The sequence below is a fragment of the Lemur catta genome, chromosome 7, assembly GCF_020740605.2.
Source record: "Lemur catta isolate mLemCat1 chromosome 7, mLemCat1.pri, whole genome shotgun sequence".
Classification (NCBI taxonomy): domain Eukaryota; kingdom Metazoa; phylum Chordata; class Mammalia; order Primates; family Lemuridae; genus Lemur; species Lemur catta.
This window is the reverse complement of record NC_059134.1, coordinates 25141629-25213717: the sequence shown is the minus strand read 5'-3', so window position 1 is coordinate 25213717 and position 72089 is coordinate 25141629. Positions and strand designations below refer to the sequence as shown.

General features: G+C 37.1%; 1 protein-coding gene across 1 annotated transcript; it reads right to left on the bottom strand.

Annotated features, from left to right (window-relative positions):
- Nucleotides 1–13420: 13420 nt before the first annotated feature.
- Nucleotides 13421–42352, bottom strand: NXPE4 (neurexophilin and PC-esterase domain family member 4). The gene is made up of 6 exons (XM_045556918.1): nucleotides 42285–42352; nucleotides 34927–35032; nucleotides 18499–19232; nucleotides 17938–17999; nucleotides 16358–16564; nucleotides 13421–13956 (listed from the first exon to the last, which is right to left on the bottom strand). Exons 1-6 carry the CDS (start codon nucleotides 42350–42352, stop codon nucleotides 13421–13423), a joined length of 1713 nt encoding a protein of 570 aa, XP_045412874.1.
- Nucleotides 42353–72089: the final 29737 nt, after the last annotated feature.

Below are 72089 nucleotides of genomic sequence, written 5' to 3'. Positions count from 1 at the left end.
TGCATTTATTTTTATCAGTCCATATTCACTGTCACTTGGTTTATTATTATCTTGGGGCGTAGATTTGAAGGGGCAATAAGGAATAGTGCAATTAGATGGTGATAAAAGTCCACAGCCTCTTGTAACTAGGTGTTCCTCAGCAATTCTTTGAGATTCCTGTTTCTCTCCTCATCTGTTACCAAGGACCTTTGGGGATGGAAATATCTTAGTTCTAAGTCAGCAAACATCCTTGAAGTCATGGTGTAAAAATAACCCTGGTGATTCTATGGACAGACTTTCCTCTGAAAACCTAGAGTCTCAAGACAACTATACATAAGAGAACATATCGTCAGTGGACACCAGTTTCTTGGTTCAACTTTGCTTTTTTTATGTAACTACTTCCTTCTGTTTTCAATTTTCTACCTCCTGAAATATATCCTTTAGTAGTTATTCTTAGGAAAAGGTCTACTGTGGTATATAGTTAACTACATATATTTAAAGTTTATAATTTGATAAATTTGACATGTGTATACATACACCCATGGAATCATCACCACAATCACCCCTAAATACTACTTTGTGCCCCTTTGTAATTCTTCCTTCTCAACTTTCCCTGCTGCCCCATACCAAAGCTACCACTGATAGACTTTCTCTCACTAGAGATCAGTTGGTATGTTCTAGAATTTTATTTAAATGGAATCATAAAGTGTCATGATAAATAGAAATATATCTCTATATATTATATATATATTTGGGAGGCTGAGGAGGGTCTGGCTTTTTTCAGTATAACAGAGATTCACTTATGTTGCATGTATTAATATTAATATAAATATTAAATAGTTCATTCCTTTTTTTACTGCTGAGCTGATATTCCTTTGTGGGTAGATACACCATAATTTTTCATCCATTCACCTGTGATAGAAATTTGAGTTACTTTCAATTTGGGGCTATTAAAAACAGGCTGCCTATGAACAATCACGTACAAGACTGTGTGTTGCCATAGTAGCTGTAGATTTTGTATTTCCACCAGCAGTGTATGAGAATTCCAGTTCCTCCATATCCTCACCAACATTTGCTGTGGTCAGTCTTTCTACTTTTAGGTATTCTAATAGGTGTGTAGTGGCATCCCATTGTGATTTTAATTTAATATTTCCCTAATGACAAAAAAAAAAGTTTAGTGTTATTTCAGGTGCTTATTTGCCATATATCTTCCTTGGTGAAGTGTTTGTTTAAATCTTTTACTCATTTTTAAATTGGGTTGCTTGTTTTCTTATTGTTGAGTTTTGAGAGTTCTTTATATATTCTGAATAAAAGTCCTTTGTCTTTGCAAAGATTTTCTCTCAATTTATGGCTTACCTTTTCATTCTTTTAACAATATCTTCTGAAGAACAGATGTTTTTAATTTTGATGAAATCCAGCTCATTAATTTGTTCTATTATGGACTGTGCTTTGGTATCATATTTAAGAAATCTTTGACCAACTCAAGGTCAGGCAGATTTTCTCTTATGGTCTCTTTTAGAAGTTAGGGCTTTAGATTTTACATTTAGGCTTATGATTACTTTTGAGTTAATTTTTGTCTTCATCATTAATTATGATGTTAGCTGTAGGTTTTCCTTTGATGCTCTTTCTTAGGTTGAGGAAGTTCCCTCATATTCCTAGTTTGCTGAGAGAGTTTTTATCAGGAGTATATATTGAATTTTGTCAAATGCTTTTTCTGCATCTATTGAGATGATCCTATGGTTTTTCTTTTTTAGTGTGTGGATATGGTGAATTATATTGATTTTGAATGTTAAATCAACCCTGAATTCCTGGATTAAAATCCCCTTGGTCATAATGTATTATTCCTTTAATATATATACATATACATATATATATATATATATATATATATATATATATATTTTTTTTTTTTTTTTTTTTTTTTTTTTTTTTGAGACAGAGTCTCGCTTTGTTGCCCAGGCTAGAATGAGTGCCGTGGCGTCAGCCTAGCTCACAGCAACCTCAGACTCCTCAGCTTAAGCGATCCTACTGCCTCAGCCTCCCGAGTAGCTGGGACTACAGGCATGCGCCACTATGTCTGGCTAATTTTTTCTATATAGAATTTTAGTTGGCCATATAATTTCTTTCTATTTTTAGTAGAGATGGGGTCTCGCTCTTGCTCAGGCTGGTCTCGAACTCCTGACCTCGAGCAATCCACCCGCCTCGGCCTCCCAGAGTGCTAGGATTACAGGCATGAGCCACCGCGCCTGGCCATTCCTTTAATATATTTTTGAATTTGGTTTTGTTTAGAATTTTTGCATCTATGTTCATGAGGGATATTGGTCTATATTTTTTTTCTTTTCTTTCTTTCTTGAAGTGTTTATGTTTGGTTTTGATATCAGGTTGTATCAGTTTGGGTCCAATTAGGAGAGAGAAACCACATAGTAATTTGAACAGGGAAAGTTTAATATGAGGAATTATTAACTATAACAGGGAATTAGAGTAATGAGGGATTGGACTGTAAGAAGTATAGAATATAGAACTAACAGATACAAGAAGCAGTCATTAACTCTAGAGCTGAAATAGGGCACCTGAGGAAGATCCACCATCTCCCTACCCCAGGACTGAGATCTAGACCTTGTTGGAGAGACAGTGCACAGGGCTCGTGGATTGTCAGAGAAATCCCTATTGTGTTCCATAAGAAAAACGTGCTGAAAATCTGCCTTCTGGAACTTGCTAGAAATCTGCCCTGTAGAGGTGAAAGCACCTTACATTTTTTTTTTCTATATGAAGCACAAATAAACTTGTAGTCCATGAATAGTTATAGAGCATATATCTGGTATTAAAATTTCACAATGGAGAGTTGGTTAGGAAAATATGTCTAAAGAAGCTCCTTAGTAGAGTGATAACAAAAAAATAGGCTGAGAAACACTGCTCTGCATGTGATGTATATTTTTCCCTCTGGCTGCTTCTAAGATTTTTTTTTCTTCAATACTAGTTTTAAACAAATAAGTATGATTTCCTTTGTGTAATTTTCTTCTTGTTTCATATGATTGGAGTCATTGAGCTTTTTGAATCAGTTGGCTTGAAGTTTCATAAAATTTGAAAATTTTTTAGTCATTATTTCTTCAAATACCAACAAGAAATATCATTTTTTGTAATTTGAATGCTTTTTGCCTTGAATTCTCTTTTTTTGTCTGCTTTGTTAGAATTTGCTTGATATTTTCTTTTACCTCTTTATGTCAACTTGATCATATCACTTTGTTTTCTGTTTGCCTCTTTAAAAGAGCATAAAATAGCTTTTTCTACTTATTTTGAAATAATTATAGATTCATGGTAAGTTGCAAAGATAGTACAGAGAGGTACCATGCACTCTTCATCCAATTTTCCCCAATGGTTATGACAGAAAATTACAGTATAATATCAAAACCAGGAATTTGTCATTGGTACAATGTGTGTGTCTAGTTCTATGTCATTTCATTACATGTGTAGACTTATGTAGCTACCACCACAATCGAGATACAGGATTGTTCCATTGCTGCAAAAATCACCTGATGCTACTACTTTATAGTCACACCCACCCTCCCCTCCCACCAATCCAAATCCCTGGCAATCATTAATCTGTTTTCGGTCTCTATAATTTTGTCTTTTCAAGAATGTTATATAAGTGAAATCGGACAGTATTGGTTGTTTTGAGATTGGCTTTTTTTACTCTTCATAACATCTTTACGTCTGTCCAAGTTGTTGCATGTGTCAATAGTTCATTCCCCTTTGCTGTTGAATAGTATTCATTGTATGCGTATATGATAGTTTGTATAACCATTCACCTATTAAGGGGCATTTTGGTTGTTTCTGTTACAATACTGTAAATAAAGCTGCTATGAACAATTGTGTATAGATTTGTTATAAATATATCTTTTTCTTTCTCTGGGATAAATGCCCAGGTGTGTAATTGCTGGGTTGCGTGGTAAGTGTATATTTAGATTTTAATTTTAACCTGGTCTCTCTTTAAATTAGGAAATTTAACTCCTTTATATGTAATATAATTGCTAATATGTACAGACTTATTTCTACCATCACATTTTGTAAATCTAATTACTATGACTTGTTGTTTTCTTTTCTCCCCATTCACCCTCTTTATTCATGACCCCTCAGTTGTGTTTTCATTGTTACATTTTTCTGTCTTCTGTTTTAAAATTAAATGTTTTTTATGGGCTACTCTTAATTTTTTAAAACACAGTGACCTTAAGCTTATATTTTTAAAAATGTATATAGAACTCACTGGCATCTAAAATTTTCCTTTGAACAGACAAATACTATTACTTCACTGTTATTGCTCTTCATTCTCTCTAACTTATCACTTCTGATGTTAATATCATCTAGAATATTATTTCATCCTTCCAATATATGCACTTTTTACAATCAGTGCTATTTATTTATAGGTTCACATTCTGGATCACCCACCTACCAACTCTTTGACATATGGCAAGTTATTCAACTTCTCTGTGCCTCTGTATCATCAGTTTCTAGGGATATAGCTCCTAGGGTTGTTATGACGACTAAATGAATTAATACATATATAACATTTAAAAACAATGTCTGGCACTTAGTTTAAGTACTAAATAATTATCATCAACTACTACCATCAGCACCCTTACTACTACTATTTACGTTTAAGAGTAAGTTTTACATATAGTTTCACTAACAATTGTACAATATTATTTTCCTGATTCCTTTAACCAATGTTGCTTCTAAAACCTACTCCTATCTACTGGATTTATGTCTTATCTTGTTTGTGCAAATTCTTTGGCACTTCTCTCAGAGAGGGCCAATACAAAACTGAATATATTTTTTTAAATTCCTAGTTGATAAGTTTATTTGTTGTCAAATTAGTTGAAAAATATTTTTCCTCTTAGCCTTGGAGATACTGTTCCATTGTCTTCATGTATCCAATATCATTGATGAATTATCATATGTTAAAGTTAGTATAATTCTGGATCTTTTTAGCATTTTCTCTACATCCTTGTTACTATGAAATTTTATGTAGATCTTTTTATCTTCATCTTGCTTGGTACTTTTAATGGCACATGACCCTTTAAATTCTTTTTTTTTTTTAAGCCCATCAACGGTGTTTTACCATTACTGCTTCGTGTAGTTGTCTTTTAAATCAAATAGGATAAGAAAAGAGTTACGTACAAAAATACATTTATACTGTCTTTTATAATACTATTTAGTTATTTTTACCGGTATTCTTTATTTCTTCATGTGTATTGGAGTTATTATCTAGAGCCCTTTTATTTCAGCCTGCTGGCTTCCTTAAATATTTCTTGTAGGGAAGTTCTGCAAGAGACCAATCTCATTTCTTCATCTTTTTTTTTTTTTAATATCTGGAGATGTCTTAAATTCTCCTTCATTTTTAAATGACAGTTTTGCAGAATATAGGATTCTTGATTGAGTATGTCATCCCACTGCATTTTGGCCTCCGTGATTTCTCATGAGAAGTCAGCTCTTGGTCCTGTTTGTCGTGAGTCCCTCTCTTCTTGCTGCTTTCTAGATTTTCTTTTTCTTTCGACAGTTTCACTATGCCTGGATGCAGATTTCTTTGTGTTTATCCTACTTGTAGTTTATTAACCTTCTTGGTTGTGTAAATTAATGTTTTCCATCAAATTTGGGATATTTTTGCCCAATATTTTGGTCATTAATTTTTCAAGTATTTTTTCTGTCCTTATGTCTCTCCTCCTCTTCTTCTGGGACTTTCTTTATATCCCGTTGGTGTGCTTGGTGGTGTCCCACAGGTCTCTGAGGCTCTGTTTGTTAATCTTCATTCTACTTTTTTCTGTTTCTAAGATTTAATAATCTCAACTGATATATCTTCAAGTTTGCAGACCCTGTTCTCTGACATTTCAGATCTTCTGTTGAGCCCATCTAGGAGATGTTTCCTTTTAGCTACTGTACTTTTCAACTCCAGAATTTCCAATTGGTTCTTTTTTTCTATTTCTTTATGGATATTTCTGTCTCTTTATGGATAGTCTCTATTTAGTGAGACATTTTCATACTTTCCTTTAATTCTTTAGACATGGTTTCCTTAATTGTGTGGACATAGTTATAGTAACTAATTTAAATTCTTAGTCTAGTAAGACTAAGAATTTCTCCTGGCTTCTTCAGGCACAGTTTCAACTGACTTTGTGTGGGCCATACATTCCTTTTCTTTGCATGCCTCATAATTTTTTTGTTGAAAACTGGACATTTTTAATAATACAATGCCTTGATCCAGTAAGTCTCCCAGGCTTTGTTGAGCAGCTGTGTGTGTGTATTGGGGAATGCCTTCATCTTTCTGAAGCAGTTTTCAACTCTGACTTAGCCTTCACTTCCTGCTTGCAGAGCACTTCAACATCAGTGAACAGTGAGAGATTAATCACTCTTCAGCTTTCCTAGGGATACATATAGTCCTGCACATGCACTGAAATAGTTATTCTAAATTATAATTACCCTATATTCCCAGGAATGGTTCAGAGCTTTTAAAAGCACATGGGAATCTCATTTCTAGTTTTTCTCTTTACATTTTCTGGTGAACTTCTGGTTAGCCCCTTACTGGCTCAGGAAGCTGCAGTGTTAAGCTATCACTGCCTATAGTTTTCAGCAAATGCACTGGGAATAGGGCTGTTCACACAGAGCAAGTTCTGATTCCAGTTAAACAAAGAAAAGCCCTGGGAATGGAGCTTCCCCAGGGAACTGCCAGACAAATTAAATAGTGGGGCTGACGTTTTGGGGAACTCCAAACCTGTCTGTCCCCTCTAGGGTCTGCAAGCCTTCTTGTTTCACAGCTACCATGGTTGCAAGGCTGTTGGTTTTCAGTTATAGCAAAGTTGGGAGAGGGAGATGTTAAAACACCACAGAGCTCACTGTTTTCAGTGAGATTAAGCTTTTTTTTTTTTGGTATAAATGTTCCTCTCATTAATTTTTAGAGTCCTGAAAAAGTATATTTTGATAACTGTTGGTAGGATTCTGGTTATTTTTATGAAGGAATAGGTTCTTGGGGGCCATGACCCTTTAATTCTGAGATCTAGTATCTGTTAAATGTTCTTTCATAATTTGGATCTTGTTTTCCTTTTATTCTATATTTTGGGAGAGTTTTTGAGTTAATATTTCATCTCTCCAGTTTATTGTTTTCATTTTGATTTTTAGCATGCCCCTTAAATTTTGCTTTATTTCATCTCTCACTTTTTAAATTTAATAGAGATCTAGTTCACTCTACGTATGGCTACAATATCCTCTCATGTGAGTCTGGTAATTAATCATACTTATTCCAAATTCCTGTATCAGTGCCATTTTAACTTTGTTTCCTTGGCATGTACATTTTTTCTGATTATTGTGCTTGAGACCTCTCAAGTATTAGTCTTTTTCAAATGATTGGTAGTTTTTAGTTATGTGCTCATCTTTGCATCTGAGATTCCTTGCTAGCCTCTCTGTAAATGTTGGATTTGTTTGCTGTGATTTTCTTCTGGGAGAGTTGTTAGAAATATTTCCTGGTGCTGTGTGCCAACAGCTAGTCTTCCAAGAGTTCATGCTTTCCTTTCTTGTCTTAGAGGTTATGCTGGCACTGCTCTGTCTTTCCAACCACACATTCTCAATGTTTTCCTATGATGTGTGGAGGGATCATACCTCCTGAATTTCCCTTTCAATCATCCCAGAGATTCCTCCTGCTCCTGGTACATAAAAGTTTTGTTTTATACAAATCTAGTCTTGAATTAATTTTGGATTGTAGTTTCATACTTTCATCCAGTCCCTTCTGATTTCAGTCTTTTAAGGTTTTCTCATATTCTCTGTTCTGTTGAAGGAATCTCTTCTTCTCCTCTAGCATGGTAATGAATTTTCAGAAATCTTTGCAGGCTGATACGGGACTTATTTGGGAGAGAAGGCTGTAGCATATGACAAGTCTATCATTTTGAAAAATTCCACAGATTTTCCTATTTATTGTCAGCTTTCTACTTTCTACTGTGAATCTCTCATTCATCTTTTATCATCAGAGCCTGTCTTGTGCATAATACCTGAGAAACAAAAGGTTTGCAATGAATTAGCTTTGGAATTTTGGACAAGTTCTTAGCTTTCTAAGTCAGAAGTAATTCATCCATAAAGTGGGAATTTAACAGTACAAACTTCTTAGAGTTTTGTGAGGATTAAGTATAATCTATCTATCTACCTATCTATGCAGCAATTTAATAGTTCTATTGACTGGTTTCTTTCATGCTTTTCTCAGGAGCAATCTGTGATATAAAGTTACTCAGTCTCTACACAAACTCTGTCCACCTTTACTGATCTCAATAAGAGTCATAGCAAAAGATAAAAGTACTATTATTTCAAATATTTTCCATCAGGGAAAGTTCTCTTTTATATCAAACATGATATCCCAGGACCATTTAGTTATGCTAATTTCTGTGTGTGTAATGATTTTCACAACTACATCTGTAATCTCTCACTCTTATTTATTAATATTACTGTCCAGAGTCAAGTTGACTTTACAGAAGTTTGTTTTCTAGGATTCTTCCAGTTGTTGTATCCAGTCATACCAGCTAAAGGAAAAAGGATACTTAATGACTCATATGACTGGAAAGTCTTAGGAGTTGATCCAGATAGATTCAGATAAGGCTGAACTTAGGTGTTCAAATGATGTAATCAAGCTTCTCTTCAAGTCTCTAGGCTCTACTGTCCTTTTTTCTTAGATTCACTCTTAGGATGACCATTTTCATAATGGAGCAAATACAGTCAAAAGGTGCTTAAGCACCATACATTGTCTTCAGTGCTCAAGATCTCAGAATGAAAGAGACCCATTTCTTTTCAGAATTTATATTAAGTTACAGAAGCAAACCCCAACAACTCTAATCAACTGTGCTAGGACCAATCATTTATGCATGGGATACAGTGTTTTGATGGACCAGTAGGAGCCCAAAAAAGGCACAATCACTTGGTTGACAGTTCCTTTAGTATGATGTAAAGTGGAGACGGGACAGTTCTCCAGGAAAAGAGAGGCTCTGTTATCAAAAGTAGGACTAATAGGATAAAACAATGGATAATCAGCAACAAGAGGCAATAAAGATTAGGGCACATAGGAAGGTAAGTCGTGTTTACTGTCACTAATCCTTTATGTCTCTCTTGATAAAGCTTCTTAGGAAGCTTTTCTGAAATTTTGCTTTCTCTCCATATGAGTTATAGGGGCACTTATTTATTCATTCATTCATTTTCTTATTTAGTTACAATCATTTATTTTATACCTGCAGTTGCAAACTTAAAAATAACTGAGATTGTGCACTTGGACCCTTGGCTCTGAAGGTTGAGGATTGTTTATATGTGAGTAAGATATATAGATATATTCTCTGCCCCCATGAAATGTATGATTTAGTCACAGTTTTATATGCATATAAATGCAGACACATATACAACTATTTCTAGCACACATAGAATGGCCATATGAAAATAGTGCATGAGTGCCTTCAAAGAGGAGTGGTTGAGTGTGCCTACCCAGATCTGGAATGTGAAGGACGGCTGAGATCTCATTCATTGAAGAGAGCCATGAAGTATATTCTTTCCATGAAAAAGGAAAAGCTTGGACAATGGATTGAATGCAGTAATATGTGGTTCATAGGACCTTTACCTACTTCTGGAAATGGGAAACCCATGAAAAGGCCATGTTTAGAGCCTAATTTAGTATGGGATATGGGAGTTTAGGCTATGCTGGAAGACCCCTTGTTTTACTTATAAGTTATTTCTGTAATTTCTATAAAATATTGCGTCTCTGGTTGAATAATGAATACTTTCCAGGCAAGGAGCAAATCTTACTCATCCTTATTTTCCCAACTGTGCCAGGCCCTTTCCAGGAACCACTTGTATCTGTCATTGTCCACGTTCCAGAAGAGCAAATATTTCTTGGCAACACAAACAGTATGACTTAAAACATATGTCCATATTTTCCTTTCTCTTTTAAAGCTTCAGTCATTGATAGGAAATGATGAAAAACTTGATTTCTGTCCCTAAATTCTTTATTTCTGAGTCAGAACATTTAAATATTTGTGATACACTCCACATGGGCTATTGCAGGTTTGGTGAATTTGAAGCCTCTCTGACGTATCATGGATATATATTCTCTTGACAGAGAACATATCTTTACTGTAGGCTGTGCCATTTTTGCACAAAACCATCTCATTAATGCTAAATAGGTAGCTATTGCATTTCACATACTCCCAGACAAATGTAAAATGAGTCATTGTATTTTATTCGACACATGCAGACTGAATCCTTAATATATTCTAGACTTTGTTCCAGATGCTGTGAACAAAGAACCTAGTGAACGAACACAAGGTCTTTATTGTTAGGGAACTTAGAGTCTATTGTGAGTAGAATAGGTAAAAATCATACATACAACTAAGTTAATGAGATTATCTTGGATGGTGATACATACACTTATGAAAAGAAAACATGGTGACGTAATTATGAATAAGGGGGAGATGAAGAGACCTACTTTAAGATTGTGCGGTCAGGAAAGATTATCTGAGACTGGAGTAACAAAAGAGACCCAGCCCATGGGGCATGAAAAAGAGTTTAGAAAATATTAAAGAGGTTCCCCCCCAACCCCCGACCCTGGGGTTGTGAAATGATCTCATTCACAGCTTAAAAAGCTCAATCTGGGGCTACTATGTGAATAACTTCTGTTTCAAGATTATAAGTAGAAAAGAGGAAAGTTATTCCAGTCCAGGAAAGAGGTAGCAATGGAGATAAAGAAGAGGAGAAAGATTCTCTATATATATTGTAAGAAAATACAGCAGAACTTTGAAATGAATGAGAGAAATGGATGAATCGAGGATAATTTATGACTACTGTATGGGTCTTGGAAATATTTTCTGAATTGGAGAAGACTAGGGGCAAACATATTTTGGAGTACAAATCAAGAATTCTACTCTGATCATGTTGAATTTGAGAAGCCTTCTAGATAGGTAAATGGGGAGTTAAGTAAACAATTGGATATGCAAGTCCGAATCTCAGTGGAGAGATCAGAGCTGGAGACAAATATCTAGAAGTTATTGAAATCTCAGGTGATACTTAAACCAGGAAGTGGATATCACCTAAAATGAGCTAGAGCAAAGTAGATGTGTAGGAACGAACCCCAGGGAACTCCAACTTTAGAGGTCAAGCAATGGAGGGGGATTGGCAAAGGAGAAAGGCAAAGAGTCTCTAGGGAGGCAGGAGGAAAACACAAAGACAGTTGTGTCACAGAAACAAAGGAAAATGAGTGTTTGAATAACACTCTCCTCCCACTGTAATTAGAATCAAATTCAAACTCCTTCCCAAAGGTCACAAGGCCATCCCAGATCTAGCCCCAGCTCTCCTCTCTAAGTTCTCCAGGCTCTCTCTTGTCCCTGTTGTCTCCTGGCTGTCCCATTCCCCTCACTGTGATTGCACCTGCAGTGTTTCTCCTCTGAGATGCTTCTCTGACTGCCCTAAGTCACCACCGCCACCACCATGTTGTCACTCTATCACGTCTCTCTGTTATATGCTTTGTTCATATGACTTTATTATGGATTATGGAATCATTGTATATCTTTGTTTTTTATTATCTTTTTCCTTTGTTAGAATATAAAGTTGTTGATGGCAGCAGAGATTTCATGTGTCGGGTTTTTGACCACTGTACCCCTAAAGACTAGAACAGTTCCTGGCACAGGATAGGGACTTAATAAATATTTTTGACCATCTGTGTGTATAGTAGGCATTGAACTGTGAATGGTGGTTCACTGGCACATAAATAGAAACTGTATTATCTCCTGCCCAAAGGAAACTGCGTAAACAGACTTAAGATATGCTCTTATCATTGTTTTTTCCCAGATGCAGTGAGAGTAGGTTGGGGCCAAGTGGTGTCTGGGGCATGATGAAGAGCACAAAATTAAGGAAGAATATGGTACCAAATTGCTTTACAATAATTACGTTGCTCTGTTCAACTGAAATTCTCATATCCATCACGCCTTTTTGGTCAAGTCTTGGGAAGTCCTATTAAAATGCAAATGAGAGTGATTAAAATGTTAACCTACAGTGTAGATTATAGGAACAATGTTATTGATTATCTACACAATGGCTTTCAAGCATTTTTTAAACAGTGAAGTCCAATACACATACAGGTAAGAGTGGCTGATGCTCTGATTGAAGCAGTGGTAGTAGGACTGGGACTCTGTCCTGCAGGCCTCTCCTGACCCCTGTCCCTCAAGGCAGTGCCCAGAGTACCACCTGTGGCACCCAGAGCTGCACAGAGCAAGGTTTGAAGATCACGAATCTTAGACTGACCCATTCATTTGGGAAAGTGAGGACCAGAGAGCTATCCAAAGTTTTAAAATGATGGACAGCAACAGGATTAAAGCCCAGGTCCCTGAATTCTAGTGCACTGTGCTTTAACCTGTGTTATCCACAGACCTGTAAATCCTATAAATGCTGTAGAATCAGATTGGAGCCATGGGAGTTCCTATAGAGAGAAAAGTCAACGGTTTTCAGGATCCAGGGGTCCTTGCTTAGAATTTTCTCTATGACTGGGAGAATTGCCTCACAAGACTTTTCTTCTCACTTGGAAATCACCTCAAGCTTGTCTTTGGTAGTAGAAATAAGAAAATGAGTCTTTTCTTTTTCCAAATGTTTATTTTACGATTACTTTATTGCTCCGGATTTTCATGCACCAGAGAGAAGAACTTTTACCCATAGGTGTCCTCACTTCCCATTGGTGAAGAGTGACATGGCTCTGATCAAGAAGGGTAGATTCTTTCCATGAATATTTTTAGTACCTTTTTTTTTTTTAAATCAAAAGGTATTTTATTTATTTATGTAGTTAGTTTTTTAAAATTTCAGAATATTATCAGGGTCCATTTTGGTTACATATATTGCCTTTGCATCACCCAAGCCATGCCCATCCCCCAGTGTGCTCCGCACCCATTAGTTATGAATTTTCCCATCCCCTTCTTCCCCCTCCCACCTGACCAGCACCCGATGAATATTACTTCCATGTGAGCACCTAAGTGTTGCTCAGTTAGCACCAATTTGATGGTGAGTGCATGTGGTGCTTGTTTTTCCATTCTTGTGATACTTCACTTAGTAGAATGGACTATAGCTCCACCTAGGGCAAAGAGGTGGAAACAACCCAAGTGCCCACCCATACATGAGTGGATTAATAAAATGTGGTATATGTATACCATGGAGTATGCTACTCAACCATAAAAATCAATGGTGAACTAGCACCTCCTATAGTTCCATTTTTAAGTGGAAGCCCAGATTAGAACTACCTGATTTAGCCTAACCAAAGGCTTATGGATCAGTGGTAGTGTTGATTCTCTGCTCCTGCTGATTGGGAGTTCACACAGCATCTGGCCTGTTAGCAGACACTCAATAATACATTGTTTTTTTACTTAAATAAATGAATTTCAGACATATGTATTATCTAGCAAATATAGTTTAAAAATACATTAACCTCATTTCTGACTACATATTCAGGAGGGTGTACGTTATTTGTACCATATGCAATTGTTATATCCCAGGCATCAATGAGGCCCACATTGAGATCCTGGAAAATGTCCTTTATGACAAGATATTGAATGTACCCATGAAAGTCACTAAAGCGCTCCACATCATTGTGCATCTCCCTGATGTTTTCTGCTTTGATGACAACCATAGTGTCTGGGCTTCTCAGAAGAAGACGCCGAACAGCCTTGTGGACATTGAGGACCCTTCGGATAAAAACATCAATGGGGAAGGGTCTGAAATGCTGGCCCAGAGAAATAACGATGACAGTATTTTTTTCTCCTCCAGTTCTGTCAATGGCCCGGGCGATGTATTCAATCTCTTTGACTGAATAGGTTATTGATCCAATCAAGGGGTAACCATGTTTTTGCCACTGGATGTTGATATTCCTATCCAAGTCCACAGCAAGTTGGTGTTGCAGTTTTCCGGACTCATGCAGATCCACTGACTTCAATGCTGATGACGAATAGGCAATCCCAAAACAAAAGGAGAATAAAGTTACCAAGATTGACTAGTCATAAACTAGGAGAAAAGATTTGATCTTTATAATTAAACTAATCATGTCTGATTTATTATAGGCTTACATGAGGGGATGGTTTTGAAAATTATTTGAACAGTCAAAAGTATTATACAAATTTAAGAAATTATGTATCCACCCTTTTAGAATCATGTGGAATCAAATGCACTGGAGATGGTAAGGTATTGAGGTAACTTCACTGGAGGTGAATAATACCTATTATTTTTGTACATTTTGTTAACTGTGGACTAAGCTCATTTGATGATGGAGAAAGGAACTCATTGATGGTCTTTACATTAAAAAAACAACAAAAACAAGTAAACCTATTTCCCCAAATACTGTGTAAATTTCCTTAAGACTGAGATTGTATTGCTTCCTTTTGTGTTTCCTTCACATATGCATGGAATGGTATTGAGTACATCATCTATAGTAATAATAGCATTACCGCTCATTTGTGAAGTCCCTTACAGTTTACAAAACATTCATTTAGACTGATATATCCTTTCACCTGAAAGATCCTTATATACATATTTAATTCCCGTGTTATAGGAAAGAAAACCCAGAGAGGAAATGACTTGCCCAAGATTACACAGTTAGTGACAGAATCAGCATTTAAACTTGAAGTTCCTCCCAGTTCTTGTGAAAAGAGTCTACCTGTTCTTGACACTTCTGAAAGTAAGCACAATATGCGTAGAATAAAATGAAGTCTTTCTGTTTTTCGTCATATCAATGAGAACCTTATCAGAATGACAGAGCCAGCTGCTTTGTAGCTAGAACTTCTGAGGGAAATGTGTAGAAAAGGATCATTGAAGCTTTGTAATATGGACCATCTTATTATAGAGGTAGAGGGCTGTATTTGAAGTCTTAATCCAGTGTGGTTGGAAAACAGATTGGCTGGAGGAAAATGGCAGAACTATTTTCTTCACTCCACTTCTAACTTATTTCAGTTTTCTTTTCCAAAGCACACGGTGGCCATAGAATTTAACAATATGTACAACAGATGTTTTCCTACCACAATTTTAAAGACGAGTTGAGGAGGGCAGGTAACTCAATAACTCAGTATTTTATATGACTTAAGAGACCCACCATTATAGAATGTGATACTAAAGGTTATCACTAGACCCTTAGTTTTGCAGATGAGGAAACTGAGGTCTCAAGGAGTGTAGTCAGTTGCCAGAGGTCACAATTTAAAACCTTCCTTTATGTTGAGAATCCTCCTTATAACAGAACCAAGGCCCTACCAATTTTCCCATTTTTATCAGATCAACTTTTCTTCTAAGTTTGAGATCACGAGTGGCCTCATAGCAGGAAGGCCAGGAGGAGGCCATAGCCTCTGCATTGTTCTCAGTGATGAGAGCCAGGGCCCAGGGACACAGAGGGGCAGGCAGTGATGGTTCTAGATGAGATTGCTAAGGTCTACTAGTGGCTTCTGAGTTATTACTGGTGCACTCTCTTGGTTTAGTAAATAGAACAACTGGACTAGGATTCTAGCCTGACTCTGGCACTAATTATTAGTGATAATAATTGCAATAGCTATTATTTTGGGAGCACTTTCTATGAACCCTTGTGCCTTACAATGTGTTAAATACTTTATATCCATTGCTTCAAAACAAATATCAGGTACTATTATTAGTCCTACTTGATTGATGAGGAAAATGAGGGAGTGGAAATAAATAACATGTCCAAGGTCATTGTTTCTAAGTGGCACAGTCTAGGTCTGTTAGACCCCAAAGCCAATGCTTTTAACTATAGTGCCTTGTTCCTGGCATCTGTCCTCTCAGATAATGATAATAGATAATACTTGACACCAAAGAGCACTTATTTTGTAATAAATAGTATTCTGTATGTATTGTGTATATTACCTCACTTTACCAGGGGGGTACTCTTTTTGTCTCTAGTTGACAGATGAGGATACTGAGGGATGGAATGGTTTTGTAACTTGTTCAAGATCACCCAGATGGGAGGAATCAGGTTTTGAACCCAGCTTATCTGAATCTAGAATCCACACTCTTAATCATCTTACCAACTATAGAAGATGGACAATTAAATATCTTAAGTTATCTTTGGCTCCATTAATAATTTTCTGAGCATGCTAGGTACATACTAAAGTGTGAATTCTATAGGGGTAGGGATGGAAGAAACCTTTTTCTACACTGGCTCCCTCCCAGTCAATAAATGTGTTCTTTTAAAGGAAAGATAACAATATCTTATGGAAAAATTTGGTGTGTTGTGATTAAGAAATATGAAAAAGAAGACAAATTTCCCATATTCTTTTCTCCCCTTGAAATGAAAAAGAATTTTCTGAAAGGGATACGAGTAATAGCTTAGACTGAGGCATACTTCTGATACTGGTTTTGAAGTATTCCATCCACTGGCGGACTGTGGAATCTCCCAGTAGATATACGGATTTTCCTCTCAGGCATTTGTTCATTTCAACTGTAGCCAAACTACAGGAGGCAGGATTCCATGTGTTTTTCCAGACATGCCCACTGGGGACTGTGGACGTCATTCCAGGCTTGCATTTCTCTTTCATTGGAACTGTTTCTCCTGCCAAAGAATCAGCAAGATAGGATCTTCTAAAATATCACATTGTCCATCGGTATTTATTAAGAGCCTTCTGTCTTTTCTAAATATTCTCTTAATAGGGGATCGGGGTGGTGGTAGTGGTAGAAAAGCCTTATTAGTGTATTCCACTAAGAGGTTAGTGGAATAGCTATTTTTTAGTAAACTTTTTCTCTGATGTGAATTTCCTAAATGATATCCATTAATGTTTGTTATAAGAGCACATGCTTCCTCCCAGAAAAAATGGTCTTTTGGGTAAAATTTAAGTATTTGTGAGCCTTCCTATGAAAGTAAAGTCATTAATTCTTGCATAGTAATAGAAGCTCAATTATCCTATCATTTTAGCCCACTATACCCCTGGCACTCTGTTATAGTGCCTTAAATGCCACCATCAAACTGTGAATCCTTTAAATTAAATACAGATAATATAAAAGAAATTAATAACTAGTTTGGCCTGGGAAGTGGTCAACCAAATGGATATGGCTATAAGCCAGAGAAAGTCCTGGGGGCCCAAGATGGGCCAGGTATTAACCCCTTAGTCACTGGTCTATAAAGAGTCTGGGAATCTGAGGGGCTTAAGTGCCTACGATGGTGAGGAGCCCATGGTGGGTTTGGGGCAGTGATTATTCATCAACTAAAGGAAATAGTTTAATATTTTAATTGGGATGAGTATACCTATGTATGTGGGGTGAAAAATAACATTTATACATCTAGGTACATATTTACACTTCAGTATGGATTAGTGATTAGCAAGCTTTTAATATTGAACTTACAGAGACATAAAAGCACTTGCCTTAACTCATTTTAGATATGAATTTCCTAGGTTGCTTAGAGTCAAAGAAATTGAGGATAAATTAGTACATATAAATGTGGAAGTTTTATTTCGTATGCTCAAAATTGTTCAAAAGGTGGCAAAGACCAGGAAAGGGGAATTGTAGTGAGTTGACTGACTCCTAGATGGCAGATTGGAAACTTCCAGATGATGATTCTTGGGCTGGTAGTGGCAGTGACGTGGAGAGGGCTGGGGTGGAGGAGGTAAGAACTAGGTGTAGAATTGGGAGAGGGTTTTAATGCTTAAAGATTATTGTGTAAAATGGGCAGGTAATCCATTGCCTGATGAGTAGACTGATGATGAAAGTTACAGTTACTATAAGAGGTTTATTATATCCCAGTGATTCCAATTATTGCCTCCCCTAGGTAACTGGTCTCTTGGCCCACCTTAGACAAGCCACATGAGCAGATTGCTGAGAGGACAGAATGCTGAGAGGACTGAAACAGTGAACAAGCCCAGCAGAAAGAGGAAACCCTTTTAATGGGCTTAGAACTAACCACCATCCACCAAACACAGGAGCACTTACTGTTACATTTGGAGACACTAATCACATTGAAGTTTTCCAAAATCTCTACACCCATATTTGACCTTAAAGAGACAAATACAGAAATTAATCTTCAGGTGACCCCAAATCAGGAAACAGTCAAGAAGGCAGATTATGCAGTGCTTCAGTTATTTCTTCGTGACACGCCAATTACTGTGCCCATACTTTCAGCCATTTAGTAAATTTCCATTTCTTTGCCTAATATTCCATGGGATACAGTTACCCAGAAGGTGTGACAGATGATTTATTGAGATGCAGAAAGAATATATTAGTGCACACACACATACCCAGGTGGGTATTTCTCATTCTCGTTTACTTTTTATTCTGCCTATATTTTTAGTTCATTCATAAGAATTAAATGTCTAAAAAGTTTGGGGACTACTAGAGAGTAGGCACTGTCCCCAAATGAATTCACAGGTCCTTTCCCAAAAGGCTCTTATTAAAGAGTGCCACAGTTGATATACTCATAGGACTTTCCTGTCAATTGACATATAGGCCAAATCATTATGTTTGCCCTGGTAGTCTCCAGAAATAATGATTTACCTTTCAAAGAGGCTCTTTTCTTGTTTGCTAAGATAAGAAACATTTTTGTTCTTGGAATGCATGTAGGTGAGTGTAGCACAGGGCAAGTGTTGAGGCCTCACACAATAAAAGGCTTCTTGGTCTTGAGCATCCAGGTACTGGCACAGTTCAGCACTTGAGTTTAAAACCAGGGCACAATCAGTGTTGACCTGGGAGGCGCCACTGGAAAACTGGCCGGTGAAGATTACCCTGTCGTACCCTTGGTTCCTTGCCCTCCAGAGAGCCGACACCCCTTCGCTGGGGTGGATGAGCAGGACAGACAGGGAGACTTGGCCCTCCCAGAACAGAGTGAAGCTGACAAGGTAGGTGCCGTTGTTGAAGTCGGTCACCCTTCCTGAAGCTCCTGCCTTCAGGGCTGGGGAGGACATCCTGGCCCTCAGGAAATCCCCGCCATATTGCTTCCTGCGTCCTAAGTGGTCCCTGGCCTCCAGCAGGACGTCTAGCTGGTCCCCCCTGCAGTAGGTGTGTCGAGGGTTGAGGATGGTGGCTGTGCTGTGTGCGGCGCTGGTGGTGGTGTTCACGTGGGCGAAAGGTCTGGGCGGGATCTGCTGGTCTAGTTTCTCCACGATTGCCTTTATTCGCAGCTCAGTCTCTGCTGCTGAAATTACTGGACACAGTGATGCTTCAGGCCATGAGGCCTTTGTGATAAGATTCCACTGATGGAGGGAGATGGGCAAGTTGAGTGCAGTCCATAACTGAAAGGGCAAAAAATAGAATGGAGACCATAGAAAATGTTCCTGTTTAATGTTGTAATTTTTGGTGAGTTAGTCAATGTTTGTATTTTATAGAATAATGAGAAGTACAAAAATTAAATGAGACTGAGATTTTATGATCATATGTGTTTCACAGACAAAACACTTTTCTTTAGAAAATTTGTCGGCGTAACTCTACCTCTCACTGGCTAACCTTTTTTGGAAGAGCAATTTAACCCCAAAGAGCCCTAGTATCTTCTTCTTTAAAATGATGGTGATAAAATCTACTTTATAGGACAATTATGAAGACCAAATGAGAAAATGTTTTATGACTGCATAGTAGAGAATAAATGCTTATTATTGTATTATTTTTTATCTTAAAACTAAAATTTAGTCAAAAGTGTTTAATCCCAAACAAATAAAAGCCAAAGGAGTTCATCACCACCAGACCTGTCTTATAAGAAATGCTAAAGGGAGTTCTTCAAGCTGAAAGAAAAAGATGCTATGTAGTATCACAAAAACATATGAAGGTATAAAACTCACTAATAAAAGTCAGTACACAGTCAAATTCAGAATACTCTAATACTCTAATAGTGATATGTAAATCACTTATATCTTTAATATGAAGGTTAAACGACAAAGCTATTAAAAACAGTAGTAGCTACAAAAATTTTTAAGGGATACACAATATAAAAAGATATAAATTATGACATCAAATATTTTAAATGTGGGAGGGGTGGAGTAAAAGTGTAGAGATTATTTTTATGCAAAGTTAAGTTATCAGCTTAAAATAGCCCATTTAACTGTAAGTTTTCTTGTAAGCCTCATGGTAACCATGAAGGAAAAAAAAAAACTTATAGCAGATACACAAAAGATAAAAGGTGAGGAATCAAAACATAACACTATGGAAAATCAATTGCAAAGAAAGAGAGCAAGAGAAGAAGAAGGGAACAAAGGATGGACAAAACAACCAAAAAGCAATTAACAAAATGGCAGTAGTAGATCCTTATTTATTAATAATTATTTTTAATGTAAATGGATTAAATTCTCCAATCAAAAGACATAGAGGGACTGCATAGATTAAAAAATAAAACAAACAAGGTCAAACTATAGGTTTAGTCTACAAGAGACTCACTTCACCTGTAAGGACACACACAGACTGAAATGGAAAGGATATTCCATGCAAATGGAAACCGAAACACAGGAGGAGTAGCTATACTTTTATCAAATAAAACAGACATTAAGCCCAAAATGTGAAAAGAGACAAAGAACATTATTATATAATGATAAAGGGGTCAATTCATTAAGAGAAAAAAAATTGTAAATCTATATGCACTCAACATTAGAGCACCTAAATATATACAGCAAATACTAATAGATTTGAAAGGAGAAATAGTAATACAATGACGGTAGCCACTTTCATCAGTGGACAGATGATCCAGACAGGAAATCAATAAGGAAACATTGGCTTTAAACTATCCTTTAGACCAATGGATCTCACAGACATATATGGAACATCCCATACAACAACATCCAAATACACATTCTTCTTAAGTGTACTCAGAATACTCTCGAGGACAGATCATATGTTAGGCCACAAAACAAGTCTTAACAAATTTAAGAAGATTGAACTAATATCGAGTATTTTTTCAGACTATAACGGTATGAAACCAGAAATAAATAATAGAAGAAACTTTAGGTAATTCACAAGTACATGCAAATTAAATAACCTGTTCCAGTTGTACTGGACAAAGAAGAAATTAAAGGGGAGATTAAAACAAATATCTTAAGACAAATGAAAATGGACACACAGCATACCAAAATTCCCAGGATGCAGAAAAGTTTTGGGAAGGAAGTTTATAGCAATATGTGCATACCTCAAAAAAGAAAAAAGATCTCAAATAAAAAGCCTAATGTTACACACCGAGGAGCTAGAAAAATAAGAACAAACTGGCCCAAAGTTAGCAGAAGAAAGGACATAATAAATATCAGAGCAGAAATAAATGAAATAGAGGCTAGAAAAACAATAGAAAAGATCAATGAAACTAAGTGTTGCTTTTTGAAAATATAAACAAAACTGAGAAACTTTTAGCTAGAGTAAGAAAGAGAGAAGGCTTAAATAAAATCAGAAATGAAAGAGGAGACATTACAATTGATGCCACAAAAATACAAAGGAACATAAGAGACTACTATGAACAATTATATATTGACAAATTGGATAAACTATAAGAAATGGACACATGTAACCTACCAAGGTTGAATTATTAAGAAATAGAAAATCTGAACAGACCAGTTAAAAAAAAGGAGACTGAATCAGTAATAAAAAGTCTCCCACCAATGAAAAGCCCAAGATGTAATGGCTTCTTTGCTGAATCCTACCAAACATACAAAGAACTAAGTCCTTCTCAAACTCTACCAAAAAAATTGAAGAGGAGGGAATTCTTCAAAACTCATTTTACAAGGTAAGGATTACACTGATATCAAAGCCAGACAAAGACACTAGAAGAAAAGAAAATTTTAGGCCAATATTCCTGATGAACATAGATGTAAAAATTCTTAACAAAATACTAGCAAACTGAATTCAATAGTGAATTAAAAGGATCATTCCCCATGATCAAGCAAGATTTGTGCCAGGGATGCAAGGACGGTTCAATATAGACAAATCTATAATTGCTATATCTCACATTAATAGAATAAAGGACAAAACCCATATGATCATCTCAATAGATGCAGAAAAAACATTTGACATACTTCAGCATCCATTCATGATAACTCTCAGCAAATCAAGTATAGAAGGTGTTTTGGAAAAACTTTCAAACTGTGTTTTTCGCCTGTTCTCACACCAACACAACCATCAACACAGAAGATTTCTATGACCAAATGTGTGGGTTCCCCCACACACATACTACAGTGCCCTGTAATTCAATTCTAACACTATCTACCTGGAGATAACATCAGATCCTATGAGTTGAGGGCTCAGGCCCCTAGACTTCCCCTGCTTCAGGCACCAGTTGCAAGTTAAGGCCTCCAGAACTTCTGAGCAACTGGTTTCAAGTTGAGGTTCCCATGACCTCTTCTTTGGGTTCAAGTTATTTGCTGGAACAGCTCACAAAACTCAGAGAAACACTTACTTACATTTTCAGGCTTATGATGAAGGATATTACAAAGCATACAGATGAAGAGATGCATAAGGTGAGGTATAGGGGAAGGGGCACGGAGCTTGCATACCCTTTCTGGGCATGCCACCCACTAGGAACCTCCATGTATTCAGCTATCCAGAAGCTCTCTGAACCCTGTCCTTTTGGGTTTTTATAGAGGCTTCATTACATAGGCACCATTGATTAAATCATTGGCTATTGGTGATTAACTTGTCCTTTATAACCCTTCTCCCCCACCAACCCCTGAGGTTGAGAGTTGGGACTGAAAGTCTCAATCCTGCAATAATGCCTTTGTCTTCCCTGTGACTGGCCCCATCCTGAAGCTGTTAGAATACATTACATTAGAATACAAAAAGCGCCTTGGAAGTTCCAGGGATTTTAGGAATTGTATGCCAGGAAACAGGGATGAAGACCAAATATGTATTTCATAATATCCCAGAAGGAATGTACCTCAAAACAATAAAGCCTGTATGTGATAAACCACAGCTAATATCACACATAATGGTGAAAAGTTGAAAGTTTTTCCTCTGACATCAGGAATAAGACAAGGATGCTCACTCTCACCACTTCTGTTCAACATAGTACTGGAAGTCCTAGCCAGAACAATTAGGCAAGAGAAAGAAATAAAGGACATCCAAATTGGAAAATAAAAACTTAAATTGTGTCTGTTTGCTGACTACATGTCCTTATGTATAGAGAACCCTGAAGACTCCACCAAAAAAACCTGTTAGAACTGATAAATGAATTCAATAAAGTTGCAGAATATAAAATCAACATACAAAATCAGTAGGATTTCTACACACTAACAAAAAACTGTCAGGTAAAGAAATGAAGAAAATAATTCCATTTACAATAGCTACCAAAAAATTAAATACTTAGTTATTAATTCTCCAAGGAGGTGAAAGACCCGTACACTCAAAACTATGAAACACTGATGAAAGAAACTGAAAAATATATAAATAAATGGAAAGATATCCCATGTCCATGGATTGGAATACTTAATATATTTAAAATGTCCATACTACGCAAAGTAATCTATAGCCTCAATGCAATCCCTATCTAAATTCCAATGGTATTTTTCACAGAAGAAAAAAAATTCCTAAAATTTATATAGACCCACAAAAGACCACAAATATCCAAAACAATCTTAGCAAAATAATAAACCTGGAGACATCACACGACCTGAATTAATAATATACCACAAAGCTATAGTAAGCAAAACAGCATGATACTGGCATAAAACAGACACATAGACCAACAGAATAGAGAGCCCAGAAATAAATAAAAGTCAATTGATCTTTGACAAAGGTGCAAGAAAATATGATGGAGAAAGAACACAATAGTGTTGGGGCAACTGAATATCCACATGCAGAAGAATGTAGTTGGACTTTATATTATACTTTCTACAAAAATTAACTCAAAATGGATTAAAGACTTAAATGTAAGACCTGAAACTCTAAAACTACTAGAAAATAACATAGGAGAAAAAGCTCCATAGCACCAGTCTGGGCAATGATATTTTGGATATAAATACAAAAGCACAGGCAATAAAAACAAAACTAGACAAATGGGACTACATCAACCTAAAAAGATTCTGTATGGCCAAGGAAATAATCAGTGGACTGAAGAGACAGCCCACAGAATGGGAGAAAATATTTTCAAACTATACATCTGACAAGAGGTTAATATCTCAAATATATAAGGAACTCAATAGCAATAAAACAAATAACTTGATTAAAAAATGGCAAAGGATTTAAATAGGCTTTCCTCCCTCCCCAAATACATACAAATGGTCAACAGGTATATGAAAAAATGTTGAACATCACTAATCACCAGGGAAATGCAAATTAAAACCACAATGAGATACCACCTTACCCCTGTCAGAATGGCTTTTATAAAAAAGACAAAAGACAACAAGTGTTGCAAAAATATGGAGAAAAGGAAACCCTTGTATACTGTTGGTAGAAATGTAAATTAGTGCAGCCATTATGAAAAACAATAGCAAGGTTCTTCAAAAAATTAAAAATAGCACTACCACATGATCCAGCAATCACACTAATGGGTATATATGCAAAGGAAATGAAATCCGTATGTCAAAAAGATATCTGCACTTCTATGTTCCTTGCACTGTTATTCATCATTCAGTAGCTGAGATATGGAAACAACCTAAGTATTCATCAACAGATGAATGGCTGAAGAAAAGTGGTATATATACACAATGGAATGCTATTTAATCTTTAAAAAGAAAGAAATCCTTTCATTTGCTACAACGTGGATGAACCCGGAGGACATTATGTTAATAAGCCAGTAACAAAAAATAAATACCACCTTATCTCACTTATATGTGGAATTTAAAGAAGTTGAATTGATAGAAATAGAGTAGAATGGTAGTTACCAGCGGCTGGGAGGAGAGTTGGGGAGATGTTGGTCAAAGGATACAAAATTGGGGAGATGTTGTTCAAAGATTTGAGGAGGAAGAAGTTCAAGAGCTCTATTGTCTATTCTGGCAAGTACATTTAATAATAATTTATTATATTCTTAAAAATTACTAAAAGAGATTTACCACACATACACAAAAATAAGTATGTGAGGTAATGTGTATGTTAATTAGCATGATTTAGCTATTCCAAAATGTATACATATTTCAAAACAACATGTTGTACACAATAGATATATACAATTTCATTTGTATATTAAAATTAATTTAAAAAAGAAAAAAATGTTTATAATGCATGGTGCTTTATTTTTTCTATTTCATTTTTATGCTTTGCCTGAATATTCTTTGATATATTAGTGTTTGTCAGAATGTTTTTAACACAGGATATATAAAAACATAGATTTTTAAAAATATTTGTTTATTTTTTTATAAAATAACACTGATTTATTATTATAAATGAGAAAATGCTGAAACTGTATAGGAAGTAAAGTCAGCCATTTTCATGCCTATCATTGACAATTACTGCGAACATTTTGATGAATTTCTTATTTCTTGTATACTACTTTACATGATAGTGAACAAATTAAATTTTGATTTTTAAACAGCATCATTAAAAACTCTTTACCTTATGTCAAAGTCCTAAATAATATTCCAGCCTACAGATATAGCTTAATATTTTACCTGGTTCCAATTTTTTTGACATTTATTACTTTCAGATTTTTTCTATTATAGACAATTCTGTAAAGAATATCTTTTGTTATAAATCTTTCTTTGGAATTCAAGAAATTTGCTGAGAATCTCAGAAATAGAATTATTAGTAATATGTGGTGAATATTATTAAAGGTTTTGATACATGCTTTGAAATTATTTGCCAAAGATATGGTACCAGTTAATATCCAGACCTGCAGTGCATGAGAATTCTAGTCTTACTGCATGCTCACAACACCAAGTAGCTTATTTTTAGAGATCAGTCAAAACCTGGCTCATCCATTGATTAGCTATATGACCTTCATCAAGTTTCTTAACCTTTATGTGAATCTATTTCATTATCTAAATATTGGGTCATATAAGTAAATACCTCATGTGGTTATTGTGAGGATTAATGGGCTAACATATGGAAAGCATTTAGGATAGTACTTGGCACATCCTAAGTGTTTGTTATTACTATCTCTGTTATTTGATAATTAAAAATGTTTTTATTAAAAATATTTTAATGTCAAATAATAAAACGGTAATAAGATGACTCATTAGTATTAATCATTAATCAGAATTTCCTATAAAGATGGAGTAGCTTGTATTGGGCCACCACTCTTGTAGATAATAATGATAAGCTCTGGGAGAAAAATAAGCAAAAAACCACTAAAAGCACTGGAGAGTGAACACAAGCAGACAGAAACTGGAGTAGGATCAATATTTGGAAGAATGGACAGCACTGCAGTTGCACTAGAAGAAGTGCTAACTGAAATTCTTCAAGCTGAAGGGAAATTACACTAGATGGGAACATAGATCTTCAGGAAGGAATAAAAAGCATCAGAAATGGTAAATATATGGATAAATATAAAAGACTATGTGTTTTTCTCTTAATTTCTTTAAAATGGATATAATTACTTAAAGTAAATTAAAGTAAAAACTATAAATTTATAATAATACAGAAACTATAGCTTAGAGAATGATGTGGGGTATAGTGGAACTAAATGGCTGAAAGGTTATTACAGATTATATGAAATGGCACATGATTAACTCTACAAGTTAAGAATGTGTATTGCAATCCCTAGATAAACCACTTCAAAAATAAACAAGCTATAGCCATAAAAGCAATATAGAAACTAAAAGGAAATAGTAAGAAAAAAAATCCGATCAACCCAAAGAAGGCATGAAAAGGAAAAGAGAGGAACAAAAAACAGAGGAGCCAAACAGAAAACAAATAGTAAAGTGGTGGATCTAAATCTACTCTTATTCATTGAAAACAGGAAGACACCATGACATACAGTAATCAGACTGACCAAAATAATCACCAAAGAGGCCCTCCTACAAGCTGTAAGGTGAAAGAAGCAGGTAACCTACAAAGGAAAACCCATCAGAATAATAGCAGACTTCTCAGCTGAGACCTTACAAGCAAGAAGAGACTGAGGCCCCATTCTAACCCTTCTCAAACAGAATAATGCCCAGTCTAGAATCTTGTACCCTGTAAAACCAAGTTTCTTATATGAAGGAGAAATAAAGATCTTTTCAGACAAGCAAAAATTGAGGGAATTCATCAAGACAAGACGTGCCCTCCAGGAAGTACTCAAAACAGTGTTACTCATGGATCAGCACAATAAACACTCACCAATGTAAAATCATCCAAAAGCTAAAGGTCAAAGGCCAGATACCACAATAGGTCAAGAGAGAAAACAAAGCAACAAAGTTCAACTTAACAGAATGAACAGAAATCTGCCCCACTTATCAATTCTCTCAATAAATATAAATGGCTTGAACTGCCCACTAAAGAGACATAAGCAGGCCAAATGGATAAATATACACAAGCCAAATACCTGCTATCTTCAGGAAATACATATGCCCCACAAGGATGCATTCAGACTCAAGGTGAAGGGATGGAAACAATATTTCAAGCAAACAGAAGCCAAAAGAAAGCTGGCATGGCAGTTCTGATTTCAGATAACTTAGTCTTCAAATCAACAAAAGTAATGAAAGACAAAGATGGTCACTATATAATGGCAAAAGGTACAATTCAACAAGAAGACATAACAATTCTAAAGATTTATGCACCTAACTCAGGTGCACCCAGATTTATAAAGCGAATCCTACTTGATCTAACCAAAATGATAAACAGCAACACTGTTAATAATAGCTGGGGATTTCAACACCCCTCTGACAGAACAAGAAAAATTCTCCAAACAGAAAATAAATAAAGAAACAATGGACTTAAACAAAACTGTAGAACAAATGGGGCTGCCAGACATTTGGAAAACATTCTACCCCCAAACCATTGAAACAGTGAGGAAGGAAATAGCAGAGGTTGTAAACAGGTGGAAAACCATACCATGCTCATGGGTCGGCAGAATAAACATTGATAAAATGTCTGTACTACCCAAAGTGATTTACAAATTCAATGCAATCCCTATTAAAATATGAACATCATTTTTCACAGATCTAGAAAAAATAATGCTGCGCTTTGTATGGAACCAGAGAAGACCCCATATAGCAAAAGAAATCTTAAGCAAAAAGAACAAATTGGGAGACATCAAGCTACTAGACTTCAAGCTATACTATAAGGCTATAGTAACTAAAACACCATGGTACTGGCACAAGAACAGAGACATAGACCAGTGGAACAGAACTGAGAACCCAGATATAAAATCATCATCATGTAGCCATCTAATCGTTGACAAGGCAGACAAAAACATACACTGGGGAAAAGAATCCTTATTCAATAAATGGTGCTGGGAAAATTAGATAGCCACATGTAGGAGACTGAAATAGGATCCACAACTTTCACCTCTCATAAAAATCAACTCACGGTTTATAACAGACTTAAATCTAAGGCATGAAACTATAAGAATTCTAGAATAAAATTTTGGAAAAACTCCTATAGACATTGTCCTAGGCAAAGAATTTATGAAGAAGACCCCAAAGGCAATCACAGCAACAACAAAAATAAATAAATGGGACCCAATCAAATTAAAAAGCTTCTGCACAGCCAAGGAAACTATCATGAGAGCAAACAGACAACCTACAGAATGGGAGAAAATATTCGCATGTTACACATCCGATAAAGGGCTGATAACTAGAATCTATACAGAACTCAGGAAGATCAGCAAGAAAAAAAATCAAATAACCCTATCAAAGAGGAGGCAAAGGACATGAACAGAAAGTTTTCAAAAGAAGATAGACTAATGGCCAAGAAACATATGAAAAAATGCTGAACATCTCTAATCATCAGTGAAATGCAAATCAAAACCACAATGGGATATCACTTATCTCCAATGAGAATGGCCTTTATCAAAAAGTCCCAAAACAATAAATGTTGGTGTGGATGTGGAGAGATAGGAACACTCATACACTGCTGGTGGGACTGCAAACTAGTACAACCTCTGTGGAAAGTAACATGGAGATACCTCAAAGAGCTACAAGTAGAACTACCATTTGATTCAGCAATTCCATTACTGGGCATCTACCCAAAAGGACAAAAGACATTCTATAAAAAAGACATCTGCACTAGAATGTTTATAGCAGCACAATTCACAATTGCAAAGATGTGGAAACCATCCAAGTGCTCATGAATACATGAGTGGATTAATAAAATGTGGTATATGTATGCCATGGAGTTCTACTCAGCCACAAAAAGCAATAGTGATCTAGCACCTCTTCTGTTATCCTGGATAGGGCTGGAGCCCATTCTACTAAGTGTAGTATCACAAGAATGGAAAAACAAGCACCACATGTACTCACCAACAAATTGGTATTAACTGATCAACACTTAAGTGCACATATAGTAGTAACATTCATCAGGTGTTGGGCAGGTGGCAGGAGGAGGAGGGGATGGGTGTATACACACCTAATGGGTGCGGTGTGCACTGTCTGGGGGATGGACACGCTTGAAGCTCTGACTCGGGTGGGGCAAAGGCAATATATATAACCTTAAACATTTGTACCCCCATAATATATTGAAAATAAATAAATAAATAATTAGTTAAATCTACTCTTAATAAGTCCATTAAATATAAATAGACTAAACACTCCATTAAAATGCTTAGATAAAAAAGCAAAACCAAGACCTATTTTCTGTCTACAAGAAATGTAGTTTAAGTATAAAGATGCCTATAGGTTGAAAGTAAGTGGATGGAAAATGTTGTACCATGTAAGCATAAAAAAGCTAATATTAATATTAAAGTAGACTTTCTGATAAATAATATTACTAGAAATGGAGATGGAGATTTCATAGTCATAAAAGAGTCAATTTTTCAGTAAACATAGCAATCACAAATGTGTATATACCTATATATACATGTGCCTATACATGAAGCAAACATCGATAGGATTAAAGGGAGAAATAGAAAAATCCACAGTCATAATTGGAAATTTTAAAACTTCTCTCAATAGTTGCTGTAGGAACTACTTGAAAAAATGAGTAAGGATTTAGAGGATCTAAATAACATTACGGTAATGTCCTTTAACCATTACACCACATTATCAAATATTTTTATATCATCACAACTTCAAATGAAAAATATGTCATTTTTATTTATTTTACTTTATTTTGAGACAAAGTCTCAGTGTGTTGCCTGGGCTACAGTGCTGTGGCGTCAGCCTAGCTCACAGCAACCTCAAACTCCTGGGCTCAAGCGATCCTCCTGCCTCAGCCTCCTGAGTAGCTGGGACTACAGGCATGCGCCACCATGCTCGGCTAATTTTTTCTATATATATTTTTAGTTGTCCAGCTAATATCTTTCTATATGTTTTTAGTAGAGACAGGGTCTCATTCTTGCTCAGGCTGGTCTTAAACTCCTGAGCTCAAATGATCCTCCTGCCTCAGCCTCCCAGAGTGCTAGGATTACAGGTGTGAGCCACCACACCCAGCCAGTACATGATTTTTAGAATGGTAGAATAATTTTCTGTGCACAATATTTTTGGTAGAAATATAATGGGAAAATTGTGATTCAAAATGAGGGACTAAGCACATATTGCAGACTCAATTTCCCATCATAAAATCCTATAAAAGACAGAAAGGAATCTTATTTTAGGAAATAGGAAGAGATGCCTTAATTTAACCAGAACTTCTGAGAAATTTCCTGAAAAATAAAAGATGAAATTAGATTGAGGAAGAAAATCATAGCTCCAAATACAAGTAGATGAGAGTTTTGCAAAAGATAGAAGCTTTAGAATAAATATACTTTCTATTCTCAGAGAGATGCTAGATGACATAAATGAATCAATTAGAGAATTTGGAAAGCAAAAATTTGCTGTTCAGTATACAAAAATCAATTGCATTCCTCTATACCAGCAACAAATAATCAGAAAATGTAATTTTAAAAGAACACCATTTACAGACAAAAAATTACAGCAACAGAAAATAATAAAGTACCTGAGTGACATCACGAACATGGCAGAATAGGAAGCTCCTGACTCTCTTTCCTTTCACAGATGCACCAAATAAACATCTATCCATGGACCAATTCCCTCTGAGTAAGAGAGTCAGAGACCAGTTGGGAGACTCCTACCCACCAGCCAACTGAGAAAAAATCCACATCAAATGGATAGGAAGAGCTGAGGTGCACGTGGGCAGGGACCCTACCCAGGCACTGTGCCATAAAATTGGGGGAGGGATCCCTAACACCCAGTTTCTCCCTGTGGAGAGGAGGATTTAGGACCCTAACCCTAAGTTTCCCCATGATTGGACTCTTAATTCATCAGCTACAGGAGTGGAGGGGATTGGACATAAGCAGTCTCTCTGGACTATGGGAAAAAGAGTGGCAGTTTTATACAAGCATACAAGCACTTCAGAGGCTTTATCAGAAAAGGAGATTAAAAAACACAGCTCTCTGTTTCCACTAGAAGGGGTTTACAAAACATGTAGCTACCTGGTGGCCTTACGTCTAAAAACCTTGCATCAGGGAGGTAAAGAGACAGTCAATTATGAACCTGGTGCCAGCCTGGGACGAGTTTGCACTCACATCAAACACCTCAACTCTTACAACATCTACCTATGGGACTGCATCGTAAATTTCCTAACTCTGGGAGCAGAAGGGACTGGCATACGTGTGTCTCTCTAGATGGCAGGAAAAAAGCTACATTTTAAAATGGCATGCAAGCACCTCCAGAGACTTCCGGCCCCTGGAGTGATGCTGAGAAGGGGCTCAAAAAATGGAACTCTCAGTTTCTCCCCAGAAGGGGTTTGAAACACACATTTAGAGCCACAATTTTTAAAGCTAAGCTAATTATTGAAGGACTCCATCCTAAATCCAGTAACTCTGGGAATAGAAGGCACTAGGTATACACAAGGCTTCTTTGATCACAGAACAAAGAGATAGGTTTAAACAGGAATCCAAACACTTCCAGGGGCTACACCTCTTTGGTGCAATGCAGAAAAGGGGCAGGAACATGCAACTCTCACTTTCCCTCTGGAAGGGGCTTACAACACCCACCCCCCATCCCCCACACCCAGTGGCTACTTGACAGCCTAGTTTCTAAAGAACTTGTATCGGGGCGCTAGCAGGGCAAACAAACAGTGTTTTGGTAGCTGGAGCCAGAGCTTGGCACTTCATGAGACTTCCCCCAGGCTGCTCACCCCAGAAATAAATTTAGGCCTATCCATTCTTTCTGGATGGAGTTGGGCCATGTGCCAAGTGCTGCAACTTCCATAGCTCCCACCTATGGGATTGTCTCTTTAATGACCTAGCTTTGGGAGTCAAGGAGGCTTTGCAATCCTGAGTTACTGAAGAACACAGAAAACAAATAGGTGGAGGTAGGAAAAGCTAAGGTGCTGCGGCCCACTCCCAGCAGCTATCTCTCCAAGATGAGAAGGTGCAGCCTGAGTGTAAGTACCGGGATTTGCCATAGATCCTCTCCTTTGCTTAGTGTAAAGAGAATGGGAGATAAACTCTTGCACCCAGCCCCCCCCACACCATGAAGATATAAAGAACTGCAAGACACATTCAACACTCCAGTGAATCTTCATGTATAGGAGAACCACCGTAAAACTATCAGCAGACTTATCAGTAGAAAGCTTGCAAGCCAGAAGCAGGTGGAATGATATATTCAAAATTCTGAAAGGAAAGGATTGCCAACCAAGAATACTATTACTAGCAATCCTGTCTTTCAAAAACAAAGAGCCAATAAAGATTTTCTCAGACAAACAAAAGCTAAGAGAGTTTGTCACCACTATGCATACATTACAAAAAATGCTAAAGTAAGTTCTTCAAGCTGAAGGAAGGTGATGATGCTAATTAGAAGCATAAAAACACATGAAAGTATAAGAACTGCTGATAAAAGTAAGAAATGTCAAATTCAAAACACTTTGTTACTGTAATGACAGTGGGTAAATCAATTATATCTCCATCATAAAGGTCAAAAAGCAAAACCATTAAAAACCACTGAAGCAATAATAATTTTTTAAAAGATACAAAGTATGACATCAAAAACATGCATGGGAGGAGGGAAAGTAAAAGTAGAGAGTTTGTGTATGGGATCAAAATAAGCTGTTACTAGCTTAAATTAACCTGCTATAAGATGTTTTATGTTAGCCTTAGGGTAATCACAAAACAAAAGCTTATAATAGATAGGCTTATCTTTACAAAAGATAAAATGAAAAGAACCAGAGCATAGCACTGCAGAAAGCCATCAAACCACATAGAAAGAAAGCAAGAGAGAAGGGAACAAAGCATCTACAAAACAACTAGAAAACAATTAATAAAATAGCAGGAGTATGTCCATACCTATCAATAATAACCTTGAATGTAAATGGATTAAATTCTCCAGTTAAAAGATATGAAGTGGCAGTCAGAACAAGATGGCCAAATAGAACTTTCCAGCTATCATCCCTGTACAGGAACACCAAAATGAATAACCATCCATGCAAGAAAGCACTGTAATAAGAACCAAAAGTCAAGTGAGTGATTGTAGTAGGTGGTTTTAACATTGTATCAAAGAAAGAGGCACTGAAGAGAGTAGAAAAGACACTCCTGCATTACCTACACCACCCCTCCACTACCCTCTGGCAGGACCCTACAGAGAGAGAATGTGTGTGCTTGGGGGAGGGAGAGTGAAGTGATTGTGGGACTTTGCACTGGAACTCAGGGCTTCCCTATCACAGTGGAACACAACACAGGGTAGAATTTGGCTGGTACCCATGGAGAGCATTTAGACCAGTCATGGCCAGAGGGGAATCCTCCACCCCAAAGGTAGGAACCTGAGGTCTGGCTGGGTCCATCACCAGCTGACTATAGTGGCCTGGATCTTGGAATAAATTTAAAAGGCAGTCAGGCCACAAAGACTGCATGCAAACTGGAAAGGAGGAAGTTAACTTGTCACTGTTTGCAGACAACATGATCTTGTATTTACAAAAACCTAAATACTCCAGCAAAACTGGTAGAACTGATAAACAAATTCAATAAAGTTGCAGGATACAAAATCAACATACAAAATCAGTAGCATTTCTATATACCAATAGCAAACAATCTGAAAAAAAATCAAGAAATCAATCCCATTTACAATAGTTACAAAAAATGCCTAGGAATAATTTTAATTAAAAAGGTGGATGATATCTACAATGAAAACTATCAGACACTAATAAAACAAATTGAAGAGGACACAAAAAATGGAAAGGTATTCCATGTTCATGGATTGGAAGAATTAATATTGTTAAAATGTCTATATTAGTCAAAGTGATCTACAGATTCAGTGCAATCCCTATAAAAATACCAATGATGTTCTTTGCAGAATTAGGAAAAACAATCCTAAAATTCATATGGAATGACCAAAGACCCACAATAGCCAACAAAAAAAAAAAAAAAGAAAGAAAATCCTGAGTAAAAAGAACAAAACTGAGGCATCACATTACTTGACTTCAATATGCACTACAAAAAAAAAAAAAAATCGCTACAAAACTATGGTAGCCAGAACAGCATGATACTGGCATAAAACCAGACACATAGACCAGTGGAACAGAATAGAGAACCCAGAAATAAATCCACATATTTACAGTGAACTGATTTTTGACAAAAGTACCAAGAATATAAAGTGGGGAAAGGAAAGTCTTTTCAATAAATGGTGTTGGAAAAACTGGACGTCCATATGAAGAAGAATGAAACTAGATCTGTGTCTCTTCCCACATACAACAATCAACTAAAAATGGATTGGAGACTTAAATGTAAGACCCCCAACTATGAAAATACCATAAGCAAACTTAGGGAAAATGCTTCAGGACATTGGTCTAGGCAAAGATTGTTTGGATAAGATCTCAAAAGCACAGGCAAGAAAAGCAAAAGCTGTTGAAGCTCTCCTCCTACAATCTATAGGCCTTGTAGTTTGGACTTTCTTACAATAGGTTAGGTATCAAGTAAAAATAAGCTTTTATAAAACACAGAAAGAAAGCATTGCCTACCTTTGTGGCATTTTGGAAAACTGTAAATGTGATCCAGGAGGCTAATACAAACATCAGCACCAGCAGTGGCTTATAATTTGTCATTCTTGTTTTCAGGATTAGGATCCTACAAGAGACAATACAAACACACACACACACACACACACACACAGACACACACACACACACACACACACACAAGCATATAACAAGACAAAACAGAAAAGAAAATAAATATGGAAATACATTAATTTTTTTATGGCTTCTGATTATTTTTATCCTCAGATAAATTACTCCCAGAACTAAACCTTGGCCCTCCCAGCTGCTCTTGGCTCTCTTTTGGCTATCAGTTGTATTATACATTCTACAGAAGAGATACTCCATGGAGTCCACCACGAACTCTAAGAAATTCAGCAGCTACCGGCCTGAAGAATGCAGGGTTGCTCATGTGAAGCTGAAGTCTCCAGGCTGTTTGTCACCTTACTAACAGGTTCCTTATTCTCTTAAAAACAAAGAACAGACACAAAACACTTCAGCAGATACTGACACTGAGAACCACATGATTACAGTGCCCTTTGAATGTAAATTAGTTTTCCAGCTTCCTTAATCCCAGTCTGTTAGTAGGTTCCTCTTTCTTGTCTCATCAGTCTATCTAGCACCCTTCAAACTGGAAGAGAATTATTTTAAAACGTATATTTATCACTTTCTCTAAAAATTTGTCAGGTTTTATCAATGTTTTTGTATGGTTCGTCTTAACATTTATCTCTATACTGGAATTTCAAGTTGTCTTTTAAAATCAGATTGCTTGACTCTTGCCCTTTTAAAATTTTCCATCTTCAAAATTTACTCTCCCTAACCCAAGTGCATATTATCTTTTACATAGAAGGTACTCAATAAAATTTGCTGAATTGAACCAAAAGAACCTTAAATATTAATACAATGTAAGCTAGACAATAATATTTATCGTATCTCGGACCAACAGTGACAGTTTACAATCATACATTTGAATCCACTTGGGCTTTGTATTCTTGATCTGACAGAAACAGCACCAGAAAGAGCAGGTGCCCAGGACAGCTCCACCAGTGCCTACCTTAGCACTGTGGTTCTCTCCATGGGTTTCATTTGTGCTGCCCCACACAGGAGGGTAAACATATGTAAACATGTCCATCAATCATTCCACTCTTATTAAAAAAAAAACCCAGTAATGCAAGAGTCAAGACATGTTTCACAAGGATATTCCAGATAATTCTTCTAACATCCTGGGTCATGCTCTACCAAACCAGCCTTAACAATACTTCTTTATGTCTTTATATCATGACCTTTGGAAAAGCTGCATGACTGATTCTAAGATTGCTCAATTTTTCCCTAAAGAGCCTATATTAAGAAAAAATTAGGGGGGCCAGCCCACCCCTCCCATGGCGTGACTGCTCCTCCACCCCCTCCATGCTCTCCGCGCTCCCCTCCCGGGGTGTGTGTAGGGGACCACGCGTGGGTGGGGGTGGGTCGTGCTGCCAGAAAAGAAAACAAAACAAAAAAAAAAAAAAAGAAAAGAAAAGAATATTTGCAGGGGGTTTGGTTTGGCTGCTCCTTAGGATACTGATGCCAGCAGCCACCCAAGTTCACAGTCTACTCTGACACACATAGATTTTTTGTCATTATTCATGTTAAACTGGCATCTTTTTATGAGGTAGGCATAATAGATATGTTTGACATAAAGAACTGGGAGCACAAAAGAGAGTTTAAATGCTTTGCTTAGGTCATCTAATGAGCTTTGAGGCAGGGCTGAGCGCAGGATTCCTGTCATTTTGATCTCTGATTCAGAGCACTTTCCACTATCAGCGTGACTCCACCCATAGGCAGTAACCAAGTTCAGGTAGATCCAATGATTCATGTATTTGTATTTGTTGTCCATTATTTACACAGTAAAATATAATCCAGGAGACAGTTCTTTGGGGGTGTGAGTAAGGCAAGAGTAGTGCTGGCCAGGGTTTTAAGAGCCCAAGCAAAACGGGCAGAGTGTCAGCATCAGGCAAATCAAGGAGCGAGTGTCCAGGGAACCTTCAGTGGAGGCTGAGCCACAAGTTAAGGAAACAACTACTGTGGTCTCAGGGATCAAACAAGATGTGCCCCATCACTATGGAGGTTACATTGCTTGGTAGGACATCTCATTTCCATGGTTTTTGATTACAGAGAGAGGGTCTCTAACCATGGAAGGATAAACATAAAGATTAGAGATGATGCAACAGCAAGAATGACTCAAGATTACAGCCATGAGAATTTGTCATAGGACTCTTTATATGTCATTAAGCAATGATGAGTGGCACAGGCCATGGTAGTTTAACCATGTTAATAACAGAGAGTAAAAAGACCAATGCTGTGGCAGGTGCATGGATAGATATCTCACAATGGTCCCAGATTTACTAGTCACAGAGCATCATGGACTCTGCCATTTTCAGAATGGCAATGGAAAAATGTATGAACTTTAGGGTGACTGCCATGCCCATAGCCCTCTTTGAAAAAGTTAGTGAAAAATGCTTATACCTAAATTGCTTATTACCCCACTACCCTGTAACAGAGATGGGCACCCATTTCAAAGGCAACAAACTATATGGTAGCAGAAACCTATGGAGAGGCTGGCATGAGAATCTTGCTAAATAAGGGTGCTCCCTTTAGGTGGTGACTGCCTACCACTCAGATCTCCTCTTCGCTGGAATTTGAAAGAGATGCATATATGTAAAGAAGAAAGCAGTTGGTGGGGGTGGATGTGGAGAAGCACATAGATTAGCAATAGCTAACATTTATTGAGGACTTACTATATATCCCCACCCCTACCATAATGCTAAAAGACATTAAGTAACAAGGAACAGTGGAGTATTATAATGAACATTAGGTGACAGACCCTCTCCAAGATACAGCACAAAGGGAAGATCCAGAAGTGTGGGTAGAGCAAACATTGAGAAAAACACTATGGCAAGCTAGCCCTCATTCCAAACATTATATATTTCTAAAGGAATTTGAAGTCTTTGGTACGCTGAGGACAACCATAGTAATAATACACTTCAAGCCCAGCCTGATTCCTGCCTAAATTAATGCAACTCCCCACACTAAAGGCCTAGCAGGACAAAATATATGCACATTTTAAAGCATAAAAATTATTTACCTAAGTCTCTACTTGATACATTTGATATAAAATGTCCCAATTTCAACAAAAAATTCTGAGGCATATAGAAAAAGGCAGGGTAATATAATGACACACTCCTATGAGGTAGAGAAGAAACAGAATCAGATTCAGATATGACACATATGTTGTAATTATCTAATGGAGAATTTAAAATCACTATGATTGATATGATAAAGTAATAGAAAAGGTGGACAACACGAAAGATCAGATGTGGAGTTTCAGCACAGTAATGGATAAGAAAAACTAAAAATAAAATGATAGAAATAAAAACCACAATAACAGAGTTGAAGAATGCCTGGACAGGCTCATCAATAGACTTGATGCAATCAAGTGAAGAATCAGTGAACTTGAAGATAGATTGGTAGAAATAACACAATCTGAAACCCCAAGAGAGACAGAGAGAGAGAGAGAGAGAGAGAAAAGAAGAAGAAGAAGAGGGAGAATCCAAGATGTGTGGGGCAATAATAGATGGTTTAATATATGTATAACTAGACTCCTAGAAGGAGACTAGTGATAGAGAATGACTTTTTAAAGAGTTATTTTTAAAGAAATAATGGTTGATAATTTTCCAAAATCAGTAACACACCCAACCATAGATCCAAGAAGCTCAGTAAACACCAAGCAGGATAAATACCAAACATACACATTACATTTAAACTGCTGAACATAAAAGACAGAGAAAAACCCCAAAGGTGGCCAGAGAAAAAGGACACATGACCTGTAATGAGAATTACAGCAGACTACTTATCAGAAACCATGTAACCAAAAGAAAATGGAGTAAAATTTTTAAAGTGTTGAAAGAAAAAACAAATCTAAGAATTAGAATTCTATGCCTAGCAAAAATACCTTTCAAAAATAGAGCAGAAATACTTTCTTAGCAAACAAAAACAGAACTTATTACCAGCAGAGTTACACTTAAATAAATACTAAATCAAGTTCATTCTTGAGTATGAAGAAATATGATATCAGAGAGAAACTTGGGTCTTCACAATGAAATACAGAGTGCTGAAAATGAATAAATGAGGGTATAATATATAAAAATATTTTTTAGTTCTTTTTTTTTGAGACAGAGTCTCACTCTGTCACCCCAGCTAGAGTGCAGTGGTGTCATAATAGCCCACTGCAACCTCAAACTCCTGGGCTCAAGCGATCCTTCTGCCTCAGCCTCCCAAGTAGCTGGAACTACAGGAGTGTGCCAAGATGCCCGGCTAATTTTTCTATTTTTTGTAGAGACCGGGGTCTCCCTCTTGCTCAGGCTGGTCTTGAACTCCTAAGCTTAAGCAATCCTCCTGCCTCAGCCTCCCACAGTTTTTTTCCCTCCACATATTTTTAATTGCTTTAAGAAACAAATGGCTCTATAAAGTAAAAATAGTAGACAGTGCACTATGTGTTTATAGGATATATTAAAGTAAAATGTATAACAATAAAAGCACAAGAAATAAAAGGTAGGAAGTTGGAAAAACTATCTTAAAGTCCTTATACCATATGTGAAGTGGGCTAATATGGTTTGAATATAGACTCTGATTAATTAAGAAAAATATTGTAATCCCTAGTGTAACTGCTAAAAATTTTTTTAAAAAGAGATATAAATAATAAATCAACAACGGAGATTAAATGGAATAACAAAAAAACTCTCAATTAACCCAACAGAAGACAAAGGAAGAGGGAAAAAAAGAGAAATGGAACATAGAAAACTGCTATCAAGACAGATTTAAATCTAAAGATATGAATAGTGACCTGAAATCTGAATGATCTAAACCAGGGGTGGAAAATTTTTTTCTATAAAGAGCCAGACAGTAAATATTTTAGGAAAAATAAATTATGAACAAGAAAACATAATAGGTATATTAAAATTAACCTTGTGGTATTTAACTGGAATTAGAGTTATCAGTATGTGCTCAGAGTGTTTTGATAAATAGATAGATAGCTATGCATTTGCATGTATATGTGAGTTTGAACACACAGACATATATACCAAGGTCTGTCCACTGAGAGGCCCCGGAAGCAATGATGCTTAGTGCCCAGACCTTGGTTTCTTAATTCTTTAAGAAAAGGAGCCAGAGCTCCTGGGTGAAGTAGTTGGTTGATTGCACTACTTTTTCAGGGGATATGAGATGAGCCTGAAGCATTTTGTAGTGCTAGGAAATGCTTTTAAAAAAGAGAAGGGACATGTCAAAATGGCACAGAAGCCAACCTGAAAGAGCTCCCCATGCCCAAAGTTGGAACAATTTGAGCCGCAAAATAAATAATAAGAGTTTTGGAATATAACTCACGAAATAAAAATAAATCCATGAGTCCATGTTGATAAAAATAAATCATAGCATAAATAAATGGAGTAGGAGAAACAACTGTCCCCTACAGAAGAATTACAATTAAAATACGTAGCTAAAGTGAAGGAAATGCAAAATCACCATGAAAACTCCTCAGTAATAATTGCTGTAGTCAAGATCTGCTGATGAATCCTAAAAGCAGTCAGTGAAAGGTTGAAGAGAAACAAGGATATCTTTCCGCCCACATATTTATTAATTTCAAAGTGAAAAACAGTAAGGTCACAGTGGAGAAATTCAACAGACAACTGGCTTACACGAGTGATCGAGGTAAGGCCATCAGTAATCTTCCTTCATGAATGCTATGCCAAGAAAGGGACACCACTTCTATGACGTTCTTGACAATAATGCATGACTTCGATGTAATTATGAGAAAATTTAGGGTGAAACAAAATTGAGGAACATTCTACAAATAACTAGTTCCCTTCAAAAGTGTCACAATCGTGAAAAACAACACAAGACCAAGCATCTAAGCAACTGTCATGGATTGGAGGCACCTGAGGAGACCTGATGACTAAATGCAATGTGGGGTCCTAGACCAGGTCCTGAAACAGAAGAAGGACATTACTGGAGAAACGAGCAAAACCCAAATAAAGTCTGTAGTTCAGGTGATAGTCACTAATGTGTCAGTGTTAATGCCTTGATTTTGAACATTGTATGATGGTTATGCAAGATGTCATCACTCACTGAAGCTGGCTGAAGGGTATAGGAAAACCCTCTGTACTACTCTTGACATTTTTGTGACTCTAAAATTATTTAAAAGTAAAACGTTTTGAAAACGTTTCCTTCTCCATGCAATGATTCAGTTTCCCATAACATTTATGAACGAATCCACCAAATAGCCCGTCATTTCCACACAGATTGATGCTGCCCCTTCTATCATTTCAAGTTGCCATCTGTTTTTCTGGGATCTTCATTGTGTTTGGTGTATTTTCATCTACCAATGTTCCACTGTTGCTTTTTGTTTTGATCTTTAAACATGACTTTGTATATCTTACCTTCTAGGGTAAATCCCCTTTTGTGGCTCTAATTTTTCGAAATTGGCTATTCATTTATTATTGCCTTTTTCATATGCTATTAAGAATCAGTGTTCATAGTAAGGTAGCAAGATGAAATACTAACAGAGGATGCTGGTGCTCTCATTTGATCCAATCTTGGGGATGCCACAGAGTGAAAGGGAGATAACAGGCTTCGGATATTAGCAAAAACTGTGCAAAATCTCTGGAAAGTCCCAGATGATTAGGTTCTAATGTATATGATGGAGATAAAGGTTTAAGAAGAGGAAGCCAGCCTAGGAAAGAAAAAAGCTGGGGGCCGATGTAGGGACCATCCCTGGGCAAGAATTGGCTTGAGCCCAGAGTCAGCGAAGCTGGTCGTGCTTCTTGGGTCCAAAGGTCAATAGGTCCAGAACACTCCTTGACACCAGAAGTCAATAGATCCGCATGCGGCCTATTGACTGCTGAATGCTCCCTGGAGCTAAAGGTGAATGGCCTACTGAACAGACAAACTGTTCCCTATGGAAAATAGCCAAGGGCCTTAGGTCTTGCACACAAGCCAAGGCATGTCTCATTGTCCTGCACGAGGTAATGAGGTCCAAAGGTTAACATGCAAATGTCTACCTCCCTTGAGCAATTTCCATAAGAAATGGAACATATCACCTCAGGACTCTAAAGATAGTCACGTACCAGAAAGTAGCTGCTGGACAAAAGGAGTGTAAAAATAAAGCGACTGGTGCTTTTCGGCGCTGCAGTCTTGTACCGTCTTTGTGTGTCTGTGTGTTTCTTTCTGTGTTCATCCCCCGTTCTGTAATCGGGCCGCTACAGCCATGACAGGGAAAGGACTTAGTGAGCATTCCGAGTTCTTTCAATTGCCTTGCAATGCCCTGGCTAGAACACTGATTGCCATCTTGCTTCTGTTGGGCAGACAGAGACAGCGTCATCATTCAGCACCAGCTGGAGACAGTGTCGTAGCATTAGGTACCACCAGAGAACCCTGAGCACAGAGAGGAGAAACCTATGTGTACAAATGACTGAGGCAGTCCTAAACTTTGACTTCTCCTTCACTGCCATCCACAAAGGCACTATCGTAATTTTGTCTGGTACAATATTTCATTTTGTGGGATTTTTCCATGCATCAAAGGATGGTTAGTATTCCTAGCCTCTTGGCCTAAATGCCTGTAGTAACCCAGAATCATTACAGCAACCCCCAGATTTCCCTTACACATTTCTATGTACCACCTTTGTTTGAGAACCTGTGGTCTAGATGATTGGATCCCAAGATGATGATAGTTCTTGGGAAAAGCCATGCTTAGATGGAGGTGCAGAAGAATCACTTGAGGTTAGTGTCAGTGTCACATGACGTGTGTGAGAGAATGAAAAATGGTTGAGGACAGATGAAAATGGAGGCTCTTACTACCAATCAGTCTGGAGTAGTTAAAAAAAAAAAAAGAGGCTCTTAGCACTAAAAAGGGGGCACAAGCTAAGGCTTGGAATTTGGCTTATTCTCCTAGGAAGACATTGCCATCCAAAGTAGCAGACAATCCTAGGGGAATGTGACCTCACAGGAATAAATAATGAGGCATTTGAAGAACACAACTACTATATAAGAATGGAAAAAAGCAATGGAATACATAGAGCAAGAATTGGAATTAAGCATAATAAACAATCATTAAAAAGTGATGAGGTAGAAATCTGCAAAACGTAAAGCAGAAGCAAGCAGTCAGAAAGAAGAACTGGTTGAATATTCTTGATCTGAAATATATAATAACTGAAATAAATAAGTCTGATGCAAGAGTAGAAGGTATACAAAAATCAAATTAGTGAGCTGGAAGATCAGGTTGAGGAACTTTCCCAGAAATCATCAAGAAGGAAAACAGAATCGAAAGAATATGAAAGACAATTTAAAAAATATCAAAGGATCAAAGGAATTAAAAATCAGTACCAATATTTAATAAAAATCCCCAGAAAGGTAGGGGAAAAATCAAGGAAAAAGAGAGAGCCTATTTTCAAGTACATGTGAAAACCAAAAATAGATCACATACTGGGTCCCAAAGGAAGTCTCAACAACTTTCAAATCCATCATTTAAATGTAAATTGCAATGAAATTGCAAAATATTTGACAAGGACTAACAATGAGAGTGCTTTGTATCAAACATTGTGGAATGCTGCCAAATTATAGAGAAAGAAAAACATATAAGTGTAAATGCAGCTATTAAATAGCAATGAAAATTAAGACTAAATGAGTTAGGTGTCCAAGTTAAGAATAGAAAAAGGACAGTACAGTAAATCTGAAGAAAGTAGAAGTAAGGAATTTATAAATGTAAGAAAAGATACTAATAGGAAATAAAACAAGCAACAGAAATGATCAACAGGATATGGAGCTAATTCTTAGAGTAAATCTAAAAAGTGAGCAACTTTCCAGTAAAGTTGATCAAAGGAAAAAGAAAATATACAAATAATTAATTTTAGGATTATAAAAGGGTATATCACATCTGACACCAGGAATATTTTTAAAATCATGAGAGAATACTAAAATAACTTTATGCCAACATATTTGCAAAGTTTGACACAGAGGAAATATTTTTGAGGTAGATAACACAAACAATTGATGGGATGAAGAATAAAAAAAGCCCAAATGAAAAAAGGAATTGTTCTGTACACAGTAACTTCCTTCCAAGGACTACAGCATGGAAAGGGGAAGAGTAACTTCCAAAGTGGAGAAACCTGACAAACACTACCCCAGCCTGATGATCAAGGTGAACAATAGCAGTGAAAATCATAATAATATGTGCCCTTGACACGATGTGATGAAAATGGCACTTTATATCCATTTGTGGTCTTCCTCCCCTAAGCCCATAAACCCAGTCTTACCATGAGAAAAACACTAGAAAAATTCTAACTGAGGGACATTCTACTAATTTATGAAATACTTGACCAATCCTCAAAACTAACTCATCAAAAACAAGGAAAGTCTAAGAAACTGTTACAACCAAAAGGGGCCTAAGAATACAGGACTACTGAATGTAATATGGGATCTTGGAACAGAAAAAGAACATTGGGTAAAAACTAAGGAAATCTGAATAAAGGATAGACTTGGGTAAATGATAATATTGACTCATTAATTGTAACAATGTACCACAATATATAATTTACCAAAGTAACATATACTACATATGTACATTTATATCATAGCATAAATGTGCCATAGTAATATAAGATGAGACTAATAGAAGAGTGCATGGTATATGGGAAAGCTTTGCTATCTTAATTTTTCTGTAAATCTATTTTTTTTTCTTTTTTTCTCCTCCCCACTCCCTAAATCTAATTTTTTTGAAAAGTAAAGTCTATTAAAAATTTTAAGTTTATTTTTTTTTAATTTTTAACTTTTAGTGACAGAGTCTTGCTATAGCAGGCTGGACTCCAACTTCTGGACTCATGCAATCCTCCCGCCTCAGTCTTCTGAGCAGCTGGGACTACAGGCGTGTGCCACTGCGTCTAGCTAACATTTAATTATTACAGAATGTGAATTCATAATACAAAATCTCTAATCTCTGTCCACAGGGCACAAATTTCACCCTATTAATTGTTGCCGCCCAACCGGGTTGTATGGCCCGCTGCACAGAGAAGAGCCAATGTACTGAGACAGTCAGGATTGCAATGGAGAAAGAGTTTTATTCCGCAGAGCCCCAAGTGGGGGGACAGGAGAAATTTCACAAATCTGCCTCTCCGAGAACTTGGGAGACAGGGTTTTTAAGGATAGTTTGGTAGGCAAGAGATTAGGCAATTAGGGTTGTTCATTAGGGCAAAATTATAGGGAAGTAGAAATCATCTTCTTGTCTTGCTGTAGTCCCTGGGGTCACAATTCCAGCTGAGTCAGTTTCTTGGTATGGGCTGCTTGTCTGGGTGGGCCAGTGGATCCACTGGAATGTGGGGCCTGGAAGGTATCTTAAAAACTACCTTTAGGTTTCGAAACGGTGATGTTATCTATGGAGAAAGTTAAAAATCTTTATGGACACCAGCTATGGGGAGAAGTTAAGAATCTTTATGACGACTAGTTGTGTGGCTCTGGAGTGGCAATTACAGGGGGACAGTTACGAATTATTATCATTATTTTTAGCTAGGCCTGTGCACTATTTTTAGCTAGGCCTTTACCACAGTTCTCTCCTTGCACCCCATTATTGAAGGGCCATTTCATTTTCACCCTACTTTACCTAAGTTACATAAACTATTTTAGAAATAGAAAAAAAATTGAAAATTCCCCAAACTATTTTGTAAGGAAAGTAAAGAAAGGAAAAATTAATTTCACCATGGAACAAGAGCGAATGGTTTTAAATAAATTGCTAGCCATTTGAATTCTGCAATGTATGGGGGAAGAAAACCATCATGGCCAAGCTAGGTTTGTCCCAGGAAGAAAATGATGGACATCGTTGTATTTTACCACATGGGGAATCACTTGGAATTCCAGAATTGATATAAAGGTTATCTTATGGCTGAAGACATTTGAGATTCAACAGATGCAGCAAGAAGCCTTCTCCGAGCTTTACATATCTAACTAAAAGCAGCAACATCTGGGAAATGAGGTTGCCATAAATTCCCTCTCTGGAGATGTTTCATAGCCATAAACAAGACTCCTCTCAGCTAACATAAACAAACATTATCACAAACTTTTTTTGTCTCCCTTTGTTTGCCTAAAAACCCATTTGTCTTTCCTAAAGAAACCTATTTGTTCTTCCTGTAAGAGCCTTTTCTTCCCTCTCCTTTTTCCATACTAAGTTAGGTATATAAGCCTCTAACTTTAATCATTTAATGAGCCAGCGACTTTTGTTGGCTCTCATATGCATAGTATAAATCTTTTTCTCCAGTTCATCTGTCTTTTGTCAATTTAATTTGTAATCCCCTAGTTACTTAAGAGAGTGAATGAAAAAAACTGTGATTATTTCAATTGATGTTGAAAAAAATGTCAATAAAATGCAACACTTGCTCATAATTTAAAAGCAAAACAATGACTGGGCACGGTGGCTCACGCCTGTAATGCTAGCACTCTGGGAGGCCAAGGTGAGAGGATCGCTTGAGAGCAGGAGTTTGAGACCAGCCTGAACAAGAGTGAGACTCCATCTCTACTAAAAACAGGAAAAATTAGCCGGACTACTAAAAATAGAAACAAAAAATTAGCCGGATATGATGGTGAGTGCCTATAGTCCCAGCTACCTGGGAGGCTGAGGCAGGAGGATTGCTTGAGCCTAGGAGTCTGAGGTTGCTGTGAGCTAGGCTGATGCCAAGGCACTCTAGCCAGGGGAACAGAGCGAGACTCTATCTCAAAAAAAAAAAAAAAAATCTGGTTTCTTGGAAGGCAATTTTTCCACAGACTGGTGGGGGAGGGGAGGCAGAGCTCAGGTGGTGATGCTAGTGATGAGGAGGGGAGCAGCTGTAAATACAGATGTAGCTTCGGTTGTTCACCAGCTGATCATCTCCTGCTGTGCCACGCCCCCCTCTAACCACCCCCGAATCCTAAGTTTCATGGAAGACAATTTTTCCACAGACAGGGTGGTGGGGTGGCGGAGCTCTGTGGTCCAGGGGTTGGGGACCTCAGTAATAGGGGATATTTATTAAAACCCTACATCAAATACATTACACATATTTGTAAAATTTTAGAAGAATTCACACTAAAGTTAGAAACAAATTAAATTTGTTTGTCATCACAACTTTAATTCAATTCCATTTTCCTGGAGTTGTAGCCAAAGTAAGAACACCTAAGAAGAAAAAAGAATGAGAGAAGAGACAGAAAATGAGAAAAGCTGTCTCTATTTGATGGTGACATAAAAGTCTACATAGTTAATCCGTAAATTATTAGAAACAATAAGGAAGCTTGGGCAAATTGTTTGATACAAGACTGTAAGTCAGTTGAACAGTGCTCTCTCCAAATTCATTCCTACCTGGAACCTCAGGATGTGGCTTTATTTGGAAAGAGAATCTTTGCAGATGTAATTAGTTAAGGATCTCAAGATGAAATCAACCTCTATTTAGGTTGGGCCCTAAATTTAGTGACTAGTGTTTTTATAAGAAGAAAAAGGGGACACAGAGAGAGCCACTGGGAGAGAAGGAGGTCACGTGGAACAGAGGCAGAGATTAGAGTGATGCTGGAGCCACCAGCAGCTACAAGAGACCGGCAAGGATTCTCCCCTAGAGCCTTCGGAGGGAGGAAGCACTGGCTTGCTGACACTTTAATTTCAGACTTGAGGACTATGGAACTCTGAGAGAATAAATTTCTGTTGTTTTAAGCCACACAGTTTGTGGTACTTTGTTATGGCAGTCCAAGGAAACAAATATGAAGATCAACATATAAATTCAATTGTATCCCTAAGTAGTAATAATAGCCCATTAAAAACATAATAAAAAAGTCCCATCTGCAGTAACATCTAAAATTAACAAAAGATTGTCTATAAAAGACTTTTATAGACAACATTACAAATATTGAAGGACATAAAATAAGACCTGAACAAATGTAATATTATGTCATATTTATGAATAGGAAGGTTTAATATCATAAAGATGGAAATTCTCCCTCAAATTTTATCAGATCTCTATAAGCTGATTCTAAATATTATATGGAAGAGCAAAGGGGCAAAAATAGGTAACCAAATCTTCAGAAGAAGATCAAAGTAAAGGAGCCTATGCTATCAGACAGCAATTTATTTAAAAAAGCAATTATAATTAAGAGAACGTAGTATTTGGATAGCTATAAACACACTGACCACTGAGATAGAAAAAAATTATAGAAATCAATCTATTAAGAAAGCTTGATAAATAGTAGAATTTTCATTACAAGTTGATGAAAAGGATAAACAATAAATGATTATTTATACTAAAAAAAAAGTAAAATGAGATTCCTACACCACATGATTCATGCCTTTGCAATTTCCAGGTAGATTCATTATTGAATTGTGAAAAGGCAAACTTTAAAATTTTCATGAGAAAATGTAAAATAATTTATTTAAGAATTTGGAGTATAAAAGGATTTCTTAAAGACAAACAAAAACCAAGAAACAAAAACATAAATTATAGAAGAAAATTTAAGAAATTTAACTTCAGTGCAACAAGATACCCTAAAACAAAGTAAAAATATAAGGCATAAACTATATGTCCACTTAATAAAACTAACAAAAAGCTTATGTCCAAAATTTGTAAAGAACTTCTCCAAAGTAAAAGTAAAGACAATCCAACAGAAAAATGATCAAAAGATATGAATGAAGAATCCATATAAAATGATACTTGAATGAGTAATAATATATGTGAAAATATTCAATGTTACTAGTTACCCAGTAAGTGAAAATTCAAATCACAGTGACAGATTTCACATTCATCATATAGGCCGAATTTGAGAGTATATAAAAAATTATAAATTTTTGGCAAATATTTGGCATAATGGGGTTCTTTACACTGCTGGTATAAGTATCAATTTGGGGGAACATTTTGGCAACATCCAGTAAAATTGAATATGTGTATAACCTTAGACCCAGCATTTATATCTATTAGTAGTTCAGAGAAAAATCTCTTGATTTTGCTAAATTAAATGCAGATAACATATGATCTTAAAATAATGACAGTTTGTGTTTTCTCTTCAAATTCTTACATTTCTTAATCCATTTTCTCATTTTTAAGTGCTGGCCTGGGGTGGTAGTGGGCGTCCTTGTCATTTCTCTATCTTCGAAGAACTATGTCTAAGGTTTCTCTGTTAAGTGCAATGATTGCTGGAGAATTTTGGCAGACAGCTTTTTAGAAATATGAAACCTCCTTTTTATTGATAGATTTTTAAGCATTTTATCATAAATATCTATTATAAATAAATATGAATAATTTTATAAAATGTTTTAGTGCATCTATTAAAACAAGCATTAATTTTTCTTTCTAAGTTCCTTAATGGGATATCATTCATTATGTTTACAGATTTTCTGTTGTTAAAACATCCTTGCATTCCTAAGGTAAATCTCATTTGATCATGAGTTCAAGATTACTTCACCCTATCAGAAATTTATTTTTTCTAAAAAAACCCGAGTTATAAAAGCAAGTTCTCATAGGTCAAATATAGTTATTAATCATTTCAACAGGAAATATTTTAAGTATTCTCACCATCAAAATAGCACCTGTTTTTACTATACCACAACCAAATACCATTAAAATAGACACAGTTACTTCAATAGTTAAAAATCATTTTGAGAACACAACCTACCAAGACACTTTCTCTTTATTAATTATATAATATAAGAAGTATTATCTTCTCTCATTAAGGAGTTTTTATGCTCACGAAGAAGGCTATAGGTGGTTCTCAATGTTTATGTAATTCAATCTTTAAGGGAAAAAAGGCCCCAAAAAACAAAAACAGAACAAAAGAATTTGATAGAAACAAGGCAAATTATATCATACTCACTGCAAAGTTGACAGATAAGGAGCATGAGGCTGGAGATGATCAGTGCTGCAAACCAGTGCAAGTCCCCTGAAAAGAGAGACACCAGTGACACACCTGCAAATGTGCCCTCATGGTAGGTTTCATGTCATAGAGCACACCTGCTTGCCAAGTGTCTTACGTCCAAATGAACCTTGTAAACAAACATGAGGCTTCATCTCTGACTTCAGGGTGGGGGTGTGTGTGTGAAGGGGCATGGGCAATATACATAACCTAAACTTTTGTACCCCCATAATAACCTGAAATTAAAAAAAGCAAACAAACGTAAGGCTTCATACGGTGAAGTGAAAATATTAAATAAAACCTCTAGTTAAGTTGATTTTCATAACCTGAATGGGTATTTATTACTAGTATAGGTATATTATTCACCTTACCTAATAATAGATTTGGATAACTGATGTTTCACTTAGAATTTTCATATCTATGTTCCTAAGTTAAATGGGTCTATAATTTTCTTTCGTTGTACTATGTTTATTAGCTTTGGTGCAAAGTTTTATAGAATGAACTTTGGGCTTTCCTTTTATTTTCTGTAACAAAATCTATCTTACCATATAAGATAGAATGATCTTTTCCATAAAAGTTTGATAGCTGTCACTCGTAAAACCATCTAAATCTAGTGCATATTTAAAGGAGAACACAAGTCTTCTGGGACTGAAGCCTTAACCTGTGTGATCTCTGCTAACATCAGATTATTAGTGTCAAAATTGAATTGAAATGTGAGACACCAAGTTTGTGTCAGAGAATTGGAGAATTGATTGGTGTGTGGAAAAAAAGGGCACATATCTGGTGTCAGGGAAAAAAAAAGCGTACTCTCAATTGCTCTTTGGTTCTCCAATGCATTGATTTCTTGCTGACTTGTTTGTTGGGACTCTCTCTGTCCTAATTTCTTAAGTTCAAGAGTTATCTAATTAAAATATTCTTATTTTAATAAATATATTGAAAGTAAATTTCCTTCTAGTTCTGTTTAGATATGTGTTATAAGAAAAAAAAATTTTTTTTTTGAGACAAGGTCTCACTCTGCCACTCAGGCTAGAGTGCAGTGGCATCATCATAGCTCACAGCAACCTCCAACTCCTGGGCTCAAGAGATCCTCCTGGCTCAGCCTCCTGGGACTACAGGTGTGCTCCATGACGCCTGGCTAATTTTTCTATTTTTTGGAGAGATGGAGTCTTTCTCTTGCTCAGTCTGGTCTTGAACTCCTGGCCTCAAGTGATCCTCCTGTCTGGCCTCCCAAAGTGTTGGGATCAGTGTCTTGAGCCACCATGCCTGGCCATGTGTACAAATTCTGACATGTAGTAATTCTGTTGTTATCTATACTAAACTCTACTGACATCATGCTTAATGGAGCAAGACTGAACACATTCTCTCTTAAGATCAAGAGCAAGTCAAGGATGTCTGCTCCTACCATTCCTACTGATGTTGTACTAGAAGTTTGAAAACGAGGTTAAGAGAGATTCCTGTTAAGACATTCAGGGCTTTTCTAAGACAGTGGCCTGCTGAAGCTGGGGACAAAGTGGGAAGGTTGAACCCGATTGCTCTGAGGCAACCCAAGCCTTCACCAAGTTCATTGCTGTGGCCTGCTCAAGGTCATAGGAGAGAACTGGGAGAAATCTCTCCAGAGCACTTCAGGCTGCCTTCCTCAAGTCCAAGGTGGTGAAAAATCCCTCCAAAGGCTAGGGACAAGGAAGCTACATGTAGAGGAATCTGCCAAGGTGAGTGATCTGGAGGTGAGACTGGGGAGCAAAGAGAAATCTCCAGAGGCCCAAACAAGCTGGCTTTGTGATTTGGAAAGCTGGTGGCCCCAGGGATCTACAGAGTCTGCTGCGTGCTCAGATCCCGACTCTATTGAAGGGAAAGCCCTGCCCCTGCCTTCAAAAGTCTTGATGCCAGTGATGAAGTGAATCAAGATAAAACTGAAACAAAGCCAGACACAGCTGAAATAGAGATTAAATTGAACCCATCCTGTATACCAGCAGCTTGACAGAAGATAGAACATGCCCTTTTGGGGGAGTTAATAATATTAAAATTTTCTTAAAAATCTGTTAGTTGTTTGTACAGAATGTCTGACACAGTCAAAATTACAAGCCACACAAAGAAGACCCAAAGCTGGTCCTGTTGTTGGCATTATTAGACAGAGATTTTAGCCTAACTGTGACAAATATGTTAAAGAATCCAGCTGAAAAACTGGACAAGATGGGGAATTTCAGCAGAGGAATTGAAATGATTAAAAAGAAACAAATGGTCCTTTGATGGAACATCTAGATGGAAATACTAAAAATGAAAAAATAATGCAGACATGAAAAATTTGTTTGAATTATGGCACACTGGACCCAGAGGAAGAAAGGAGCCGTGCACTTGAAGGCAGATCAATAGTGATTATCCAAACTGAAAAACCAAAAGGAGAAAAATGAAAAAACAAGAACAGAATATATAAGATCTGTGGAACAATATCAATTGGTCTGTTATACAAGTAATTAGAGGCCTAAAAGGAAAAGAGAGAGATAATAGGGCAGTAGATATATTTGATGAGATGATGGCTGAGAATTTTCCAAAACTGATGAAAGACATCAACTCACAGGTATAAGAAACTCAGTGAACTTCCAGAACAACAAAACAAAGACTTCCCCAACTAGGCATACCACAGTCAGACTATTGAGAAGCAAAAATGAGAAATCTTATATGCAGCCCCAAAGAAAAAGACATATGACATGTAAGGCATATTAGTCAGGGTTCTCTAGAGAAATGGAATCGACAGTATACATGTAGATGGTTCCTGGTTTGGTTTATGATTTTTTGACTTTACAGGGGTGTGAAAGTGATATGCATTCAGTACATCCCTTGACTTATGACTGAGTTATGTCTGAATAAACTCACTGTAAGTTGAAAATATCATAAGTTGAAAATGCACTTTTCACTTATGATATTTTTAACTTACAAGGGGTTTATCCAGATGTAACCCCACTGCAACTTGAAGAGCATATATATGTATGTGTGTGTATATGTACATATATGTATATTTTTTAAATAAGGAATTGACACAAGCAATTATAGAGGCTGATAAGACCCAAGATCTGCAGGGTAAATCAGCAAGCTAGAGACTCAGGAGGGAGATTGGTGTAGTTTCTGTCTGAGTGTGAAGGCCTGAGAACCAGGAGATCCAATGGTTCCATCCTCCAGGCTGGTAGGCTCAAGACCCAAGAAGAGCTTATGTTTTGGTTCTAGTCCAAAGACAGGAAAAACCAATGTCCTAGTTTGAAGGCAGTTTGGCAGCAGGAATTTTTTCTGACTCAGAGTCAGCCTTTTGTTCTATTTGGGCCTTCACTGATTGGATGAGGCCCAGCCACCTTGAAGGACAATTTGCTTTATTTACTCAACTAGTTTAAATCTTAAGCTATCCACAAACAACTTCACTGAAGCACCCAGAATAATGATTGATCAAATATGTATACCCCATGGCTCAGTCAAGTTGATACCTACAATTAACCATTGTAAGTCAGTCCACCTCTTGTCAATTTGGCACCCATATACATCTCCTTAAATTATACTTAACCTCCAAATAAAGACAACAACAAGGTCATAATTCCACTTACTATGACTCAACTATCCTGCACACAACTGAAAATGTACTAACCTCTTTCCCAGAAGAGAGAAAGTCCTTGAGTGATGTTTACTTTTCTTCTTGATATCTCATAACTTAAATACTTGATATTCCATAACTTAAATATGATGTGAAGTTAATAGTTCTTAAATACTATGATACAAAGTCAATACATCTCATATTACATGATAAAGGGATATGAAGAAAGAAAACAAAGATATTTGCTTTATACACACACACACACAAATATATTCATAACAAAATGTGAAGGAAATACTCATGACAATTACAGTCTTTATTTATGTAACTGGCTGCATGTGTGTAACTGATATTTGTAACTGCCTTTTCCACCACCCATTCTGTATTCCTTTTGTGTTCAGCAAGCACCTCAACTTGTCATTGTTCTTTGTCTGGTGAGGAGACTCCAACTTTCACTCTCACAAGGTCTGGGCTATTAGTAGTCCTGCCTGAATTGGGTGGTTGTGTTTTCCATTGATCTTAATCATAGGGCATGGTAATACTAATGAACCACGCAAAGACTTGCACATAAATGTTCTTAACAGCATTATTCATAATAGCAAAAAAACCAGTGTTCTCCAAAAAATACTGTATATTTTTTCCAGTAAATAGTACTCAGCAATAAAAAGGATTGAACAACTGGTGCATGCTAGGATATGGATGAACCTTGAAAATATTATGTTCAGTGAAAGAAACCAGACACAAGAAGCTGCGTATTATATGATTCCATTTGTATGAAAAGTCCAGCATAGGCAAAGCTATAGAGACAGGAAGTCAGTTAGTAGTTGCCTGGGGCAACCAGGTAGGGTCATCTTGGAGTGATGAAAATGTTCTCATTGATTTATGGTGAGAGTTCTACATCACCGTGAAATACAAACCAGGTAGAAATAGAGGAAGACTGGTGGCAGGGGAAATAGGTAGGTGGAAATGATTATAGAGTCCAGGGGAGGGATGAATCCAGGTGCCTTTACTGTCTACACACAGTATATCTGGAATAGTCTTTCTGCCTCTGGGCTAATGTTTACCAACCATTTTCCATGTTTCAACATGTCTGAGGATTCTGACCCTGCTCTCAGTTACAGTGTTTCGCTAAGGCAGGGATTCTAGGGGTGGTTGGTGGTTGAGTTGAGTGCAGTTTGAAAGAAACTTCAATTGTACACTTGAAGTAGATGAATTATATGATATGTAAAGTATGCATCAATAAAGTTATATTACAAAAGGCTAATAAAGATTTATGTTTCCACATAAAATTTAACAAGCTGTAATAACACTGCTTCTACCCTAACAATGAGAGGGAAAAAAAAACCCAGATACTATACAACAGGGTAACTTTTCAAGTACATCAGAGGGCTCAAGTAGCAAGACAACCAAATGACCTGAATTCCAAAGAGGAACAAGCCCCTTCAAGAAGGAATGAGATACACAAACTATTTCAACTTTGGCAGAGCACACAAAAAAAGAGAAGAGAGCAATAGAAAAGAGAAAGAAGAAACCATCAAAAATATAAATGAATTGTTAAAGGGCAAATATGGGCTAATGTGCTGATTTGGAATGGGAAGGGTCACCAGACAAGGGGAGGTCACAGTCACCCACAAGCTCCTCCCTAAGGTCCTCCACTGATGCTTACAGGAGTTGACAGTACTATTTGGAGCAGGCAGCTGCTAGGGGGTGGGTATAAAGCCCTGGCCTTAAGCAAGAGCCTTAAATCAATGGAAGAGGGCAGCAAACACTCTGGCCCTTAGGGCCCAGGCAAAAATCCATCGCCAATGAAGCAAGAGTAGAAATACAATCTGTCTGCCTTGAGAGAGGGGCAGGTAACATTCTCCTTCCCCAGGACAGGAGCAAAGACCTATTGCTGCAAAGGGAGGAAGTAGAAGAACAAGCCCTCTACTCCTAGGAGAGGAGCAGGAAGCCATCTTGGACCCAGGATATATGCTGATATCAAGCAGGGCTCTGCTACTACCGGGAAGAGGGCATGCAACACCCACCCAAGACCAACCATGGATACGTGGCTGCCATGGGAAGGAGGAGCAGGAACTCTGGACAGGCACTTGCCTAAGACAGAGGCTGGAGCAGGAAAACAGAGTACCTCTCCTGCCCCCACCCCAAGCCTAGCACCCGGTAGCAACAGTAACAACCGTCTGTAGCTGGCAGAGCGGAGGCTGATAACACTGGCTTGTGAAGATGGCTGAGAGGGGAGCAGGAAGCAGGAACAGTGAGGAAAAACCCTTCTGCCTCTCAGCCTCCACCCTAAGCACTGAAAAAAAAGTTACTAGGGTGTTAGCATAGTGGTGGCACTCCAGCTGGCTATATCCCAGGTTGAAGTGGACTTTGAAGTTCACATGGACCTCCAAAGGATTTGATAAAGCTATTCACTTTCTCCAAAACCTACACCAATATTTTAAATTGTCCTTTTATTTAGTACCTAGAATGTTTCACACCCTGGGCCAATGCACCCGAGTAAGATTCTAGATGGGCGAGGGGTAAGCAGAGAGAGAAGAGCCGCAGTGGAAGTGGACTCCGAGACCTTGGTTGAGTTAGCAGGTGAACCCAGGGCATGAAAGAGTATTTATGGAAGCTGAGCATCTGGAATGGAAAATGGTGCTCTTAAAGCATCCTATTCCTTTCTACCCCTTTTGGGAAGGCTTCAAGGCATTGGAGCTACCCAAGCTTGAAGCTCTCCTGACTGTCATTTTTAAGGTCCAGAGTACAGTGTCCCGACTCCACCACTTGCAGGACATGGGGTCGTGGGCAGGTGCATTAAGCTTTCAGTGTCTCACTTTTCTCTACTGTAAAATGAGATTGTCAGGGAATTTATCTCAGGGGGCTGCTGTGAATGTTAAATGAGACGGTCCATGTGCAAGGCTGAACACAGTGCTTGCTCCTTATCTGTTAGCTATGATTGTGATAATTCTCTTTAGCAGGTAATGAAGGCCCCAAATCATTCTTGAAGTTAGAATGCAAAGGAGATGGAGGTGAAGAATAGTGTAGAGACTGAGGTGACTCACTGAATGAATATGAAGGATGAGGGAGAGGGCAGGGTCAAGAAGGCACCTACGTCTTGAGACTGGGTTGGCAGAGCGGTGGCACCTGTGGGACATCGAGATGATTGCACCTGGTTCACGAAAGGCTCCAGAACTTTCTATTTGGGACTGCAAGCCCTGTGGCTTTTCCAACTGAAGCCAGAAATCCAGGCGATCATGCAAAATTTGAACTTTTAATATTTTTTAAAATCTGGAGCAAACAAAAGGTGACTGGGAGGTGCAAATTTGCAACCTCTTTGCAAAATCTTACTGGTTCTGCTGACATAGAAATCATCATTATATGTCCCAGAGTGCCTTGCTTCTTTTTACTGGTTGGATGAATGACTTTTTTTTTAAAGCATTTTCTAAGAAGCATAAACACCAATACTGACTGGCTTTATAAGTTTCAAACTTATAAAAGTGTATGGAGAAAGGGATTTTTAAAACATAACCTTATGATTCTAGATTTAACAATTTAAGATTAGAGATGCAAAAGGAAATGTTTATAAGCAAACATTATAAACATATTATATAAGGGCTGAACCCTGGACAAGATCGTTCAAGAAGCAGCAGTGTTGTCAGTCTGTTTATGGTATTTTTATTTTTCCAGCAAGATCAAAGGTTTTGTTATACAGGCAACAAATTGTCCAAGGGAGATCTCTAGATAGAATTCAGAGGAATCTGTGAACTTGTATGGGACAAAGATGACATCTTTATTTTTACTAACATCCAACCGAAAATCAGCATTTTCTCTAATTTGAATGTAGGTAATAAAGCTCAGCAGTATTAGCAATATCTAAGATACCTACCAATAGAAAGCGTAGTATTTCATATCGTGCTCCAGTTGTCACAGGAATCACAAAATGCCATTTACTTTCACTACTACTTTGAAATTATAGTAATTAGACCCACCACTAGATAGTTTTATTTAATGTTTTAAATAGGAAGGGCATATATTTATATATCTTAATGAAAAATACTTTGAAAATTGTAATTCAGTATAATTAATTGATTTCGTTTGTAATTCTATATATTTTGATTCATGCATTTAATTACATTGTTTTGAGAAAAAGCCCATAGATCATGAAAAGTTTCCATATACCAAGAAAAAAAAGATTTAAGAACCCTTGTCCTAGCACTTACCATGATATATTTTCCACTAATTTAGATAAATATACTCTTTTCACTTGCAAATCAGCCTCCAGCCCCAAATTTACAGACTTAGCAAAAGTTTTTCATAGTCTTATTTAATGCCATTATCTTCTCAATCAAAAGGGGAATAGAACACATAATTACTGTTAGTTGTAGACTATTAATGCCCAATCAGTTAGCTTATTGAACGTGTACTTTCTTTAAATTAGAGTTTCATTTTCTGGTCTAAGGATCTTGTCTTCCTAATATAGCTTTGTTTCCTTTAAAATAAAACCTGGAGGACTTCAGCTTCAGCCTAGGACATGAGAGCTGCAAGGAACATCATTACTCCCACAGCAACAAGAAAAATCCAGATAATCTACAAAATGATAACTTTTGTTTAACTTATCAGAAACTGAGGTCACAGGCCAACCATCCAACTTGATATCTAAGGAAAGACAGAACAGAAGAAATACAAACACTGACTCACTTTTGAAGGGAGCGGGGAAGACAATGAAACTTTTGTGCAAATGGGTAAGAAACCTTTAGCTAAATTTTTAAAATGAATTGCTAAAGGCTGAGCCTGGACTAGTGTGAGAGTGTAGAACTTCTGGGAGCACAGGCGTAAAGAGACTTTGCACGTAAAGAGAGTTTGTACCTACCTGCTGGCTGTTCTCCTTGGCCTTCCCTGAGCACTCCTGAGAAAGACTGGGGTCAGGGCAGGAGGCTGGAGGGAGCCTCCGCCGTGGTGCAGGCCTGGAGGAGGAGAGCAGCCCTTGATGGGAAGGTCACAGAGCTCCTCCTATACCTCCTCCTCTAAGAGCACGCAAGCCTTAAGCCACTCTCAGGCACAAATGAAGATCCACTGTGGCTGGGGAAATGCAAAAGAAATGAACTGCGAACTTCTCAGGGAAGGGCAGAAAACTGTCTTGGGAGAGAGGCAGGAAACTATCCTGGGCCCAGAACATTAGAGATTTGCTAACACCCTCTCCCCAAACCCCACTCCCCCACCCCCGGCCATCTGCCCACAACCCAAAAGCAAGACCTGCCTGAGATTGAGGCTGAACCCAAACAAAGGAGAATCTCATTCCTTCTCTTTTGCACCAAGTAAAAAGCAACAATAGCCTACCATGGGAGAAGGAACGGGCCTGGAGACAGACTCTTTCTGGGGCATAGGCACTTGAGGAAGAGCTAAGCTAAGGGTGAAATAGGAACACTGAGAAAACCCCTTTGTCAACACAATACCCACCCTAAGCGCCAGTAACCCTAGAGAAATTTGAACCTGCTGGTGAACTGAAGCAGACACAGCACCAAGAACCTCAGACCCTGATGGACTGACCAAGTTGAGTCAACCCTCTTCCCCAACTTACTGCTTAGGAGAAGATGTGTACTCGTTTCTTTGCATAAATACTATTTATGTTACTCTATACTGTTCTAAACTTTACGTCTGTCAATAAATAAAAAAAAAAATTGTGAGACCCGTGAAAAAGGAAGAAAAAAGTAAGTCTTGGTAAAGAGCAAGGCAATCAATAGATTCAGACTCCGAGATAACCCAACTATTGGAATTATCACACAGAAACAGTGATTGAGACGAAGTACACCTTTGATGGCCTTATCAATAGGCTTCACAAAAATGAGGAAAGAATCAGTGAATGTTCAGACAGGTCAATGAAAGTTATCCTACTCAGACAAACAACAGAAAAAAAAAAGGTGAATAAAAACACTACTGTATCCAAGTGGGGTGGAACAATAATACCAAATGGTCCAACAAAAAGATATTTGGAAAAACCTCAAATATTTTGAAATTAAACAGCACACTTCTAAATAACTCAGGGGACAAACAGAAAGTCATGAGGACATTAGAAAATATTTTTAATAGAATGAAAATGAAAACACAATAATCAAAATATGTGGAATGTGAGTAAAGCAGTGCTTGGAGGGAAAGTTGTAACATTAAATACTTGTATTAGAAGAGAACAAAGGCCTTAAATTGATAAACTATCTTTCACCTGAAGAAACTAGAAAAAGAAAAATAAACCCAAAGTAAGCATAGGAAGGAAATGACGAAGATAAGTGCAAATAATAAATGAAATTAAAAATAGAAACACAATGAAGTAAACCAATGAAACCCAAAGCTAGTCCTTTGTGAGGATCAATGGATTAAGGAGAGAGAAGGCACAAATTCTCAATATTAGAAATGGCATAGGGAGTATCACTACATATATTGCAGATATTAAAAGGCTAATTAGGGAATACTAAAACAATTTTATATCCATAATTTCTATAACTTAAAGGAAATGGGCAAATTCCTTGAAACATAAACTACTAAAGTTCACTTGAAAAAAATAGGTAACTGAAGAGTTCTGTATCTTTGGAATAAATTGTATTCACAGTCAAAAATCTGTCCTCCATCAAACAAAATAAAACAAAAAAGCCAAAACTCCTGGCATAGACAGCTCTATTTGAAAATTCTACCAAATATTTAACAAATAAATAATGTCAATTCTACAGAATTTTTTTCAGGAAATAGAAGAGGAAAGGACACTTTGCAATTCATTTTATGAGAAAAACATCACCCTGATTCCAAAACCAGAATTAACATAGATGAAATTTATAAAATGGGTAACACATCCTGACAAAGTGAGGTTTATTTTGGTAATACAAGTCTTGTTCAACATTGGAAAATTAATCAATGTAATCACGATATTATTAGGCAAAAGATAAAATTGATAGTATCAGTATAAGTAGAAAAATTATTTGACATAATTTAGCATTCTTCATAACTAAAACTCACAGTAAACAAGAAATAGAAAGGAATTTCTTTACTTGATAAAGGCATTTAGGAAAACCTATGTTAACATCATACTTGATGGTAAAAGACTGAATGCTGCCCCCTAAGATCAGGAAAAAGTCAACAGTGTTCACTCTTGCTGCTCTTAATTAACATCCTACTGGAGGTCTTAGAAAGAAATGAAATAAAAGGCATACAGTTTGGAAAAAGGAGAGTACAACCATTTCTCTTCACAGCCAACGTGATTGTCTATGTGGAAAATCCCAAAAAATCTACCTAAAATTTACCGGAACTATTTAGTATCAGCAAAATCATAATGTTTGAATTTAATATAAAGTTTTATTGTTATTCTATCATCAATTAAAAGTGGAAATTAAAAATACAGAATGATTTAGAATAGCACCAAAAATGTGAAATACTTAAAAATCTAGGTATACATCTAAAAAAATACACAAGATCTATATGCTGCCGATCACAAACGCTGATGAAAGAAATCAACAAAGACATAAATAAATGGACCATGTTTGTGGATGGGAAGACTCAATTTTATTAGGATATCAGTTCTTTTCTAATGGCCTATAGATTCAATAAATTTCAAATCACAATCCAGTAGCATACTTTTTTATATAAATCAACAATCTGATTTAAAATTTATATAGAAAGGCAAGGGAACTAGAATAATCAGTTTTGAAAAAGAAGAGCAATGTTGGAGGACTCCGCAAAGGTTCCTAGGTTTAGTCCAGCGAAGCAGAACACTTGTACCACAAATCAGGCAAAGCAACTTTATTACTCACAGGTAGGCAGCAAAGATAAACAGAAGCCTTAGATCCATGGTGAGTCAGTCCCCCAAGGCTTAGGAAAGCTGCTTGAGTCTTGTCTACCTGTGTCATCATGCTGTAGTTGAGGAACCCCAAAAGCACTCTGCTCTGGGTTTTATACCCTGGGTACCACTTGGGTTTGCTGAGTGCAAGCATAGCAGATCATCTTGTTCTGCTCAAACTCACAATAGCTGATTCCAAGACTTTCTGTAACTCTAGCAATTAAGACAGTATGGTATTGATGAAGAGACAAACACCTAGATCAACAGAAAAAAACAGAGATTCCCAGTATATGGTTAGTCTATGTCCAGTCAGTGGATTTTTGATGGAAGTGCAAAGGCAATTCAATGAAGAAAATTTGTCTTTTCAAGACATGATGCTGGAACCATTGGACATTCATATGCAAAAAAACCTGAACCTTGACCCATACTTACAGAAAATTTAACACAAAATGAATCATAAACTTAAATGTAAAATTTAAAACAATTAACTTTCTAATAGTAAACCCAGGAGAAAATCTTTGTGATTTTGAATTATGCAAAAGCTTCTTTGACATGACACTATTAGCACAATTCATAAGAGAAAGAGTTAATAAATCGGACTTCAACGAAATTAAAAACTTCTGTTTTTAAAAAGACATTGCTATGAGAATATAATATTTTCAAATATTGTAAATATTTGCAACTCACTTATAAAGGACTTGTCTCTTGAAAAAAAGCATATAAATATACACACATATATATATGCACACTCCCAAACTCCATAATAAGAAAATAAACAAGTAAAAAATGGAACAAAGTTTAAACATTTAATCAAAAAAGATATGCATGTAACAAAATTTCACATATACCCCATAAATTTGTACAAATAAAAAAATAAAAGATACAGAGATGGTCAATGAGTATATAAAAAGATGCTTAGCATTATCTGTCATTAGGGAAATGAAAATTAAATCACAGTGAGATGCTACTACACACCTATTAGAATGTCAACTCTCACACGTTGCTGGTGGAGTGCAAAAATGGTCCAGACGCTTTGGCAAACAATTGGACAGTTTCCTACAATGTTAAAACAGACTCACCATGCAGCAACACCACACCAGAGAAATGAAAACTTGTGCTCACACTAAAACCTATACATGAATGTTTATAGAGGTCTTATTCACAATTGCCAAAAACTGGACATAGTTCAAATGTCCTTCAACTGGGTAAGCCAGCTGGATACATCCATACTGCTGAGTACTGCTCAGCAGTAACAAATAAGGTACACAAGTACTGTAGCATGACTCTCAGATGCATTGTGCTAAGAGAAAGAACACAGACTAAAAAGGCTTGTATGGCATTCTAGAAAAGGCAAAACCATAGTGGCAGAAAACAGATTAAGGGATTATCAAGGGCTGGGAGTAGCTGCACTTAATATAAAGGGGCATGAGATAAAGTTTTGGGTGGTGCAGCTGTTCTACACATTGATTGTGGTGGTGGTTACATAGTACAGATTCACAGAGCTGTATATTAAAAATGGGAACTTTTACTGCATATAAATTTTACCTCAATAAATTGACTTTTTTTTTTTTTTTTTTGAGACAGAGTCTCGTTCTGTTGCCCGGGCTAGAGTGAGTGCCGTGGCGTCAGCCTAGCTCACAGCAACCTCAAACTACTGGGCTTAAGCGATCCTACTGCCTCAGCCTCCCGAGTAGCTGGGATTACAGGCATGCGCCACCATGCCCAGCTAATTTTTTCTATATATATTTTTAGTTGGCCAGATAAGTTCTTTCTATTTTTTTTTTTAGTAGAGACGGGGGGGTCTCACTCTTGCTCAGGCTGGTCTCGAACTCCTGACCTCGAGGGATCCACCCGCCTCGGCCTCCCAGAGTACTAGGATTACAGGCGTGAGCCACCGCGCCCGGCCAATTGACTTTTAAAAAAACCTGGATAGAGTGACATTTTCCACATGTGCTCCCTGTCAGACTGTTCTGCACACTCTGAAGAAAAGGAGCTCTTGGAAAACACAAATTCCTTCAAGTGACATACACATCATTGTGTATTGCATTTAAATACAGACGGTCCCCAACTTGTGATGGTTCAACTATTTTTCGCCTTTTGATGGTCTGAGAATGATAGGAATTCAGTAGAAACCATATTTTGAAATTTGAATTTTGGTCTTTTCCTGGGCTAGCCATATGTGGTAGGATCCTCTCTCAGGATGCTGGGCAGAGGCAGTGAACCCCACCTCCCGGCCATGCAATCACAAGGATAAACAACCAACACTCTGCAGTGCACTGTGTTGCCAGATGATCCTGCCTAACTGTAGGCTAACGTAAGTGCTCTGAGCACATTTAAGGTAGGCCAGGCTGAGCTATGGTGTGCGGTGGGTTAGGAGTATTAAATGCATCTTCAACTTACAATGGGTTGGTCAGAAGTAACCCCATTATAAGCCAAGGAGCATCTGTGTACTGTGTCATATAATCCTATATTCCCATTTACCAAACAAAACCTAAATTAGGATTTCATTTCAGATATATAGAGTAGCCTTGCCACACCTTTCCCATTGTTTTAATGATCATGCTATGATCTTGGCAAAATACAAAAAATAATATCTGTTTAAGATAAATTCAAAAAAATGTTTGCTGGTCTCTAAAATATTTCTCTCATCCAGTTATATGATAAGTAATTCAAAACGATAATTTTTCCCAACAATCTCTCCAATTAGAATGTGGTTATAAGCCCCTCACATCTTTTTTTTTCTCCTTTTTTAAGGGATATGTCAGTACTTATAAGGCCCATCACGTCTTAATGATGTGTTAACAATGATGTATATTCTGAACTTGTCCAAAGTTTACAATTTTTATGAACATAGTACTGCATGATTTCTATATCACTGGTAGTCCTACTTTGTGAAAACCATCCGTACACCAGTACTTAATACATCAGTTCTAAAAATAAAAGGGTTTGAAAAGTCTGAGGTTCTCAAAGCATGCGAAAGACATGTACCTTTTAAAGTATTTCAACAGCTTCTCTGAAGCCCATGTAGTTAACACCGAGTATCAGCAGCACAGGACGGCTACAGCCAGACGGATTGCTGCGAGTCAGCGTAGGTGGAAGGCAGTTCAGCAAGTTAGGAAGAATTTATAATCTGGAGTCAGTTAGCAAAACAGAGTGTGTAGGTGGCAAACATCCAGAGATAAAGTCAAGGTCAGAATCCAGGGACTCAAAAAAGGGCTAAGACTGGAGGTTAGAGGTTCCTCCTTGGAACTGTCCCTTCCTACATCTCACTGCCCTGACTAATTAAAGCTGCCGTTTATGGAACTCTACAGTGCACTAGGACCTTTGCTTACACTAAAATATTTCTCTCCACGGTAAGCTGTGTGCAGTTAGTATAACTCTTGTTTTACAGGTGAGGAGACTGAGCTCAGGGCAGGGTTAGGAGTTAAATCTACAACTTTCTGATTCCAATGTCCTGACTTGTTCCACACTATCCTGTATCTTATGAGAATCCTCCCAACACTGAGGCTGGTTTGGCCCTCGTGCACATTTCCCAGACATCTGATGACTCATTCCACATCTTCAGAGCACCATTCTATTCGCTCTACCTGCCCTCTCTCTCTTCTAGGGCCCCAACAGTTTCCTCCACTTTGCCTCGTTGAAACCGGTACACCTTTGCTCCCCTGTAGCCGGTTCATTCCTCTTTCGACATCATCTTCCTAGACACACAGTAACATTTTTATTTTTACAACATTCCTTGCAAGCCTGAGGCCAGTGCCAGGGCCTTCTTTAGGGTGAAAGTTCCCCAGATCCATAATTACCCTTAATTTGGTGGTGATGGAAGGAGTTTTTTTCCCCTAAAAGTAATTCAATTCTATGAGTATCATCTAAAGTTAAAAGGTGTATTTCCAGATCAGTTCTGATTTGTTTTAAAATGTTGCTATCCATGAATTTTCAAACAAAAGGTAATTATCTTTTTTTCCCCCAGAAATGGTAAAATAGTATAACTGAATTCACTGGACTGGTAGTCAAGAGACCTCGTTTATCCTAAATCTGTTGTTTAATCAGCTATATGGCCTTAAATCATATAACCACTTTGAACTTGGGTTTCTTGATCTGAAAAATCAGGAATTGTTTCACTACATAATTTCTAAAGAGGTGTTAAGGGACTCAAATTGCTAGTGTATATGTATGATAAGCTTACATAAGCTAGAATATCAGCTTTTCTTGGAATGCTTTCTTACTGTGTCTTTTCCTTGTATTTACAGCCTTTGGTTCAACTGAATTCTTATTTAGGTCATAGTGGACAGAATTACCAAAGGAAAAACAAACACTACCCTTCATTCACAATACACACACCTCTCTATATAACATATATACATAAAACACACCCCTACACACGCCCATACACATCACACCCACAGCCACTGCCCTCAGAAATAAAACACATGCTTGAACATCTAAGTTTCTTGCCTCTATGTTTCTATTTATTCTTTTATTCATTCAATAAAATTTTATTGAGCATCTACTATGTGCCAGGTATTGTTCTACCTGTGCTGTCTTGGCCATATGGTCTAGTGAGTTATTTGAGTATCCAAAGCTATTTACATGAACATCCAGACCCTGATTCACAGAGAGTGATGAAACTGGTTTTGATCTTCTAGAACTCATAGGAATCTTTCTGAACTTTTCTAATTCATTCTTTTTGCTTTACAAATCAGGAAACTGAGAAATAGTGGCAGAGTGAATACAAAAACAGTCTTTTAAATAAACATAATTAGTAACTAGAAAAATTTCTCCAAAATATTGATGAAGCTTAATTCTGATGTAATAGACTTCTAAATGTTAATTCAGTTGGACGTCATTCATTAATTAAAACATGCTACACAAAAGATATCCATAACTTCTTGATACTCCTCCCTTTAAGAAGTGGAGCCTAACTCGTCTTGAGTAGGGCTGGGCTTAACTTGCTTCTATCAAACATAATTTGGTGGAAGTGATGGTGTGTGGGAGTAGGCTATAGATGGCATTGCAGCTTCCTCCTTGCTTTCTCTCTGGGATTGCCTACTTTGGGGGAAACCAGCTGCCACATCATGAGGACACTCAAGCAGTCCAAGGAGAGGTCCACATGGTGAGGACAGCAAAGAACTGAGGCTTCCTGGTGACAGCCATCTGAGTAAGCCATCTTGGAAGGGATCTTCTGGCCCCAGTCAGGCCTTCAGATGATGAGTGCATCTCCAGCTGCCATCTCGACAGCAACCTTATTGGCGATCTTGAGCCAGAACCACCTCGCTAAACCACTCCTGAGTTCTCGACCACACAAGCTGTGAGATAATAAAAGTTTGTTGTTTTAAACCACTATGTGACATGGCAGTAGATAACTAATACACAGAGGAAACAAAAACCAAAGATACAGTGCTTGACTTTAGACATACATACACAAAACAGGCAAACACAAAATTTGTAATAAGTGCTGTGATGAAAGTGAGGTTGAAGTTCTATAGACACAAAAAGAAGGAGCCCAAGCCTTGATTAGGGAGAAGGAGGCTCAAGAAGAGTTCTTAGAAATGACATTTGAGTAACTCTAGGAAGATAGATGGTGTTCCTATTATTAAGCTATTGCCCCCCAACTCCAGACTACTTTTCTATACTGCTTTGTGATTCTGTGGCTGGGACTCTGCAAACTTCAGCTGGTTTCCTGTTAGGATCTATCATTAAGGGACACTAGAGAGAGATTTCAAGGCTGGAGGAAGATAAGGACAGGCTTCTGCTTGTCTTCTTCCTATCTGTTAGTGAAGGCCAATGTATTAGTCGGGGTTCTCCAGATAAACCCAGCCATAAGGCATATAAGGGTACAGTAATCTAGGGTTTGGTCAGAGCAAGTAGGGAAAAGAAACAGGCTAGGAAGATAAATGGCAGTGGGTGGGTCATATGACTTGTCTTTATATTTTCTGTATAAAATGTTAATAAATTATTAAATTTTAATGGATATTATAAATATAAAATCAGACTATTAGGGTAAGAGTTCTGGATTAGTAGAATGAGAACCTTGTCAAATCTTCTCCCTAAAAACAACTGAACAAAATTATCGAAAGTAACCATTTCAGAACTCTGAAAAGTAACCAAAGGTATGCAATAAATCAAACAGTTTTTATTTCAGGAAAGTAACTGAAATTTGATAAGAAGAATGGAATCACTGAGATTTTAACTTGGGGCTGCTCCCATCCCACTCCTACCTCTACAGAGCAGCAGTTATGAATGGTATCCTCACTGCAACTGGAGGAGGCTGATCAAATTTAGAGCCTCATGGAAAAGTCCCATGCTCAGGAGTGATTTCAAAAACAATAGAAATCATGAGTCACCTTCAGCAGAAGTGTGAGGAGCTTTGTGAACCTTTACCCCAGTGGAACAACCATAACTGATGAAAATTACAAAACAAACAATGATTTAAAGTCTTTGGAAATTATCCTAAGGGCACATAGCAAATGAATAGACATTTTTAAAAGAAAATCTTCTATATCTCAGTAAGAACAGCAAAAGTCTGTGTGGCAATTGAGCCACAAAATGCTTCCATTCCCTCACTCCAAGCCCCTAGCTTAGCATGACAGAAGCTCCACTCTGGCAGGTGCAGTCAAGAAGACATGGCTTCATTTTCTCTCATCTGTCAGTGGAGTCTCTCCCTAGGAGATCAGGCCACTAGCATTTCTCATCCTTTCCAGTTCCATGTTACAGAAGTTACGTTCCAGCCAAGAATGGCTGGGAAGTACTAAGCTCTCTTCCTCTATGCAGCCCTTACTTATAAAAAAGCAGAAGCACTATTCTAGGTGTGATAGGCTGAGAATATGAGACCTCAATCACCCCTACTTCAGCTCATTTGCTAGGAGAGAAAGATCAAGAAGACCTATGTAAAGCTAGTGTGTTAGCATGTCACTCTGAGAGAAATAGGCCATTGTCCCTGACTTCAGTTTTGGAGCAATGGCCCAGGAAGAGAGGCAGAATATAAAAACAGAATGCTCCAAAGATCTTCCTGAGGGAACTGACTTTATTTGGAGCAGACTGAGGGGAAATTCAATCCTAAAGAACCTCTCTGAAAAACGATGAAGATATTGGTTGTAGGTAATTCAGAGAAGATTGGTAATTTATCAGCAGGAACCACACAAAAAGACAACTAAGTAGAGCCCTCTAGAATTGAAACCTCAAAGACTGGTCTCAAAAACTTCCCCTGCAAACGGGCCCATATTTAATTGGATTAGACTGTGGAGCAATTTATGCCTCCAGGGCATTATGAGGAAAAATGGAGCAATCAGCTAGCAATTATTGGAGGCCAAGAGCTGGGTGTGACACCAATAGATGCAGAGAGTTTAACAGAGAAGTCAGGATAAGAGAAGGTCAAAGAGAGCTTTGATGAAATCACTGTTATCCCAAGATGATTGTGTGCGTACCCAAGGCTACACACTCCAGGGGAAACAGACTTTACTAAAAGAGCCCAGCCAAATCACTAAAAAAGTAAACAAGCAAATAGGAACAATATTAAGTTTCATAGGGTGGAGATTAGTATATTAAGTTGCTATAATATATTATCTGAGATTTTCTGTTTTCAACAAAAATTATGAGACAGGCAAAGAAATAGGAAAGTGTAACCAAAAAAGTAGGCAGCAGAAACTGCTTCTGAGATGGCCACAGTGTCAGACCAAGTCAGATAATGACATCAAGACAGCCAACATAAATATGTTTAAGGAACTAAAGGAAGCTCTACTTAAAGAAGAAAGAAAGTTATGATGACAGCTCTCATCAAAGACAGATTGTCAATAAAAAGATGGAAATTATTTTTAAAAACAACCAAATAACCAAATGGAAATTCTGGAGTTAAAAATTACAACTGAAGTGAAAAGTTAACTAGTGGTTCTCATAGTAAATGTTTAATTTGTAGAAGAAAGAATCAGCAAACTTAAAGATAGACCAATAGAGATTATGCAATCTGAAGCACAGAGAGAAAAATGAGAAAATAAATAGATCCTCAGAGATATGTAGTGCAAGTTTAAGCACACAAACATACATATTTTTGGGGAATCAGAAGGTCAGCAGATGGAGAAAAGAGTAGGAAAAAATCAAATAATGGCTAAAATTTTCTCAAACATGGTGAAGAACATTAATTTACAAATCCAAGATGCTTAATAAACTAGGATAGTATAAAGAGATCCACACCCAGACACATCATAGTAAAAATGTTGAAAGCCAAAGTGAAAATTTCGAAAGCAATAAAAGAAGAATTACTTGTGTAACAGAAGGAATGGCTTGAAAAAATGGCAAAAATATTTTCTGTCTCTTTAAAACATCCTCCACCCCTTTTTGAGAACTAAAACCTGCACCACTGCCTCAGGCCTTTGGTTGGGAGAAGTAGGGTAATATCTTTTGTTCTTTGTGCTATAAGAGATGGCTCAGCCCTGACCTGGGGAGGGAGGTCCTGGGTGGAGGTCACTGGATAGTCTTCAGCAGAGATGGGATGATTAGAATCATCAACTGTAGTTAAACAGCAATTGTCTGAAGCTGAGAACCCACCCATTAAAAGCTCTGTATTTCTTCTTATTATTAGGAATTTGGATTTTAACATAAGAAAGTCTACCATTTTCCTCCTTTGCTGGCAAGGTAATAAACTTCTCTTTCCTTCTCAAACCACTTGCTCTCGTTCTTCTGATGCAGCCTCAGGACAAGTGCTGAGCCTTTGGTAACATTTTTCATGTTCAAGGTAACCACAATAAGATTAACAGCTGACTTCTAATCAGAAACAGTGGACCCAGAAGGCAGTAAGATGACATATTCAAAGTGCTGAGAGGAAAAAAATAAACCCATCAAACAGAGCAAAATTATCTTTCAAAACTAAAGGAAAGGGCCAGGCGCGGTGGCTTATGCCTGTAATCCAAGCACTCTGGGAGGCCGAGGCAGGTGGATCGCTCGAGGTCAGGAGTTCGAGACCAGCTCTGAGCAAGAGTGAGACCCCGTCTCTACTAAAAATAGAAAGAAATTATCTGGCCAACTAAAAATATATATATAAAAAAAAATTAGCTGGGCATTGTGGCGCATGCCTGCAGTCCCAGCTACTCAGGAGGCTTAAGCCCAGGAGTTTGAGGTTGCTGTGAGCTAGGCTGACACCACGGCACTCACTCTAGCCCGGGCAACAAAGCGAGACTCTGTCTCAAAAAAAAAAAAAAAAAAACTAAAGGAAAAAAGGAGACATTCTTAGATTAAAAAAAAAAAAAACTGAGAGAATCCATTGTCAACAGATTTGTTTTACAGGAAATACTAAGGAGAATTCTTCAGTCTGAAAGCAAGTGACCCCAGATAGTAGTTCGAATAAACACACACACACACACACACACACACACGCAGCAACTACAGAACATAACTACCATGAATAATGTGAATCTACTACAATTTTAATAATTGCTAAAACAATCATTATAATTTTTTTCAGAAATATAGTGAAAATATCATTAAAGGAATTAAGATGTTACACTAGAGAATATTCATTTAATGCAAAAGAAATCAGTAAAGGAAGAACAGAGGAACAGATATATAAGGGGCATATTGAAAAAAAAAATTAAAATAACTATCTCAATGATAAAATCAAATGTGAAAGGATTAAACAATCCAGTCAAAAGGCAGAGATTGCCAGATGGGTAATAAGACAAGATTCAACTACAGTATGTGCTGACTACAGGAGCCACACTTTACATTTAATGATACAAACCATTTGAAAGTAAAAGGATGGCAAAAGATATGTTATTCAAACATTGGTCATAAAAAAGCTGTAGTTGCTATACTAATATCAGACTTTAAAACAAATAATGTTACCAGAGATAAAGAGGAACATTTTTTTAGTGATAAAAGGGTCAATCCTTTGGAGATATAACAATTAGAATAATATAAGCATTTACCTATAGAGATCCAAAACATATGAAACAAAATAGACTTTACTAAGTCTATTTTAGAATTGAAGAGAGAAATAAACAATTCAACAATAATGATTGGAGACTTAAATATCTCACTTTTAGCAATGGTTAGTACAACTAGGCAGAAGATCAATAAGAAAATTGAAGGCTCCAACATTATAAACCAACTAGACCTCACAGACATCAATAGAACCTTCTACTCAACAGCAGAAAACATATTCTTCTCAAGTACACATGGAATATTCTCCAGGGTAGACCATATGCTATGCCATAAAACAAGTCTCCACATATATAAAAGAATTAAAATCGTGCAAAATATGCTCTCCAACTACACAGAATAAAATCACAAATAGGTAATGGAAATAAATTTGGAAAATTCATAAATATGTGAAATTAAACAACACACTACTAAAAAACCAATGTGTCAAAAAAGGAATCACAAGGGAAATTAGAAAATACTTTGCGATGAATGGAAATGAATGCACAACATACCAAAACTTATGGGATAAAAATAAAGTAATACTTAGAGGGAAATTTGTAGCTGTACATACCCATATTAAAAAAGAAGAAATATCTGAAATCAATAACCTAACTTGCTACCTAAAGACACTAGAAAAAGAAGAGAAAACTAAACCTAAAGCAAGCAAAAGAAATAAAATATAAAAATGGGAGCAGAAATTAATAAAATAGAGAATAGAAAAACAATAGAGAAAAATCAGTGAAACCAAAAAAGGGTCCTTTGAAAAAAACCAACAAAATTGACAAACGTTTAGCTAGACTGACCAAGAAAAAAAGACAAGACTCAAATTATCAAAATCAGGAATAAAAGACAAGAAATCACTATTAATCTTATGGAAATAAAAAGGATTATAAGGGAATACTATGAAAACTATATACCAACAAATTA

Coding starts and splice junctions, on each gene's coding strand:
- NXPE4 (XM_045556918.1), bottom strand. CDS start 42,352: ATGACGCTGTCTCTGTCTGCCCAACAGAAGCAAGATGGCAATCAGTGT. Junction 35,033..42,284: donor TCTAGCCAGGGCATTGCAAG/GCAATTGAAAGA, acceptor TGTCTCTTGTAG/GATCCTAATCCTGAAAACAA. Junction 16,565..17,937: donor TAGTGTCTCCAAATGTAACA/GTAAGTGCTCCT, acceptor ATTCTTTGGCAG/GAGAAACAGTTCCAATGAAA.